This window comes from Enoplosus armatus, chromosome 6, assembly GCF_043641665.1.
Source record: "Enoplosus armatus isolate fEnoArm2 chromosome 6, fEnoArm2.hap1, whole genome shotgun sequence".
NCBI classification, from domain to species: Eukaryota; Metazoa; Chordata; class Actinopteri; order Centrarchiformes; family Enoplosidae; genus Enoplosus; species Enoplosus armatus.
The window spans coordinates 4,726,541-4,780,658 of NC_092185.1; the positions used below are offsets into that span (position 1 = coordinate 4,726,541).

The 54,118-nt window shown below is 40.7% G+C and overlaps 2 protein-coding genes across 2 annotated transcripts; both read left to right on the forward strand.

The window, feature by feature from the left end:
- The first annotated feature begins 3,985 nt into the window (after positions 1 to 3,985).
- iqub (IQ motif and ubiquitin domain containing) lies at positions 3,986 to 16,540 on the forward strand. Its single transcript, XM_070906954.1, has 14 exons — positions 3,986 to 4,151; positions 4,521 to 4,631; positions 5,114 to 5,224; positions 6,587 to 6,721; positions 7,126 to 7,293; positions 7,808 to 7,983; positions 11,549 to 11,704; positions 12,401 to 12,611; positions 12,981 to 13,156; positions 14,032 to 14,202; positions 14,376 to 14,552; positions 14,641 to 14,889; positions 15,057 to 15,242; positions 16,352 to 16,540. Exons 1-14 carry the CDS (start codon positions 3,986 to 3,988, stop codon positions 16,538 to 16,540), a joined length of 2,382 nt encoding a protein of 793 aa, XP_070763055.1.
- Positions 16,541 to 18,533: 1,993 nt separating this feature from the next.
- slc13a1 (solute carrier family 13 member 1) lies at positions 18,534 to 27,979 on the forward strand. Its single transcript, XM_070906958.1, has 15 exons — positions 18,534 to 18,632; positions 19,273 to 19,401; positions 19,990 to 20,126; positions 20,266 to 20,432; positions 21,091 to 21,121; positions 21,358 to 21,448; positions 22,151 to 22,308; positions 22,639 to 22,758; positions 23,632 to 23,730; positions 24,209 to 24,310; positions 24,679 to 24,770; positions 25,101 to 25,195; positions 26,570 to 26,731; positions 27,552 to 27,689; positions 27,836 to 27,979. Exons 1-15 carry the CDS (start codon positions 18,534 to 18,536, stop codon positions 27,977 to 27,979), a joined length of 1,764 nt encoding a protein of 587 aa, XP_070763059.1.
- Positions 27,980 to 54,118: the final 26,139 nt, after the last annotated feature.

Consider the following 54,118-nt stretch of genomic DNA (forward strand, 5'->3'; position numbering starts at 1 on the left):
TCAACTTATAAAGTAGTTGTAGCAAACAGCTGCCAGCAGACACGGAGCGAATTGAGTTGGAGTTACGTTTGTGTCCAACTGATGAATTTAAGTCCAATAATCTCTCCTTTCAGCTCTGGTTTGGTCTCCACCAACTCCTGAGCAAAACATGTGGCTCTTTAGCTGCTAGATGTTCCACTGTTTGATGAAAACAGCTGCTGCTGCTGCTGGAAACACTGAGGCTGAACCAGACGGAGATGTGAAGTAACAAAAAACAAAACTAGAAGCTAAAAGACGCTAAAAAGCATAAAGTGGAGTTTTAACGTCCCCGCTGACCATTTTCTTTCCTTCCAAGTGATGAGATCATTGGCTCAAGTCTTGATGCTCTGCAGCTGTCTGTGTTTTTAGTTTACTGTCCAAACTCTCTGATACAGATGAGGTCATAACATTTTTTGTCTAAAGTTGAACGTTCAACGTAAAGTTGAATGTTCAAACAAGCTGATTATGTGCCATGTGACCCTATCAACAACAAACAGTAACACATTAATGTTACTGGATACTAAATGACTGAATGAGAAATTTGGTGTCAATTACTTAAATCAAAATATTAACCAGAACTGATGAGCAGTGAAATAATTTAAGACTTCATCAATTGTAATTATAATTTTCCCTGTATTTCACATAGATTTTCAGCTTCCAGTTGAAATACCAGATGGGACAAACAGAACAGAAACACAACAACCCAACAAATTATAAAATGACAAGGGGGTTGAATCAACACATCTTTTGGCAACGCTTCATTTTACAGATCTGCATTTTCCTAATCGTTTACCCGAAACCTTCCAGGAAATTGGTGCTAATAATGGAGAAAACTGAGGCAGTGTCAATTTGATGGACGTACAATGAGTTGCTGGTGTAACCTACAGCACAGCAGGTCAGCCGAGCATGCAAATATGTGAAATTTGTCCATAGGCAAGCAAACAATTCAACATAAATAATAATAATAAGAAGAACATTTCCGATTCTAAATCTTCTTGGCTTTAAATTCAGCTTCTATTTCAATAAAATTCCTATTTTTCATATAATCAGCACCAAATTACGTAGCTCTTTCCAGGAACCTTTCAAGGAAAATATTCTGAAATTACAGTAAACTAAAGCGTTACCTAGTAAAGGTAAAACATTATAAACTGTGAACCCCATTCACAAAACGCCAGACAAGCGAACATAAATTACATGCCAATGCAAAACGTCAACAATGACAGATGACAACAAAACAAGTTCATAGATTGCAGACCTACAGGTGTACATGTTATTGTGTCCTCTCCCTTTGCAGACAGAAGAAAATGCTGATTCCCTGCTAACAAATTCTCTTCAACTGACCGCCTCCCAGCAACAAATCCTAATTCAGACACAAACATCTGGTTAAAGAAACTCAAATACCTGCACGTCTCTGCAGATGAACCTAAAATTCTCACCTGTGAGGTATGTTGGCAGCTCACGCTGGCAGGTCACTCTCCCCTAACAGCGCAGAGTGTTTATATATTTAGGTGTGACCTGCTTTCAGATGCCTCGCAGCCCTGCAGCCTGCAGACGCACAGTGAGGGGCGTGTGGTCAACACCTGGCCTGCTGGCCTTAAATATAGCTGGTTACGCGTGCTATTGTGTGAGCTAAGCCGGGTCTTTGTCGTGTTTGGCGGGAGTCCCACGTTCAGGATCCCACAAGCCTCTGGGGCTTAGGCCGTGGGCTCATGCAGCCAACAAGTTCACCGTCTATTGTTTCGTGGAAAGCAAAATCAATCAGGTCTATTTTTTCCTCTCCGCTGCTTTGCTTTAGAAATATGAGATGATGGATGTCTCGTAAACTGTTGGCTGAGTTCGAGCAAGAGCTGCGACAGTGGAGCTCTCTTCCACCCAGACTTTAAATCTTCTTTTATGAGGAAACTGTTTTGTAATTGTTTCCTGGTGTGATTTTAATGCTCTGGTTTTGTTTTCTGCTGTTTTATGGATTTTTAATGACTTTCATCGGCTTGATTTAAGTTGTTTTTGGCTTTTCTTTGCTTTTCCATAATTTTATCACCTCTGTTTTACTCCCTTTCTTTTCGCAGTAAAGCACTTTTTTCTTTCTATGTTTTAAGCTTCATTTAATGAGGAAAACCTTTATGTAATTCAATGCATTTATCAACCTTTTGATCAAATGGAAACCATTGTATTACACAAGACAACAATAAACAGTTGAAGAGCAAACAACAGAACAGAAAAAAGCAGCTAAAATAAGTACAGTACTTGAGCCAATGTAATCAATTACTTTCCACCACTCATCATATTATATCATATTATATCATATTGTATTGTATCGTATTGTATGTGCTTTAGTGTATGTTATAATGTTGTTTTGTAACGTACAGTATCAGATTGCATTGCATTCCTTCCCAGATCCCAGATCCAAATACTGTCCGGATCTATTAGCTGGTCAGGTCCCAGAGTGTGTTTAAGAGTCTTAGTGTGAAACGGTGTGATCCTGAAAGTACGCTAACATGACAAGATGAATGAATACCTGTGTGTGACAGGTTTACGCCGGGGCCCGGTCCTCCCGCTCTGCTGCAGGCTGTGTGATCTCTGGGGAGCCGGCAGATGTCCAGCAGATTAGAGGAGCTTTGCAGGGGCCACCATGTCGCCTTCTCTGGCTCACATACTGAAATAGCAGCATATAGCTCAACATAAAGCTCCCATACTGTCACTGTACAATATGGGAGGCCGTAAAACTACTAAAATAAGACTGGCTCTAATTCTTCCACTGACAGAACAAGCTTTAAAAGTTTTCCTCTGTCATTTGTAGTTGTTAGAGGTGCTGTATGACGTAGGAGTGAGTATAAGTATCTGCATCGTCAGCACAGTGAAAATACTACTTTTAATACTAGTAATATTGTTTATACTACTATTGCTTGTTTTACATTCACCACCTGTCTTATCACATTGATTCAGCTGTTGGTACAACTAATACGTTCTGCTTCTACTGACAGGCTGCCACGACTAGTTTTGCTACTGCAAGATCACTTAAAGGAATAATTCTAAATTTCTGTTCCTCTCTCCCGACATATTTCCACTTTCCCAGGCCCCTTCAGTGTTATTCTTTACCTGTCCACCAGGTGCCTTCAGACTTTCCTTTTATTACCCTGCTGCTCCCATCTGCCCTGCAATCACCTCATTCCCCTCACCTGAGCTAATGTAATAAAATAAAGATTTAAAATGTGCATCTTTGCGAGGCCAACGCATTCTTCTCATTCCATTGTGTCACCTTGGCTGCTTCCAACAGTTGATCATATTTTATAAGATCATTTTATGTTTGGCATGTAAAAGTTCCTAAAGCTAAAATTTGGGCTATTGTTTTACATATTTTTAATCTAACAACTACGAATTAACTTTCAACTGTCATCTTCCTGCTTATCATCAGATAATCCAAAGAGGACATCTTTAGAGAAAGACACAAAAAGCAATTAAAATGTCAAGTCATGAACAAAGTAACTGTGTAAACTAAAGTAAACAACAAGGCAGATTGAGATTACTAGTAAAAACTAAAAACAATCAAAATAAATCAAACTACATGCATTTTAAATAATATAGACAATACAGTATATATACACTACATGATATAGACAAACAATATAGAATCTGAACAACGTGACTACGTGCAGTCTAACACGGAGAGTGACGTTTATGGTTTCTATAGCAACGTGAAAACTCTGGCGTTGCCTGGGAACCGAGCTAACGTTAGAAAGACCGTGTTAGCTGCGCTTTGCTAACTCAAATTCTCGTTAAACAAGGACATAAAAAAACGATTAATAGATTAAAGAAGAAGTTTAAACGAGAGACAGCGGGCCAGTTTCTCACAGTTTCACCGCTGTTCGTACTGACTCAGCGTTCTGGCGGATTTACTTGAGCTCAGTTGACTTAAAGTGGGGAAAAGCTAACAAGCTAACGTAGCGCTAGCCGGTCAGTTGAAGCTTCCATGTCGGCGCAAAGAGAAAATGAAGAGCAGGCGGTGAAAGAAGATGAGGAGGCAAACACGGGGACAAACCCACAACCAGGTGGAAGTACTGCAGAGCGGCCGCCAGAGGACGACAGAGAGCCGGGGAGTGATGGAGAGGCGGTGCACGTAGAAAGGTGGACCACAGGTGAGTCCAGACTGACTGGAGGTCCTTGATCATGTTTAAATCAAGTCCATGAAAGTAAATACTTAATAAATATTTAAATGCAGTGCTACATATGACCCTACCGACTACTTTTTAATTTGACAATCAAATATGAATAAATTTAAAAAAGGAATAAAATTACGTTTACAAAGAAGTCTTCCTTTAAAGACTTCAAAATCTGACGTAAGTGTAACAAATGAAGTGCAGCCTCTCAAACCTTAATTACAACTGCAGACATCCTGATTGATTAATGTATTTATTGAGATATTGAAATGGTTATGCAAGTCTAGTGTTTGACAGGAATGATGTGTATTGATATTCAGATTTGTCCTATCTTTCTGGACTGTGCAGATGTGCTGGAGACTCTGGAAGAAGCTGAAACTCAGGCTGATCTGCACGATGACGTCGAGCAGCTTAGAGAGCCTCAGGAAACTGTAAATGTTGGAAACTCAGTAGCAACTGGTGAGACTCTCAGTCAAACAATCTCAAAGATCCTGCAGCTGATATCACTGACCAAAAGTTTCAAATTCAGTGAGTGATAATATTAACACAGTGTGACGAAAATATGGATGATTTACTTTGGATTTCTCTGTCACAAAACAATATATACTGCGACCCAACTGACACTAGATTTTTGAGGCTGATATAGATACTTGAGAGAATATCGGCTTATATGACTTAAAGATATAATTATAGCATAAACAAACATTTGTGATAAGGACCCCTTTCATTTGGTTGATAAAGAATTAATTTTATGGCAATCCATCCTGTAGTTAAGATATTGGTTATTTGACCAACAGACAGACAACATCCCTCAAGCCACGGCACTTGTGTAGCTAAAAAGGAAAGAGGTTTCCTAAATCTTGTGATTGACAGGTGTAACAAATTTTAACTCCAATTTAGGTGTTCTTTATGTGGTAATCTTAAATTTCTGGACTGTACAGATGTGTTTGAGACTGTGGAAGAAGCTGAAACTCAGGCTGATCTGCCCGATGATGCCGAACAGCTTGCAGAGCCTCAGAGAAAGGAAAATGTTGGAAACTCTACAGCTACAGGTAAGACTCTGATTTACAGATACATAAATATACACACACACACACACACACACACACACACACACACACATGCATATATATATTATGAGTTGGACCCTAAACTAATTTAAATAACCTGAATCTGTTACAACTAAAAGTTTGAAATCCAAACACTAGTCATAAATGGTTTGTTTCTCATAAAACAATATAACCCTTTACAAAATAATACAGTACTTACAGACAAATATGCATGACACAAAAACAACATAAAACCTGATTAAAGAACATAGATTAAATAGGTTTACTTTAATCTTAAAATTGCAACTGTCAGTTTTTCTATTTTCTGATGTGTTTTTTATTGTGTTTGGTATAATGGTGATTTGAAACTGAAAATATACCATGTAAACATTTGTTCCAATAATTCACATTAAGCAAGTTCCATCAGTTATTTAAACATTTGCTGATTATACTGTACATTAATATAAATATGGAATCCAGGAAGAGCAGTTGTTGCCAAGGTAACAACTAATGCCGAGTATGTATTAGTTTATGTGAAGAACATAATTAAACGAAGAATAAAAAAAGAATAACTGCAATAGTAAAGCAAACAAGATATTATATTAACACGTAGGCGTGTTGCAGGATAAAAAAGTTAACATTATAGCATGTGTCTGTAGTTGCCTTCAAAGTTTTATGTTGGAGTAAACACTGTTCCTGGTGCTGCCTGATGGGATTCTGTGAAATTCTGTTGATTTATACATGACAGTTTATCTCCATTTAAAAGATAAAAACTGCATCAGATTTTGGCCGATCTGTTGATAGCGTGACACATTTCCCAAATCCATTTGTCACAGATCATTCAATTTCATTTTAATTTCAGTTTTATATATTTGCAGAGTGATAAAATACACGATATAAACATACTGCAACAAAATAATGCAGCTCATATTCATGTATTCTGGGTTTGGCAAAAAATGGAGAGATTTGCAGATGAATTGTTGGCAGTGAAGTACCCAGGATGTGATGTGCTGTTTCTAGGTAACCTGACACTGGGATTATACAACATGAGGATCAATATCTTGTTAAAGTTCTATTAGCTGCGACAAAGACAGGAGTCTCAAAGAAACTCTCCAATTCAAAGGCGGTGGATGGACACTGTGGAGATTTATGATGTGAGAATCTATTAGAATGAAAAATCCATCCCAATGACACCACTAAAACCTATTTTCAAGTAATAAGATGTTTGTTCTTTTTGTATTAACCTTGTAAAAAGTAGTTATGAAAAACAGACTGTCATGATAAAATCCCACAGCATTAAAAAAAATGACTGATGATTTCAGAGGTGAACCCAGCCTGTGACAGAATGTCTCTGTGTGGTTGCAGTGAAGATGGTGCTGGTGCCGGAGGGTCATGTGATGACTGTGGCCTTCGCCATCGGTCTCAGCATTCAGGAGCTGAAGCGTCACCTCGCCCCGGAGCTCAGAGTCCCAGCTGAGGTGCTGCAGATCTCTCTGGACGGTACATCTGTTTCCCTACCAACAAGCACAGGGTGATGTTGTTTGTCCTGGCAGGTGAAGGGTTTGAAGAGCTGTAAGAGTGATGAGTAAATTCCCACCGATCCCAGCCTGTTACCTGTCAGTGTAACCAAACGTACCCACTTTTAGCTTAGTAGAACATTAAGTAACCGTGACATATGTTAGATCAGTGGCTCCCAAACCTGTTTCTGTCATGACGCCTTTTGGATGCTGAAAAAAGGTTAAAGCCACTGCAGCCCCCCTGCCATGAAATGCAATTTAAACAGTTTATGTAGTTTCAAAATGACCAAATGTGAGTCCAAAGACTAATTTCCAGGACCATATGGTGTGGACGGAGGTTTCAGTTCAGTTCTCTGAGTCATGAGCGGTCGGCCTGTTGTTTTCCAGGTAGAGTGGTGGAGGAGCAGCAGAGCCTGATGGAGCTCGGCGTCCGTCCTCACAGCTCCACCCGGATGGAGATGAGCTCCACCGACCCGACCACCCACCCACTCCGCCCCCTTCGCCCCCCAGAGCACGACAACATGCCGGACGTCATCACCGTCCGAGTCCAAACAGGTGTGAACAACCTGCCCTCTGCACTGTCCTCTACAAACTGTGTGTGTGTTGATAAACTGATGGTCAGACATCACTTAATGACTGATTGGGAAATTTAATATACAAACATAATTTACTTTTATGTTTATTAACGCATCATTTAAATGTTAACTTAAAGTAAAGTAAAGTATTTTTAAATGTATTCATTTATTAATTGATTCAGAAACACTATAAAATTCTGTAATCACTTCAGACTCCATGGCTATATAAGTTTAAGTATATATATATATATATATATATATATATATATATATATATATACTTAAACTTAAACTAAACTCCCAAATTCTTTCATAAGACAGATGTCAGGATAAAATGCCACTGACATGAGCAGCTGTTTGTAGTGGTGATATTAGTATTTCATTTCCGAACATAGTACAGCTGGAGGCATTTTTTGGGGGTTATTTAGGATTTTTGGACCAAAACTTGCAGACAGACTTCAGCTCTCTGTAAAATGACTCTCTCTGACTTCCAGATGAGGACATGTTCCAGGAGGTGGTGGTGGAGATTGAGCGTCTCCGCCAGCAGAAGGCATTCCTGGGCGGCTACAGACACCGGCTGACAGGGGCGGAGTACCACCACGCTGCCGTCCAGACCCTGCCCAAGAGGAGACCTGACAGAGGAGTGGTGGTCTTCAGTCGCGACACACAGGTACAGTACAGAAAATCTGAGTGTCAGACTTTAGTTTTCAGGAGCTGAGGATTTGTGTACAGAATATAGTACAGAATAAAAGACAATAAAAGATTATGATGAAAAAGCTCAGTTAAATGCATGAAACCACACAGACCAACAGCTGGATGTGTGTGTGGTGCATTGAAAGGTCACTAATTACTGCAAACAGCGTTCTCATTCAGGCATGAGACAGAACATGACTTCATGTGCAAATTAAAAAATCTAATTACAGAGAGAGAGAAAGAGTGTAAATGAGCCTCTTGAACCAGATGACAGAAGACGAATGGTCACAGTAACACCTCTGGTGAGCGTTAGGGTTAATTAGTTTGATTCTGAATGTATTCTGCATTATTTTATCCATATAAAGAAGAATAGAAATAAAATTAAAACATTTACACAATATTTTAGTTCAGACACTGGGGGTTTTGAATGGTTAACCATGTTAACTTCAAATCAACGTATGTATTTTACATCACTGCTGATCATTTTCCAAATCATCAATCACTTTTCAGATTCATTTCTTTACTTCAAGAATTCAACTTGCAGACACTTGAAATTCCCTGCAGAGAGATAATCAATCACAGTCAATGCTTAAAATTAATGTCTGGAACTTCTGTTGCCGTGCCGAGTACAAATAAACTAAACTTTAATACGATTAGACTAGAAGAGCTATAGCTTTTCAGAAGCTGACAGAAAAAAGGATTTCTGTCTAAAGCGAGTAGCCAGTAAACCCAGTAAAACAAGGTTACCAGCGCTCTCAGGAAAGAATGTGGTATTTCTCCTGCATTTTTTAAAATTAAAAACATATCTCCCTTGTTAAAAAAATAATAATAATCATGTCGACTTTCTCAGGGAGAATCTACAGTACAGGATCATTTTCAAAGTTGTAGTTCTGAGCTGCTGTGGAACTGTATTGTGTTATATTGAGAGGTGTTTCTAATATTTTGTCTACCCAATATATACCAGTGAGGCGGGACTAAATATTAGAAACACCTCTCAGTATACGGATAACTGAGTAAACCTGCTTCCTGGTAAGTTATCGTAATACCTGCCAACCGTTCAAGGTTGAATGCTGGGCAATTGAGATCGCCTTATTTCCGTGAAATTCTTGCCAAAATCCACCTGTTTACTGGGAAAAATGCCTGCGAACCTGGTAGAGTCTGTAATCCTGATGCTCTGTTTGTAGGATTTTTGTCTTCGCAGAGCAGCAGGATTGATAGTGCGAGAGGTGCTCTGCACATTTCACACATGTGACACAGCATGGGTAACCTCATAAACAATTTAAATCTCCAGATGTGGCAACAGGATTGGTCAGGATCTAACAGTAAATAATATTCAGTAAGGTTGTCAAAACGTTTTCATTTTCAGCAGAAGATCAGATGATTGTTATTGTGTTTTTCCACCTCAAAGATAATGTACTTTTCAAAGGAATTTTGTTCTGCTACCACATACACTAATAAGTACAAAAGAAAAACATCATAAAATTGAGTTATTTGCAGTTTTCTAGCGAGGCATGAAATCCCGGAAATTTTGGTTGGAGTGTGAATTGTTCCCGGGAAGTAATCATTTTAAAATCACAGGAAGTCCCTCAACCTTAATCAGGAAGGAGTGTTTTCTTGTGGCTGTGGTGTGGTTGGGTAGAGACAACATGTAGGTCTCAGTACATGTGTGTGTGAGATGGAGGTTGTATATAACTCACCTTGACCCTCCTGCACACAGCTGCCCTCTGGATTAGATATGATTCTCTCTCATACAAAGACACAGTGTGGTTGGCTCATTACATTCATACATGAACACACATGGAGACACACATCTCTGCAGTAATGAGACCTCCTCGTCTGTTTGTTGTGCTGTGATGAGGTGGTGTGTTGTTCCACAGTAAAGACTGTTTACACATCACAGGACGGCAGCCTGTAGGCCTCACGATCCTGTCTTCTTCCTTTCTTTTTGGCTCTTATATTTTTTTTTTTACAGCATATCGTATCATTATATCACCTATGGCCCTAAAATATTCCTCAAAGTGCAGAAAAAAGGAAAGGAAAAGGAACAGCACAAACGGGAAACATGAAAACATATCTCTAATGGTGGTGGCAACCTGTACAGTCTTCTAACCAGCTGTCACAGCACAGTGACCTCTGACCCTCGACTAATTTTGTTACTGTACAGTAGTAAGTTGCTGGAGCTGATGATGCTTTTAAAAGTACATTACGGTCTCTATGTGAACCTCAGTGTTCCTCAATACATAAAACATACAGCAGTCTATGTGTTCTTCTTGAGATCTTAGTAAATACTAGTTTGCACCATTAAAATGTAGGAATTGTCTCATGCTGGGCAGTCACTCTACAGATTAAGCCAGATTTGAACATCAAACTAATTCAGAGAATCAATTAATCAGAGTTTAGATGTTGTAGCCCTGTAGACCGACTTTATTTGAAGCCTTTAGGACGATTTAGACTGACATATTCGCTTGATGAGCATCACCAGTTTATCTTTTCTTCCCTGTCAAAACTCTGTTCATCTTGTATTTCACATGTTGCTGGCGTGAATCAGATTCACAGACCTTTACCACAGCGGACATTTTGAAAAGCTCAGGTAGAGGGACTTTATTCGATGTTTCTCACAGCAATGCTCTCTGGGATTCATAGTTGGCTTCTCTTAGGAACACAGTCTGTGACCTTAAACTTTTTGTCAATGAAACAGTTTTTTTCCAGTTCAGTGTCTCGTTGTGTGTGCTGATGATTTCACCAGGAAGGGTTCATGTCCATCACAGCACTGAAATAATCCAGCACACTGTCAGTGGACACTCTCCAATGGGAAATTAATGGAAGTCGTTTCTCTGGTCTTGGAACAGAAGTATATTATACAGTTGCACTTAGACAAAGTGTACCAGCTACACGCATGTAACATGTGTGTAGCTGGTACACTTTGACTCTCTGAGATGGCTCCAGACTTTAAAAGGTCATCAATAATTAAAAGGTTTCACTGAGACTAAACCCTTTTTTTAGGGTACTCGAGCATCATCAATCCGTGTCACAAGCCTGGAAAATGTAAAATGTTAGTCACCAGTTCATCTCGTCTGCAGTGAACCTCAATTAACAGCTTGAAGCCTGTGACCTCAGCTGTGGCCTCGAGATGTTCGCAGCCGCCCTGCTTCCCTGCATTAGACAGCTCATCCATATCAGCACACAGAGTCTGTCTGCAGGGCAGTGAGCTGATCTCTCCTCGGGCAAAATCACAAAACTCAATTAATATTTTCACAGTTTTTAGGCCATAAGAATTTGACGTTGGTTACCTGTATTAGGCGTGTTTACAATTCAATACAGCTCCCGAGGTCAATTAATTCTTTACCGAGATCAGCAACCAGGGAAACTCTCAGATCCTCCGTCCAAAGGATGGAGGGATCTGAGACATTTTAACAAATACATTATGATGTTTTTTCACTTCTTTTTTTAAAGTTTTTTTTTACAAAGGTATTATTATGGATGTAATTATGGAAAAGCGTTCTGTTAAATTCAGTCCGTCTCTTTGTCTCCGTCTCCGTCAGACAGTCGAGCTAAAGTCTCAGGCCCAGCAGTGTCCAGTCAACGTTTCCTCCCAGATGACTGGGATCGGCTGCTACGTCTCCTGTATGAACGACAAGCTGGTCGCCCCCGGCAACTACATCACTGCTGATGAGTATCATGACAGGAGGCTGAGAGCTGTGGGTGAACGCTGTGATTATAATGCGTGACGTCTTTGTATTCCGGTCAATGTAGAGATGAGGGCCATGGCGAACATGGTGTCATCATCTTGTGCACAAGTGGAACATTTGTCCTGATTGTGATACTAGAGGAAAGGTCAGGGGAGCACCAGCTAATGTTAGGGCAATGTGGCCGATAGATTTTAAATATCTTGCTCTGGACCAACATTTTGTACAGTTGGACAGACTTGCTTGCCGGTTAACATCATCACATCATCATCCATTGGACCCACTGTTATTGGAGCAAAGAACAAAAAGTCATGTGGTCATAAGGCCATTCTTGGAAATGTCTTAATGAGAATGACAAACGGCACATATATCCGAGCAGATTACAGATTAATAATGCTAAAGTTACACATTTTTTCTAGTTTTTATAGTATTATTATATTAACTATTTATTCTCTTTTCTTACCTCTTCTTCTTGGAATTTACCTTTGAATGAACTAAACAAAATAACAGAAGAAGTTGAAGAAAACAGAGAAATTACTACAAAACACACATTATATAACTTACAATTCCATGGTAAATAAATGAATTATACGTGTGAATATATAAAGTATATGTATATAAATGTATATATACATAAAGTATTTTTTGCTCCATCTTGTTCTCTTTGCTCTTGTGACCTGCTTTCCTCCTCTCTTGTCACCCTCGCAGGTGATCCGTCTGCAGGCGTTTGCGCGCCGCTGGCTGGCCCGGCAGGAGGTGGACCGGCTGAGCAGGGAGCGGGACCGGCGGATGGCCTGGCTGGAGCTGCAGGAGAGGAAGAGGAGGGAGGAGAAAGAGGAGCAGCTGAGTGACCGCCGCCATCGCTGGATGAACCCGCAGAGGAGGGAGGACTTCAACCTGCTTTACCACGCTCTAGAGAGTAGGCTGAGGAGGGTTGGGGGGGTCCCTGTGTGTGAGGAGGTCTCACTCTGCTGCTGTGACACCTTCACAATGCTTGTTTTGTCCAATCAATGGTACAAACCTCAGAATTAATAAATATAAATGAAAATAATTGAATTAATTAAAGGGAAAAGCAACAAATCCTCACATTTATGAAGCTGTAACCATGAAATGTTATGCACTTGTTTATACTGGTTGTTTAATTTATAACAAAGCATCGTATTTTATAAGCTCTTCATATGTTTTGTATTTAAAAATCTTAATTTGTAATGTAACTTGTAACTAAAGTTGTCAGATAAATGTCTCTCTGAAATGTAGTGGAGTATCAGTAGAAACTAAAATGTTTCAGAGTGGAGGTGTGAGGAGGAGCAGCAGATCAACTCGTCTCTGCGAGGAGCTGAGAGGAAGGCAGCTCTCTGCTCGCTGCTGGAGCAGGAGACACAGCTCATCGCCGCCATCGGATGCCATCGCATCGCCGTCCAGAACAACAACTACGACAAAACTGTCAGGAACTTCCTGGACAAGGTCAGAGGTCACTGCTCTCTCAATCCAGACCAAAATAGTTTTATGTCCAGTTCAAACCTCCATGTTGGAGTTACGGCTACAGCTAAAAATGATTGTCACTGATTACAGTAGAGAAAAAAATGTTCGGCTAAATCAAAATACTTCACTTCATAAATTAGTAGTGAGAATAGAAGTTAGTACGTGTGGTAATATCAGTAGCAGGAGCAGTAGTACATGTGGGAGTACTAGTAGTAGTAGAAGTTGTAGTAATAGGAGTAGGAGTAAGATAAGATAAGATAGTCTCGAAGGAAATTTGTTTTGGACACATACAGTATGTGCTGTTAAAAGACACAAAATAACAGTGCAAACACACAGTACATGGAGACTGTCAATAGTCCACATACACACACACACACACACACACACACACACACACACACACACAGTACCTACAGTACATGCACAGACTGCTACCAACCAACAGATCCCACACTGCCCGTCATTCAACATACCTGTATTCATCGTAGAAGTGTACATTATATGTGCTGCCGTAATAGGAGAAGGTAGAATAGTATTAGTACTGTGGGAGTAGTTGTAGCACTAGCAGGACTAGTAGCAGAAGGAATAGTTGTGGTTGTAGCTTATTAGTACTACTACTATTACTTTTACAAGTTGCATGAGGAGGAGTAGTAGGAGGAGAAGAAGTAAGAGTAGTAGTATTGAAGTTGTGGTCGTCGTGGTAATACCAGTATCAGTAGCAGGAGTAGTTTAGGTAGTAGCAGTAGAAGGTATATTGTCAGGTGTAGCAGCAGCAGTAGTAAAAACAGCAGTATTATTAGCAGCAGTGTTAGTAGTACCATCAGCAGTAGTACTAACAGTGTGTTGGTCTGTTTCAGGTTGCGGCTCCTCGTCGGTGGCGAGCAGTAGACGGCCGACTGATCGAGATGGACAGTCAACACACTATCAGAGCCAGAGAGCTGCGAGATCTGTACAACAACATCAACATGTCCTCTGTCAACCAGGAGCAGAGACTCCATGTCCTGATGACACTCAAACACACTGTCAAGGTACCACACACACACACACACACACACACACACACACACACACACACATACTGCTGTCCACCAAACAGTAAGAGGAAAATATCCACAGTTTGTGAGCTCACACATTTGACATTAATGGTGCACAGTCAGTGTATAAACATCACACTGTCTCAATGTTTTTCCTCATTGGACAGGAGCATGAGTGTCAGCTGACCCGGGACATCGTGGATTTGATTGACAGGGAAGTGGACCTGATGACTCGGGGGGTTAAGGCAGCCAATCTGGAGGGGCTGAGGAAGAGGATCTCCACTCTGTTCTTCCAGTACATCAAAACACCAGTGTTTAACCCTGAGGTGGCCAAGCACCTGAAGGTGAGTGAAGAGCCCTGCTGGTCTGGGATCATATGCATGAGACACTCTTGGATATAAATATCTCCTATATCTATTATCTAAAAACCAGATTCCCCAGAATCCCTCCCAGCTGAAGAACAACATGTTCCTCTGCCGCGGCTGTCATCGCTACCTGCGCTCTGCCGACTTCAGCCCGTCCGCCAGCGCCCATCTGAGCAGGCGATGCCAGGATTGCACCGGACTCGACAACATTGCTAGATCGCGCAATGACTTCTCCTGCTACAAAAACATCCTGAGGAGGCTGAGAGCTGACGAGCAGCAGCTCAACGAGGAAGCCAAGATTCCCTTCCTGCTGCAGGTGACGGCTGCACCGCTTTCATTTCATTTATCAGTTTCATTCATTTCACTCTTTTACTTCGATGCTACAAGCCTCAAGATGATACTTTCTTTTTCATGCACAGTTTGCTGTGATGTTTTCATAATGCAGATACCTCAACTCTGACGTATACATGTGTGTCCTCTCAGGTGGAGGACATGCGGTACCTGGTGGAGATGGTCTGGGCGTCCCGCTCGGCCCTCCACGCCAGCAACGACCTCTACAACCTGGTATTTGTCCGCTGGGAGCGTCAGAGGGACTGGAGCCCTTGGAACTGCATCCTGCTGTCCAAAGAAGAGACTTCAGCTCACCTGGAGGTAGAAGACGTCCACAAGGTCTGTCCACGTAAACATACACACTCATGTGGACCCCATCTCCACCTGGTGTCTGGATAATGACCTGAATCTGATCCCAGGCCTGTGCATTTCTTCCTGACATTCATAAATGTTCTCATTATCTCCCTAGTGCCCGCTTTGTGATGGGAAGAGGAGTTGTATTGTGTTGTAGTAACTTTTGAACTATCGCCAAATTATGAATTGTCTGGAACCATTCCAAGAATTCAGGAACCATTTAAAGAACTCAGGAACTTTTACCTTGACAGGAGGATCCAGGGTCTAAATGTAGTTCCTGGGCGACACTGCCAGACCATGGAGTAGGTAGTAAGAACCATCGTGGTGGAATGACCCACAGACCTCAGGCTGCTACAACTTGTGCTCAACAGTATCAAGAGTTCCCTACATGGTTCCTGGGTTTAGTTAATATTTGGTGGAAAAGGGCCATTAGTCCATGGCTCCTCTGGCGGAAACGTAGGTAGTTTCTGAAACCACTACAAAAGTTCCTGCGTCATAATAAACAATATCCTCCCAGTTTCTGTTACTGTTTCAAACTATTTTAACCTTCAAAAGCCTTAATAACTAAACACTAAATAACTAAATAAATAACTTTTAAAACTAAATTACTAAATAACTCATCAGCAGAACAGACTGTCTTCCTAATTTGGGATGGATAGTTCCCAGGTAAACTGTTTTGTTAAACTGAATTCTGTTTTTTCACAACATGGGTTTTACTTTGGTAGTTAGTCCATTATTTCTGTGTTAATCGTTAAGTTAATAGCTGAGGTCTGGTGACACAGTGCACGAGGGCACTTTCATGTTAAAACAGGAAAGGGCCTTCCCCCAAACTGAATGTTCTGGTTAGTCTTCCAAAAGAGAGATCATGTATTTAACCTCTAATAGATGGTACACTGTACACATTTTCTGTGAAAACAGATACCTACAGCCGTGTGAACTCACTCTGGCACTTTGTTTGGTCCTCTTTCTGTTTGTCTGGTCAAACAGTAAAAAAGCAGCTGGTAAAGTTTGTACTCCAGCTGTTACACAAACTGAGTCTCCCTCCTGTGTGTGTGTGTGTGTGTGTGTGTGTGTGTGTGTGTGTGTGTTTTCAGGCGTACGAGGCGACATTCATCCGCAGGATCGAACACAAACACACGCTGGCTCGCCGCCACTTCAGCCAGATTGCCGTCATGGCTGAGTACCTGGACCCTCAGCCAACCGCTGCCCTGGGCAACCAGCTTGTCTCCAAGCCCATTACCATGGCAACAGGCAAAAACGCAACTGACACCGCACCTCATTAAGAAACACCCTGTGGTTTTCTTTCTTCTGCCACTTTTTCCTCCCTCGCTCATATTGTCTGTCACTTTCTAAAACATCTTGTCTGAAATATGAAATAAAGTATATGATGCTTTTAATCCTGATTTTGACTCATGTAAATTCATTTCTGTTTGGGTTCTTTTATTTTGAAAAGAGGATATAGTGACCTTTGCATACTGCTCTGAGAGCCCAGGCCCGGCTTCCAGAAAAACTTATAGGGCTGAGATATTCCTAAAATCCATCTTCCAAACTTCTCAAGCTTTTGGGTTTTCCTGCTAAAGTTAAACCCAATTTCTTCTTCTTTTTTTCTCTTCATTTTACACTTTCTATCTACCAGGATACGTTATTCTTTTTCTCTTTTACAGACACATTTGATTTAATATGAAAGGTTTTCAGGTAAAGTGCAGCGTAAAATTTCAGTGAGTGTTCAGTGAAGGACTGACGGAAAACGCATGTAAATCCACAATTAGAATATTTCCAGTTTGGCCTAAATCCATCTCCAGCTCTTTCTAGTACGTTTCGGTGAAAATATTACTCCTGCATTTTGATAATCAGAGGTGTTAGTCAAAGGTCAAAGGTCAGGAATAGAGTTAGCAACTGTAACAGCACCTTCAGGACTTCAAGATTAGTTTAAAGGAGTTAAAATATACCTGATGTTCAGGAATGACTTCAAGAAACTCATGTTCACTTTTTCTGTTTCTGAAGAGGATAAAATAAGTCACATTGCACCCTGTTTTCTTTTCTCTCTCAGTTTATCTCTCTTCCTGTGATGTCTAACCAGCAGTAAGAAGAGATTTTAATAGCAGCGCTGTATGCAGATGCTTTCACACCCACAGAGAGCCAGAGGTGGCAGCGAGGCAGTGAGGTAAGGTTTATTACTCTAATTATCAGGAGATAATTCTTCTCTCTCTCTCTGTTGATATTTCTGTGACACAATATTATTGTCTTCATGATAGCAGGCCTAATGACATGCTCATGCATGTTCTGGGCAAATATAGATTTACTCTGATTTACAGAATCTTTCAATAAACTATGACCACAGTGAAACATGTAATCTCATATGATGGATTTATTCTGATGGTGATACGTTGAGTTTCCTCACTGGGGCCTTGTTTTTTCACAGTCAAAATGTGTTTGAATAATTTGGTCTTATTTATCCAAACCCACTGAACTTTATTTTAAATTCCAGTGAAAATATGAAATATGAAAGCATCAAAAATACACATATTGAAGAAGGCAAAGCAGGCCTAATATTTTAGTAATTAATGTGTTTACAACTTGTAAACATTCCTAATCAGTGAAAAATAACACCTGATTTCCATCTTTCTTGTACAGGGAGAAAGTCACAAAACTCCTTTTAAAAGTTTACACAGTTAAAAAAAACTTTTATAACTTTAAAGGAAATCTTTTTAGCCATCTTCTCCAGAATTAGCTGAAAAGACGGGTATCAGTCTCATCTCTGTGCAGTACAGGGATAGCTCCAGGACGTGTTCACTAGTTTAGCGTAAAGACTGGAATCATGGGGAAACTGCTAGCCTATCTCCATCAAAAGTAAAGAAATCCACCCTCCAACAGCTCAAAATCTAAGTTCCAGCTGTAAAAGTTTTGAAGATGCAAACAAATACATTTTGTAAACAAATTTATACTTCCACAAAAGTGCAGAAATAGATTAAAGTGTGAAATTTTAAAGTGCCGTAACTTAAACACTGTGTCACATTATTATCTCACCTTTGTGTTGTTACAGAGATAACCGGCAGGTTAACAGGTTTGGTGTCTTGCTCAAGAAGACTCCAACAGATAACCTGTGACCTGCAACAGTTTGAGGCTGGAGTCTCTGTGAAGAAGGCCAACCTGACGCTACGTTCCTGCCAGCTCGACAACAGGTCAATTATCAGCCGCTGTATTTTAGTTTAATGACCTCAGGATTACAACAAGAGAAGAGGAGAAAAAAGAAACAAGAAAAAGAAGAAAAAGACAATGAGATTGAGCAGAGCATTGAGGAACTATCGCAGCGTCGCCCTGATCGTCCTTACGCCCCTGCTGCTGCTTCCTCTTCCTCTTGTCATCGGGACAAAGGTGAGTTTCCTCTATATGCCGGCACCCAGACCAGGGCAAAGGGCAACAGTAGCTGTTGTCTGAAGTATATGAATCAAAGTAAACTGAACTGAAGGGATGAAAGAACGTTACTGCTCTGAAAGAAAATGAAATATTTTTTAACAGTGGTTATCACTGTGGTAACAGTGCTAACACTTCATCTTACAGTATCATCTCTGCTTTGCACTTGTTGTTGAAATTGCCCGTCAGTCAGACGTGTGGCAGAATCTGTGAAGGCTTTCTCCTTTTCTTGTTGAAGCTGCACTAATCAATGTTTTTAAATTAACTATGGATCAAATCGCTTGTGTGAAAGGTGTCGCTCATAGTGACGAACCCACAGAGAATTATCTCTCTGCAGCACTACAGAACTTTTTTGCTCCTCGTTGTGGTTTTAAGGCACATTTACTTTATGATTTAAAGTAATAGCTAACACTGAGCTGTGTGGCTGCGGATTGGTTGTTCTCAGGATGTACTATTTTATAGCAAACTGAAAAATGAAATGTATGCACTATTGTTTTTTCTCTTTATACTCCTCTATGACAGGTAAATGCAGCAGTGTGTGTGTGTGTGTGTGTGTGTGTGTGTGTGTGTGTGTGCGTGTGTGTGTGTTTTGTCCCTGTAGGAGGCAGAATGTGCCTTTGTATTGCTGCTGATGGCGACGTACTGGGTGACAGAGGTGATTCCTCTGTCCATGACCGCCATGCTCCCCGCCATCCTCTTCCCCACGTTTGGCATCATGAAGTCCTCGGACGTGAGTCCATCTGTCTGTTAGCAGGCCAAGCTATTCTTCAACATGAAAGAAAAATTAAGTTTTAAGAAGTTGCTGTTCTAAATCCCTCCTCATGATTTGTTTTACTAACGAAGACGAACAAAGAAACTGATAATTAACCTACATTCTACACAATATTTAGTTAAATTAATATTCCTTACACCAGCAGCGTGAGACAATAGCTGACTGGGAGCAGGACTAACCTAAGGTACAAAGTTAGCTAGTTTAGCTAGGTAGCCTCCGACCGTTAGCTAACCCTGATGCTAGCTTTGATAATGACAGAAACAGATTCATTAAACGATAAATTAAAGCACTGTTAAATTAGGAAAAATATTTGATACTTAAAATATCCCAATCTTCCTAAGTTTGTTAAAATTAATAATGGCTGTTTTTAAGTAACTATTGAATATTTACAACGTACGTTTTGTTCTTTATTGTATTGTATTTCCTCAGTGTTACCGGGCAACAAGTGAATGTAAACTACAAATTTACATTAGAAACTGGACTAAAATTTCCTTGTATTACTCTCTGAATTACTTTCTTATTCCTCCCTCTGTGTTTCTCATCCAGGTGGCAAAGGAGTACTTTAAAGACTTTCACTTCTTGCTGGTGGGCGTCACCTGCCTCGCCACATCCATCGAGAAGTGGGGTCTCCATCGCAGGATCGCCTTGAGGCTCGTCACCATGGTGGGAGTCAACCCTGCATGGTGAGCGCCACCCTTCTCTGCTGGCTCGTCATTTTAATGTGTGTTAGTGGATGGTGGTGGCTGGGGTTTAGAAAGTAAATATGACAGTGTGAGGTGTTTCTAGATGTTCCTGCTCCGACCACCATGCTGTCGTCTCCAGGTTGATGTTGGGCTTCATGTCCGGCTGTGCATTCCTCTCCATGTGGGTCCAAAACACTTCGGCTGTTACCATGGTGATGCCCATCGTGGAGGCTGTCCTCCAGCAGATCCTGAGAGCCCAGGAAGGGGTGTGTGTCGGTGAAGACAACCCCAACCTGCAGCTGGATGGTACCTGGATTTACGTTTAATTCTGTGTTTATACCGGGGAATGTGGGGAATCAACACATTTTTAAACAAAAAACTCTTACCTTCTGGATAATCAATTTATTAACCACTTATTAAGCATTTAGTAATGGCGACAGTGGAAGTTGCAATATTACCAAATGGAAAATATGAATAATGGCCAAGGGGATTTTTCTCAACCTGGCAACTTAAAATGTTATGTTCTTATTTATGGCGGTATGATTGATCTAATAAAGTATTAGTTACAACTTGCAAATCGGTACTGAAACTCCGGTATCATATCGGCACGAGTATCGAAACATTTCAAAGGATACCCTTTTTTTCAACTTGTCCATCACTGATGGCAAGTAAGCTATGGTTAGGGTTAGACAACCAATAAGGTTTGGGACGTGGTTGTACTGCAGTTAAAAGGTGAAGTTGCACGTATTTGCACTGCAGATTAATCCAATATAAATGTGATCCGTAGGATACAGAGCTGGTTTATTTCCATTCAAACACAAAGCAATTCAAAGTGTTTTGAATAAAGCAGAAAGAGGAAGAAATGCATCAAAACAATATTTAAAAAAACACAACCAGGAGGAAAGTAAAATCACTGAAAGCAGAATAAAATGGAATTAGAAGTGGAAGTAGAATTGTTGTCAAGAAACCAACATCAACAGTCATAAAGTAGATGACAAACAACATTAATCGATGAACACGAGCAAAAACTGTAGTCAAAGTCACACAATGTTCTGAAGAGTTAGAAAAGTCAGAATTATCTGATCATGCTTCATGTTGGGAGCAGAGCATCACAGGCGCACAGGGAGGTAATTTCCACCATTTTCTGTTAATTGCCATAAAAATGACCTCTTAGAATTCTAGGTTCTTGTCATCGCAGTACATCCAGTATACATTAATACTATATTCCTCTGTCTCTCAGTGACAAGAAGCATCCAGATGTTCATGAGGAGACCTTCACATGTGTTGAGATCCAGACAGAGTCACAGCCTGTTGCATCTCAGGTACAAAAACCAACAGTACCACTTTTATAATATTACTGTTACTACTGCTGATACTGCTGATACTACTACTATAAGTACTGCTACAGTTTTTACTACTACTGCTGCTACCATTATTACTGCTGTTGTTACTGTTACTTTTGTTACTGCCATTGCTACAACCACTACTACAGTACTACTGCTGATTCTGCAACTGCTGTTACTAGTACTATCACTGCTACTGTAACTACTGTACTACTGCTACTGATACTAGTACTGCCACTGCTATTGCTAAGCTTATTTTACCGCTGTTACTGCCACTAGTGCTACTACTGTTGTTGTTACTGCTACTGTTTCTGATACTGCTACTAATACTGGTACTGTACTGCTACTGCTACTACTAATGCTACCACAGCTACTGCTATTTCTACTACTGGTACTACTGCTTCTGTTTTTACTTCTGCTACTGCTGTATATACTACTAATATTAGTGCCACCCCTACTACTATTAGAGGAAATGTTATAATTATTAGTGGTCCTATAAAGATATTGCTACTAAAGCTAACTAATCCTATTATTTTACTCCTTTTAATTCCACCGTTACTACTGATGATACAACTATCACTACAACTTGTACTTCAACCACTACTCGTCCTGCTACTATCAGTACTACCACTACTGATGTCGCTTCTCAGGGGTCATTTCTCCTTTGGTGTTGTCTTGCAGGATGCTGTGTGTCAGCCTGAAGCTCCCAGCAGGAGTAAGCAGGACCTGATGATGTGTAAAGCCATGTGCATCAGCGTTGCCTACTCCTCCAACATCGGAGGCATCACCACGCTGCCCGGCACCTCGCCCAACCTCATCTTCTCGGAGTACCTCAACCAGTGAGTGGCGCGCCAGACATGCTCAGTGAATGTGTATAGAGTCAGAGACACGGAGACATGACATATAAAATGAAGGAAATGACAAAACAGAAAATCCTGTGAAAGGCATTTGAAGCAGCACATAAAATGAATAAAAAATAAGTCAATCTGTGAAAGGGTTGGTATTTGCTAAATATAAAACTGCAATTTAAAATTCCCCTGTGACGAATGTTTGTTTAATTCAGTCGTCTGGACAGTATTGAATTAAAGAACCAAAAACAAAGGATACTAAGCTTCTCTGTGCATTTAAAAAAATGCAATTAAATCCTCAAACACTGTCCTTAAATTCAGGATTTACCCAAACTGCAACTGCATTAACTTCGGGAACTGGCTCCTGTTGTGCCTGCCCATCAGTGTTATCATGCTGCTGCTGACATGGATATGGCTGTACTGGCTCTTCATTGGCTCAGAGTGAGTGTCAACACACCATTTGCTCCGCTGATCACCTCCTATCTGTGTTTTTATTCCAACTAACCTGTGTGCGTCATGCAGTTCCTACCTTTCCTCTTTACTTCAGTTCTGATTCATTATTAAAACTATTATCACAGTTTCCATATCAAATTTTTAAGACACAGTGCGGTCCAAGGCCATTATGATGTACTATTTGCGATGGCTAGTATCACCCAGATTTTAAGAACTTTAAATTGACAGTTGAGGTTTTCCAACTTTAAAAATGATAAAAGTTTTGAGATGGATAGAGCGCAATAAGTTCACTGAAATTGTTTTTTGACATTTTTTAAGATTGCTTAAAGTCAGACATTGAATATCTGTCTCCGTCTTGATTGAGGTTGGTGGATTGTGTAAACAATATATACATATATATAGTGGTTTCTTAGCTAAATTGAATTTTAATATCAGTTTGACTTGAAAGAATAAGCTGTAAATTGTTCAAAAATAACATTCAAAGACTCTGAATATGTGAATGACTCAGTATGGATTTGATAAATGTTTGATATAATCTCAGAACTCCACGATACCTGCTTTCATTTCAACACAATCATCTGAGGCTGAGGCCTGAGTGTAATGCTAATGTTAGCATTAGCAGTGTGATAGTGTCAGACAGGTTAAATATGAGCGCCCCTGACCTCTGCACATGCTCAGTAATCTTTTCATTAGCCAGTCAGCGCCGTGTGCTCTCGATGTGCTTTTAACCATCACAGTCAATCATTTGGTTCACGGAGAGCATTTCTTTGTCGGCTATCAATAATATAATCTGTCTGTGTGCACTGAACACACACACACACACACACACACACACACACACACACACACACACACACACAGCTTCAGGTTCCTGTGGCGATGTGGAGGAGAGCAGCGAGAGAGAGACAGAGCTGCAAGAAAAGTGATAGAAGACGAGTGCAGGTTGCTGGGACCCATGAGGTGATCACTCACTCATTCATTCATTTACTCACTCATTCATTTATTCAGTTTTATGTTCATTCACTCATTCATTTATTCAATCTGTCATTTGCGCATTTATTCAGTTGTATATTCATTCATCCATTTATTCATTCCTTCATTCATTTAGTTATATCCATCTGTTCATTCATTCATTCATGCATTTATTCAGTTATACTGTAAACTCCTTCATTCATGACTTTATTCAATCTGTCATATGTTCATTCATTCACCCATTCAGTTATGTCTTAAATCATTCATTCATTTATTTAGTCAGTTGTATGTTCATTAATTGATTCATTTTTTTCATTTATCTGTTCATTCATTTTTTATGATTCATCCATCACATTGATTCACTGAGTTAGTTATTATTCCATGTACCCATCTTTACATGTACTCATCCACCATTTCATTACTCATCCATTCATTCATTCCCTCATTCGTATTTCCCTCCCTCCAGTTCTCAGGAGATCGTCACTGGGGTGGTTTTCCTGGTGATGGTGTTGTTGTGGCTGACCAGATCTCCAGGTTTCATGCTGGGCTGGGCTTCTCTCTTCCCTCAGTGAGTCACATTCCTTTTCCTTGTTTCACTGTAGTTTATTTGGACTCCCACATACACCGATCTGCTGCCACAAATACTTACTGGAACACCTAATGTGGATTAATCCGCCACTGAAAATAGTCCCCAACAAATGCACTATTTCCTCCTGTTTAAGTAATGTTCCCTAAAAACTACAGTGGCCAGCTGTTTTAGTAAATTACTGAGCCTTGTTTAAAATGAAATTTTACATTTTTTTGCTGTTTTTAAATATCTGCATCTTCAGTTGGAACCAATGGGCTTGGGATCGAGCGCCACAGACAGGGTAGGGCAGTCAGAAAGTATATAGAAGCTCCCAGTTGATCAGTTTTTCCTGTTCTTGTCTTGGCCAGTCACTCGAGCTACATCACTGACGCCACCGTGGCTCTGCTGCTGGGCCTCCTCTTCTTCCTCATACCTACCTATGGACCCTCCAGAAAATACGGTGAATACACAAGACATTACAATTTAGCTGTGACTGATAGGTTAGTCTACTGTAACATTCACATCAGCAGGTAACCAGATGTGGAATGTAGCTATGTACATTTATACCTCCACTACAATTCAGAGTAAAGTATTGTACTTCTTACTCCACCACAGCTGTGTATTATGTCTGATTTTACCTTCACTTAATAATAAAAATATAATCAAGAATATTCTGATCATCTGTTTTTCAGCAGCTGTTCCAGTTGTTAGCCTGTGTTAATTCTGTCGAGAGACGGTTTTTGTCTTTCTCTAAAGATGTGAGCAGACGTTTTTAACTCTCTCTCTCCAGAGGCCATGATCTCCTGGAAGGAGTTCCAGGCCTCCATGCCGTGGAAAGTGGCCCTGCTGGTTGGTGGAGGCTTCGCACTCGCTGAAGGCACAAAGGTGTGAAGCATAAAGTCTGTACATTCACCATAGCTTCTTCCTATAGAAATAGCAGACTTAATTAGATTGAAGAAGGAAGAAACACGGACTTTCTTGAAATTTAAAGTTCACTCTTTGGAAAGTTGCTCTTTACTTTCTTGCTGAGAGTTAGATGAGAAGATCAATACCACGTTCATGGAACTACAGCCAGCAGCCGGTTAGCATAGCTTATCACAAAGATAATCAGTTAGCCTGGCTCTATCCAAAGGTAAACATATCCACCTACCAGCACTGCTAAAGATCACTAATTAACATGTTATATCCTGTTTGTTTAATCCATACAAATGCTAAAGTGTAAAACAACATGTTATGGTTGTACAGGACTACTTCTTGGTCAAGAGCAGTTACTTCCTATATAACCCGCTGTAAAACCACCGTGAGATAATCTTAGCATTATTGAAGCTTTAAACAATCTCACCTCAGGATCCATTTAGTAGCTCCCCTGGAGCTTTCGATCACATCACACAATCCTTATTAGCAGAGGGAGTTTGCTTATTGTAATGAAACTGCAGATGTTCAAATTTCCTTCTTTTTTTCTGAGCACGTTAAGGACTTGTGTTATTTTACAGTTCATTCTTGTCCCTGTTTACAAACTGAACAGACAAAATAAAAGATAGGATGACAGAAATAACACAAGAAATGGGATGTGAGATGAGACATAATAAAAATAATTGTATAAAATAAATACCGCAAAGAAATATATACGACAAAAGACCCTGAAGGGCACAACACAAGTTTATCTAAACGCCAGTCTGTAAGAATTTGTTTTTATTAGAGACTTTAAAGACACCTGTGAGGTCATACTGGCCTGTTCAGGTAGATTGTGGTAAAAACCCAGACACCCTCGATGAAAAAGCACAGCTGCCAAGACACACTAGGCAAAGATATGCACTCTGATATGACTCATAAGGAATGAAAGGAACTTTAATGAAACCTGATTCCTTGAACGCACCGATCCAGTCCAGTCAGTCTCTGCCAACAATCACATCACAACATCACAACATTTTCTCACTTAACACTTCACAGCAAAGTGCTGTGAAGGCACTTTGTTTAGTTATCTGCTGAGGTTTTGAGATATCGCCCTCTGAACATTCAAAAGCAACGTGTCTTTTCCTCTGGATAATCCACAGAGCATACATACCACTAGAGGGAAGAGAGGGAATATGTCCTCTGGTAGTTTGGGTGAACTGACCTTCTAATCATCTAAAACCAGGCAGAAACATACGTTAAAGCTGGTAGCTTGCTGATTCGTCAGTCATCATGATGTGTGTGTGTGTGTGTGTGTGTGTGTGTGTGTGTGTGTGTGTGTGTGTGTGTGTGTGTGTGTGTGTGCAGGAGTCGGGCCTGTCTTTGTGGGTGGCCGAGCTGCTGACACCTCTGGGTGATCTTCCAGTCTTGGCCACGATCACAGTCGCCTGCATCATCGTCACCACGGTAACAGAGGTGGCCAGCAACGCCGCCACCATCACCATCTTCCTCCCCATCCTCTCTCCTCTGGTAGGTTCATTTTGTACAAACACAAACTGTGTTTTTGGTTTTTAATTCTTTTTAATACCTTCAGTCACTAGCCAACAGTGGAGTTTCTAATCTCATGACTGAGATGACCGTTTCAGCCTTGATGTTAAATTTTGAATGAATTCATGTATCTTGGGCTGTAGGTAATGACACAAAGAGTTAGGCAAAAAGAAAAAAGAAGCAACAAAAAAAAGCACAATTACTCCCAACAAAAGCGTAAAGCTTACTATGCCTGCCATTCTTACAATGTACAACCTATTCAACATTAAAAAGTAACATCACAATAATTTTATCCCTACCATACTAATACCGACGTGCCATTCAAGTTTTTATATGAATCCATACATTATTTTAAAATGTATATACAGATAAACAGCATTACACTGCAGAAGTGATTTGAAGTTTTTCTTGACCTGGTGAGTGTGGTGTCCTTTTAGCAAACAGAGCATAATGGGCCATCTAGCTAACTTTTGGAAGCTAACTAGCTAGGTTTTCTAACTTCTCCAGGGACAAAGGTGGAAATAAGTCCAGGACTTTATCCTTCCATCCCCCAAAGTTTGATGTGTTGTATTTTATTAATACATTACAATGTTGTCAATAAACCCCACTATTTTCTCGTGTTCGTTGTTTGTTTGTTTTTTCAGTAGGTGTGAAATATGAATGGACGATTGTTGTTTGCAGTGTTCAAACTATTGTGTGTGAAAGACAGATGGACCAATGACAATCCCACTTTGATCACTGTTGTTGTTAAATGACGGAGCAGTTACGGGTATTTGTGTTTGTGTGATTCGTCTTTCTTCAGGCTGAGGCCATCCACGTCAACCCACTGTACGTCCTGATCCCCACCACCCTGTGCACATCCTTTTCCTTCCTGCTTCCAGTATCCAACCCCCCCAACGCCGTCGTGTTCGCCTATGGACACATCAACATCATGGACATGGTAAGTCCTGTAGTGTAAACAGAGAAACAAAAAGCAGTTATAATTTACGCCTTCATGAACTCTATACAGGTTGCAATGCAAAACATTCAGTATGAAATTTTATTCTGCGTATGTTAAAGCATAACCATGTCTGACTGTTGCTACAGGTGAAGGCGGGGCTAGGCGTCAATGTGATCGGCGTACTTGCCGTCCTGTTGGCTGTGGCGACGTGGGGAGTTCCATTATTCTCTCTGAATACGTACCCTGATTGGGCGTTAGTCCTCCCCGGGTACAACTCCACAATGCCGTGATGATGGGTCCCCCAGGCATGGACCTCAGTGTGAGGCTCAGGGACCTCCAGGGGCCTCTTAATTATCGCTGCTCAGGAGGAATAGATTCATGTTTTTTTTACTCTCTGAATCCTGAGTGAATGTATTGATTGTTGTTTATTGATTGCCCCCTCTCCACCGACAGCACATTCAAACATTTAGGAGCCCCTGTTGTAAGACTGGTCGTCCAGGTTGTATATAACATCTTTGTTTTTGTATTAAGGTTTTTTTATTTTTCTAAACCTAATCACTGTAATCAAAGGATAAGGTGGTGGTATTTAATTTTCTTTCATGTGCAGACCCACCCCAACAATGAATTGATCCTCCTGACAAATATTGGGTGTGTATCCAAAGCCTTGATTTGTCTCATTCCTCTGTGCCATAGAGCTCCATTGGAGGATTGTGTTGTGTTGCTCTGCTGGATGTGGAGGTATCTGCTTGCTAATATGTTAGCCCCAAACTGATAATCTGATTTTAAACATGTTAGATATATTGATATGTATATTTATTATAGATATTCGACAATGAGTGTCTTTTCAAACTTATCAGTTATTTTTGTTTCTTCACTTTGATGTTGTTTCTATTTTTGGATCTATTAGGGCTGTAAAATTGGAAAACTTGGTCCTCAGTGTGTCTGCAATGTAGTTCTGTATGTGCACTGCGCCTGCACTCTAAGTACTCAGCAGCGAATCAAAATCAAACAAGCCTGGAAATCTCAAAACTGATTATAAAAAGTCAGTAATTAAAAACATGAAGCTGTAATGTTCTGAACCTCCAATAAGGCTACAGCATCAAACACACACACACACACAAAGAGAAGTTGTGTATCCAGTTACATGTTGTTTCTATATGTATTTGATGCCTTTGTTGGTCTGTAAACTCCTTCTGTATTGAAAGCTCTAATTTGACTGATCGGTGGTAAAATACACCACAGAAACGATGACCTCTAGTGGCCACAGTGTCTGTAAGTCACAACGTCCAAACATGGGTTATTTACATATACTTATATATAAATATACAGTATGAATATGATGCACCCAACTGAAACCAATCCTAATTCAGCAGCCCTGCAATACATTCTTCCTTCCGTCTCCCTCGAATGTTCAGTTTCTGCTGAAACTGTTTCAGAGATGTGTTGATTCAACTTCATGTTAATGTTGGAGGCTGTAGTTTGTGGTGAGCTGTAGTTGTTTCTAATATTTTGTCCACCCTCATTAATACATGTAATTTCTCTTTTTATACTTTTTTTTTTACTTTTTAATCTCCCTTTTTAGCAGTTCAGACAGCCATTTTCATTAACTCACAGGAAGTTCACAGTCTTGACGGTGGCTAACTTATTAGCCACATAATATGAACAGAAATAACTGAATAAATACTTGATTAACAAAGTCAATTAAATAAGTTAATAGGATGTGTATGATCAATTACATTTTAGAAAAAAGGGAAAAAAAAATTGGCAGGTATTTTATATTCATGTATATACAGTATGAGTAAATATACATATACGAATGCACATATATTGAACTTTGATATTTTAAAATAAATATATCAATGCCTACATACAAAAATAAACAAAATGTTTTGTTGGGGTTAATAATATTTCTATTTTTAAATGATGGGATAAAATGCTTATATAGTTTGTTAATATTGATAAAAGCCTTATTTACATTGAAATGAACGATAATGACTGTTTTTATTGTTGTCATTCTGGCGGTAATGGGCTTCCATAAGCGTGTGGTTGTTTACAATATAACATCTAAAGAATACTCGGGAGTTTTGAGGTTCTTGAAACACGGACAGAGTGAGACCTCGTCGCTGTTCTTCTGCTATCTCTGGTTGCAGCTACAGGTTGCTCACCTGTGTGCTGGAGCGCTCAGTCACAGAGCGCACGAGCTCTGTGCAGTAGTGAGTTTCGGCGAGCGCGCGCTGCCATTCCGACACTCATCCCCGGTGGATGACGGAGCGCACGCGGCGACAACCTCCAAATATTAACCGTTAAAACTCCGCCCACCGGCCCCCCCTCCCCAAAAACACCCCCGACGTTCCTGTCAGAGCTGGAGCTCCAAACGCACCACCGACCGCAGCCGGGTAAGACCGTCGGTCGGTAAAGTGCAGCCGGCAACGCCACGTCGACTAAAACAAACAAACTAAAGCTTAAACAGTTGTTTCTCTTTCTTTTGTTTTGTCGGTTTGAACCGGAGTTTTAACGCCGTGAACCATGCTGGACCCGTCCTCCAGCGAAGACACCGGCGGGGAGTCAGACCCAGAAGTTGTCCAGGAGGCTCCGCGGAAACCGGCTGCCTCCTCGGCAGGGAAACGGGGGAACGACAGCCGGGCGGGCGGCCAGCAGCGACAGCCCGCCGCACCTGGAGGTGCCCCCGGCAAAGGTGCTAAAGACTGCAACGCTACAGGTGAAGAGGAGGAGAGGAAGGAGCGCGAGCGGATCCAGAAGGAGGAAGAGGAGAGGAAAATTAAACTGCAGATTTATGTGTTCGTCCTGCGGTGCATAGCCTACCCGTTCAACGCCAAGCAGCCCACCGACATGGCCCGGCGGCAGCAGAAGGTGAGACTGCCGCACTGAAACAACATGCACCTGTTGTCTGGTATGGAGGGACTTGCTGTCTAACTTCCATTAAAAATGTGTCTATTTAAAGCTGACCATCTTACTTGACTAAATATTTCTAACTAACAACAAGACGTCTAATGTTTTTGGGATCATAAGGAGATGACAATTAATTCGGCATACGTTTGATCCACCACGAATCACTTATTTGAACAAAATTGTTTCTTTTCTCTTCGATTCTCCTGTTGCTTCCACATTGTTGCCGTACTAAAACACTCCATTGGGGGCGACGGCACCCATTGTGATCCAGCTGTTACCTTTGAAATATTTCTTAAACAAGCACTACATAGTGCATGAAATGAAAGCCGAATTGAACATTCACTTGACTTGTTGAATGATAGATCTTTTGGACTTTTGTTTTGTGTGTATCCGCTTGGTGCGTGTCATGTCAATCTTAAATTGACAGAAATCCGAAAGGAATCTGATATTGTGGTAAAGACATTCGAGAGAACCGTGAGTATCAGTGGTTTTAGTATATGCTCTTAGCAGGTTTTTGAATTGCCTTGAAAAAGGACATGTCAACGAACCAACCACCCTTTAACGCCAGCATTAACTCATTCAAACCAATTCAGCTCCCATCAAATCAGAAATTTGGGTAAAATACCATCTCAGTAAGCCATCACCCCACTTCCTCTTAAACCCCACATTGTTTAGACTCACCATAACCTCAGTATAATCTATATTTGTGCTACAAGCCTTTAAATGCAAACATAAATACATGTAAACCATCACTCGGTGGGGTTTCCTCCACTTCAAATACCATGCAATGCAACATTAAAATTGCTTCACTGGGGTTGATATAGCAACTGTTTATTGAGAATCCCTGCGCTATATACGTGAGAGTAGATCTGTACATGTGTTAAAATGAGCTCTTTTTCATGCTAAATGTGAGGCTGACGGGGCTTTGTGTTCAGTCTGAAGTTGTTCTTTGCGTTGATTGCAGGATGCATTGAAGCACCGTCCTTGGCAACACCACATTAAAGGGCCATTCGGCTGGTTTGGTAAATAGCTCTCCCCGGGTTTGTTCGTGTTAGATTCAGATGAATGGGTTTCTGCTGTGCTGGAGGGCAGCCTGGACCTGCAAGCTTTCAGTTCTGACTGAACCCCCCCCCCCCATGTTCTCCTGTCCCGCTGGGAGGCTTGTTAATGAGTGTCTCGTGGTGTTTCATTTCAATATGCACACGAGGCGTTTTCATTCAACGTATGTGTGTGTGAGTGATGAATCTGCTCCGACAGAAGGCAGACGTGGGAGTTTATTTGTGCGCAAGTGTAAGTTCAGAATATTAAACCCATGTCACATTAATGAGACAGAAACTTGAGATCCAGCAGGAGGAATCACCCTCTTCCTGAGTTTTTATTTTCACTCCAAACGATGCTGGAAGTCGTGCTTGTCCCTGCGTTAATTCATAAATATAGAGAGTGTGAATTCATTAAAAGACTGGGGAATGTGGCATCGATTTTATCGTCTCACAGAGGAAGTAGAGTTTGTCATGTTGCAGTACTCCCTGGTGGCAGGTGGCAGTAGGTGTGTGTGGTGGGTTGCCAGTTTGAATCCCCTGACCCTTGCCCAGCAGACTCCTCTGGATCACTGCAGGATGGAGAAATCAATGAAACACTCAGGATAACGGTTCATTGGCAGGAGTGGATTTATCTGCAGATGAATAAGTCATCAGAGGGAAAACTGAGGTGCAAACTGTGACAAGAAGCAGATCTGAGAACAGCCAGTGTTTTCACTGAATTTCAACACTCGGTGAAAACTAGTCGTAGTAGTTGATTTCATTTTGTGATTTTACATAGATTATACAGACATATTGTGATATAAAGCAATACTGGAAAAATATCCTTTAGCTGTCATATTGATTTCCGCCCTGTCACGTCATGCTGGTACAACCAGAACTGCAATGCAGTCCAGTGTGACTGTTGTGTGACTGGCAAGCTTGTAGATGATTTTGATAAGTTTGAGTCTGTGGCCTGCAGCTCCTCATGTAACAGCTCACTGTATCTGCTTCTCCTTATTGACCTTATGCGGGCCCACCCCCTTTTTTTTTTTTTGTTTGTTCCACTTCTGGTTTTGTCTCTTACCTTCCGGTTGCTATTACAGGCGATAGTAAATACAAGTCCTGATCTGTTCAAACAGCCTGCCGTACATTTCTCAAAGTTGGGAGCACACGTACACGTTTTAGAGGAGGTCATGTGATTTGACACCATCACCTCCATCACAGATATCGAATTAAAAAAGACGATCTTCGGCACAAAGTTAAGTTTGGCGTCAACTAGCTCACAAATGGCTCAACTAGCTTACTGTGTGTTGCAGCAGTACATTAGGTTGATGTTTCTATGGTGAAAAAAATTATTTACATTCTTCACTAACGATCACTTAACCAGATTTTTAGTTTGTTGGACAGGAATCTGATTCATCAACGAATGAAAACACATATAAGCCCATGTCGTGGAAAACTGTTTGTAATAGTCTAACGGACCAAATGAGTCTCCAGACTTATTCGTTCCAGCTCTGGTAGTGCTTCATGCTGTACGTAATATTATAAAATTGGCCGGATGTTTGGAGGCACAAGGTGATCACAAGTAGTAGATGTCAATCTACACTAATTCCCACTGCAGACAGACAGGAAATTAAAAGACAAAATAACGGAGTCGGAGCACTTCCTTGTTGCTGAAACGCTGATGGTCAATCCTCCTGATCCAACTTGTCAAAAAGTCCACTTCTGGCTGAAAAGACCTTCCTTGCAGACCAAAGAGTTCGGGAGCGTTGATACTGTAAATAGCACTGCATCTAAAATACTGGAGGGGCTGCGTTGGTGTGGGGCGCGTTGTTTCAGGTACAATGATAGAAGTCGAGTTTGAGTAACAGATCCATGTGTTTGAATGTTTATCAGAAGACAAAATACTGTACAGGTTTAGAATACATATTAAATTAGCCAACGCAACACCTTGCTGGATGACGCAAAAGTTGAGCCAGCGTTTTGGCTGAATAACCCTGTTTTTTAGGGAAATCCCTCTGAGTAAGGTCCACTGCTGTGCCAACACAGTGTACACATTGAAATGAAGGACAAGGCTGCAGTTTTTGACACAATGCTAATGTTGGTCTGGCTTCAAAAGTTGGTTACTTACCTCAGTTATACATAAAGCTGGATTTGCTTCGGAATAAAAGCCCTCCAGTGGTTTGGTGGTGGGAAGTTTTTAATGTGAAACAGTACAGGAAGTGTTGGGTTTGAACTGGTAATGATTCACTCAGCAAATACAGCTGTGATGGGCTGTAGGAGAGCCAATCAGTGAGGCTAAAGTGATAAAGTGACGGTGGGCTACACGTGTACTTGTATCACTGGAGTTATATCCAAGTAACTTGTCACCTTGTCTAATTATTGAATAGACTACTGCCTGGCAAACGCTATATTCGCGTTGTTTCATTCATTGTGATAGCCTGGTGATCGTGGAGAGCAGAAGGTTTGCAGTGGAGATGTTTTTGTTAGATATGTGTTACTGAAAAGGAGAGTTATTCAACTTCCTTAATGTTGGCAACATTTTATATCAGGCGCAGGTCAGCTATGGTTTAGCCTTAGAGCCTATGCATGTAGCTGCTGTAGTTACGCTGTAACCCTTAAAGTTTTAGGGACAGAACGTGTGCTGGACTTTAGTGTCGAGCGATTATTTTCCCTCCTCTGTGCCACTCAACTGAAGGAAGGCCGTCTCCTGATTGTGAGGAGGTGACGTGATAGAAGACCATTAATAAAACTGCACAGAAACGTGGCTCTGGAGGGGGAGTTAATGACGCGAGCTGGTGCTTAGCGTCGGCCCATGCGCAAACTCAGCCTTCAGCTGGTTCACTTTGGGCCTCCATGATGCTCACACCTCGGGGTTTCACCTCCCAGAAAACACATTAATGATGACATTGGTTGTTTTTTTTTAATGTGGAAAAGAAAATCCAGAGTGTTTGATGTTTATAACTGTATGTGGAAATCATACGCTGTGTCACTTAGTCATATTTATTAATTGTAATCCTTCATTAAGTTAGGCATCACATGTTGTCTTTACTTTGGAATAGCATCTGCCAATAATGAAGAACAATTTATGAAACAATCTCACCTCAAGGTCTATATCTTATCTTATCTGGAGCTTTAAATCAAAAGTTGAGGAACATTTTAAGCTGCTGATCGTGTAATACAACGGAAAGCTACTAAATGGATGTTGAGGCAAGATTGTTTTGTCATCTGCTGTTTTCAAAGTCAAGAATGAACTTTTAAACCTTAATTTGGACTACGTGCGGATTTTCACATTTCCATGCTCTGCGGGGAGATTTTTCATAGAAATTAACTGAAACCAATGAAGAGAAAGAAAACAAATTAAAAAGTGGTGGTTGATTTGGAAAATGTTTAGCATGGAATTTAAAAGCAAAGTTAGTTTGCAGCTGAAAGACTAAAACATTGAAAGAGCACAAATGTGGTTCTTGAACAATGTCCAAGGCTGATGTGTCAGCTCACAACGACCAAAGTGAAGCCAGATCCAGGTCTCAGCACTGGATTATTATCAGCATTTTCGTCACAGGCATCGAAAGAAACCTGCAAAGTCACATTTCGAGGCCTGCAGACTGTACTGATTTTTATCAAAGTAAAAGTCGGAGTCCAACGGTAGAGTTGGGTGTCGGACCTCATTGCTAATATTCCAGTCTGGTTCAGTTGAGGTTGACAGTCGGCAGATAAAAGTACGAAGTGTGTGATGAAATATTTACAAATGCATCATGGATTGTGGCCATTTAAGCAATAGTTTGACAAATCGCAACATGGCCAAGTGCAATATCGAAATCGCAGGAGCTACAAATTTTTGATAAAGGTAAAGCGTGTCACAACATATCAATTGTGTCGAAACCAACATCTGAGTCGGAGGCACCACCACCACCACTGGGAGTGAACATTTTAGGAAATGAACAAAATGTGCACTGCTCGGGCATTTCCAAACTGGAGAAGTCATAATGGCTCTGCTGTTAGCTGATTAGCTCGGTATTTATCCATTACTTTCCCCCTCAGCCAGATATTAATTTTATGTCCTGTTTGCTGATTTAAACATTAAAAGGTTTTCTGGGGTTTGTGTAATGCAGTGACATCAGTGTGCTCTTTAGAGATATGAGTCAGACTGACCGTAAACCGGACGGCTTTGGAGGAAGTTGTTGTCGAGACACTGAAGCAGAGAAACCAGCCGTGCAACATCTAGTCTTTCCTTGTTTACATAGTTTGAATGTTGATTTAAATGAGCTTTGCAGCTTCCCGTCAGCTTGTTTTTTAAAGGATCTCGTCCCTTTCTGCCAAACAGCCTTTTTGAAGCGTTAGAAGGTTTTCAATGCTCAGCTCGGTTTTGATTAATGTTTTATCGAACAAGTGTCTGGTATTGATGAAATCTTCCAGGAGCAGATTAAACATGTTGTGAATCAGACGAGAGGAAGGAAACGGCCAAGGTTTCACCCGAGGCGGTCTAGAGAAAATAAAGGATGTTTATTTCCCAGTGAGCAAGGGGACTCAGGTTTATTCTTAATTCAAATGAATAATTTACATTTCCAGATGAAAAAGCAGTTGATCATGCTCTCCCTGCAGAGCTACAAATCTGACCTGATCTGTGCAGGACTTCGACTAAACCGTGTGGCTAGAGGAGAAGTCAATAGTAATCTTGTTTTTCTTTTATTTTTTTTCCTTTTCGTTGTAAATACCACAAAGAAATTCGAGTCAATCTTGTTAAAAGTCTTTTATTAAGGCACACGAGACGGATATGTTTGGAGACAACATGATGCAAAATGCAGGAAAGTTTGAGCCTTCGAAGAGCCGAGCCACCTGAAGAAGGTTTTTTCATTCTGAGTCAGTTGATCAAGATCTTAACCACCACAATCCAGAATGTGTGGCTGGTATCTGCAGGGAGGCAGAGCAGCAGCAGCACAGCTGGATGGCAGCCTGAAACTATGAAGCTTTAACTACCTCTCTGGCTTTCACACCCACAGTAAAAAGTTTGTTCAGTCTTTTTCTGCAGTCCTGCAGAACTTCCTGCCTGACTTCTGTCGTTTCTGTCTTCAGAGGTGGACGAAAAGCCGCTGCTGCTTCAGAAACCTGTGGAGCCTTGAATTTTTTACACATGGTTTTGAGTGAAGGAGTGAAACATTTATGCTGTTACTGCCTCTAACCCTGTGGACCTCGGACTGCTCAACAGCATCTCTGAATATTCTGTGCTGCAGCCTTGAGTCTTTTCTGATTTACAATGGAGAGGACTCTGGTTAAAGTGGTCAGAGTTATGTAGCCAATAATAGAAATGAGTAAATATTCATGCTTTCATTCATGTATTTATTTATTTATTTGTGAGATATGACATTATGAGGAAACTCCCACCTGTAGTTTTCTTGCCTCTCAAACATCGGAAGCCTCCAGTCTTCCCCCGGTGTTTCTGTTTTTGTCCTGTTTCCATGCCCGCCTGACAAACCGAGCAGGGAAACCATAACTGCAGAAACCCCCTCCTGATGGAGGCCCACGCATCTCTCCCTACACACATCTAATCCCTTGGCAGCTGTTTATTACACAAACAAGACAAACACCATCTCCTCCTGCTTCTCTGCTATAAGAAGCCACTTCTGCTGATGTGGGGGCTTGTTTGTTTCGGCGGGTAGTGGGCGCGAATTTTGGCCTCAGATTTGCTGGAGGCGACTTCCGTCCTCCTTTGTCATCTCTCCTTCTCCTGTCAGATTCCCTGAGCTCACAGAGCTCTTCTCAGAGGGTTATGTAACCTCTCCTCCTCCTCCTTTTCCTCTCAGAGAATTGAAATGATGTCTCAGCAGGACTCTCACAGAGCAGGGAGCTCCGTGAAGAGCATCAGACAGCGAGTCAGCCCAAGGACGGCCCTCAGTCAGCTCTAACTGTCTGCAGTCAGCAGCACTTTACAGTACAGTACAGTGCAGGGCAGTGAGTTTAACACTGGACTAGCTTGTTTTTGATTTTAGCTGTTCTCCAATTAGTACTGTAGCCGAGCTGCAATGTGAATGTGTTTTTGAAAATATCAATTTGTTGGAGATTGCGTAACCAAGTTGATGAAAGAAAAACTTACACCAAGTTTAAAGCTTCACTTTGTGATGTGTTTGTTTGTGATTCAAGTACACATGCTGAAAAATGACACAATCATTTTACTCTTTGAAGTTCAGCACACAATTTCACTGTTGTGAAGCTTCAAGTATCTCCGGAAATTATTCTTTATGAAAGAGTTTGATGGGGCAAACAACTCGTTTTACTTCCAGCTTCTTTTACAATCAGTCATTTACTGGACATACATGAGTGGACACAGTAGAAACAACAGCTGATTCATCTCCTGTCTGACACTGGAAACACAAACTGAACTGTAGCCGTCAAAGCGTGTTGTTGTTGTTGTTCTCTGACAACTTTCAGTGTGTTGAGGAGAAACGAGATCTCCATCGAGGAAACGTCTGTCAGGAAATATGGAGAGAGCGGCAGGGGGTGTTTTCTTTTCTCCTGCTTCTTTCCTTTTTCTTCCTTCAGAGGAAGTGAGGAGAGGAAGGAAGGAAGGTGAAGGAGACAAGTGAACAGAAATGGGACATTGTCGTGTCGTTTATTTACATGTTATAGTCAAGTCTGTCTTTCAGTCACAAGTTTTGATTTTAGTTTTAGATGTTAAACTTTGCCTTCATTCTTTTAATTAGATATTTGTTTATTTGTTGCCATGGCAACTGTTGTCGACCTGAATGAAGAAGAATGAATATTCATCATCATACCAGCCAAATTCCCCCAAAAATTTGTTTCCTACTTAGTGGAAGGAAATAGGAGGCAATGATGTGAAGAATAAGTGCCCTTTTTTCTTTTTCGTGGCCCTGGCACTCTGCTGGAGGACCAGGAGGGGGGAGCGAGGTCTGTGGGGCCGGCACACACATTAGGTTATTGTTAGGGGTGTGTATCTGTCCCTGTCAGATGATTTGATACACATCTATACATGGACCATGACTGGACTTTACATAAAACTTTATTGGTGTATGACCTAAAGTACACCAGCTGTAAAGTTTACACTAAAAAGTTTTCAGCCCAAGAAACTCCGAGAGAGTGTGATTTTTGCTGCTGTGCAGCTGCAGAGAACTCATTAAAATTGCATCCCCTTTATTCTCCATGTTGAGTCCGAACTCAACATTTCCCACAACAGAATTATTTTGAGTTTAATATATTTTATGCTGCAGATTTAAAGCAGAAATTCTCTCTCCAACACTTTGATACTGTTGATGGACTTTGTGCAACTGTTGGTATGTAGCTGCACAACCATAAAGTTCTAATGTAATTGATTGATTATTGAGTAAAATACTTAATTACTGTCACTTTTGTCCAACCAACAGTCCAAAACGCAAAAATATCCAGTTTACAATAATATAAAAAAGCAGCAAATAGTCGCATTGGACAAGTGGGACTAGAGCATGTTTTGACACAACTTTGGTTCAGACCAAATGACATTCTCGCCAGCCTCAGCTGTACTTCACATTTAGTGCTCAATAGCAAATGTTAGCATGTTGACACGCTAAACTAAGATAGTGAACATTATACCTGGCATGCTGACAGTGTTCAAAGCCTCTCAGCATTGTTGCTTGATCAATGACTCAAATGATTAAACAACTATCAAAATAGTGGCCAAATGATTTTCTGTTGATAGATTAATCTCTAATGTCGAATTATTTAGACCAATAGCCTCAGCTTCAGTGTTTTAAGAACTTCAGGCTACTTCCTGCTTTCCTCTTGAATGTTGCAACATTGGTTATTTTAAGCTGTTTGGATGACCAGTGACCAATACCTGTATTTTTTTTTCCCCTGGTCAGGGCAGTCTCCCAATTTGTACACCCACAGGAGAAAGTCCAGCATGCACTGCGCAAACTTGTGTTGTTGAATGAGCACATACTCAAATCATCCTGACTGGAAAACCTCTCGCTCTTGCTCTTAGTGTTGGTCTTTCTGTCTCCTACACAAACCTCTCAGCTGAATAAAATAAATTACAACAGAACTGTGGGATCGTACACACAGTGTTTGAGGATATGAGGGGGAGTTCAGACAAAAAACACCCTGTACAGCTCAGAATTTGCAGTGTAGGGTTGGAGTCAGCTTTTTAATCATTTTATACTGTATGTAGTTGAAGTCCTTGTATGACTGTTTGTGTTCAGACAACATTAAACACTGAAGACTCTGTTGTTGCTGTGACCTACTGTACTTATTGTAGTTGTGCACGTGATTAGAAGTTTTAAGCGCTCATTGTCTCCAAGTCGGTCAGATTATTAAAATGGTGACGGATCCAAAAATAAGTTTTCATGTTTTAGTGCAAGCTACGAAACAAAGGCTGTGTTCCATTTGGCTGTGCTGTGTTGAATGGTGTGCAGTCAACATATGAGGCAGTAGATACTGTACTGAACGTTGGCGCTGTATCAGCGAGTGGTAGAGATGCTGTGATAATCTTTGATTTCATATTTTCAGAACCTTTAAGTGTTGGCAGAGACGGTACAGTGTCTTTTCTATTTGAATTCAGCCACAAAAAGCATGTGGAAATGGTATTTATTAGTCTGTATCGTTTATAACGCTGTTGTTACTTGGGTAATGGAGAGGAAACCATGCCTAACATGCACAAACTTTGTCATTGGAGTGCGCCCAATGTTTTTTTTCGGGGTTACAGTGGACTCTTTGGTAAAGCCATGGCTGCCTGTGTGCCTGCATCCCCCAATCTCAGCAGTGACATTTAAGAGTGAAACGTTTAATTATAACCAACAGCGGTGATGTTCAGAGCTGCAAAAAAGGACATTATTTATGAAAAGAACATGGGGGCCAGATGTAATGATGCTTACACCCTTTCCTACACATTAACTGGTATTTACAAAAGAATAGGCAGAGAGAATATGTACACCTAAGGTTTCTAGCCCTATCAAAATAGGGTCTGTCTACACCATTTGCTGCAACTGTGGGATCTGAAACCCAGTTCCACAATAATTGAGATTTATAAAACAATATATGCACACTGCTTTATAAATCTGATGAGAAAAGTGTGTGTGTGCGCGCACATTTTTGCCTTTATGGATACAGAATTTTAGTTTTGAGTCTACAGAGTTTAATGCATCTGGCACCTTGTGTCTGTTCTGGTATTTATACTGTACTATAAGAACAGAACAAATTCAGTTTATTTAAGATTATCCTACTGGCCTGAGGCCTGTGTACGATATGACAATGAAGGCTTAGTCTACATATAGACCGACATACAGTTAGTCATTCTGTGTATACACACTTACTCATTCAGGTTTGTATTTTTAGCCCTTCAGGCAGCAGGTCCATCTATCCAACATGTATTTATAGTGAAACATACACTCACTGGCCACTTTGATAGCCACTCCTTTACAATCTATTGCTATTCAAATACAACAGCTCTGTCATTAATTCTACCTTTTACAAAGTTTATAATGCTATTTTTGTGCTGACATTGTGGGAAATGTGTAAAGGTGTTATTGTACTAGTATACTTTAAATATGTTATATTGAGAGGTGTTTTGTTCTGAATGTATTTCAAAGCAGGGTCACACTCAAACAGCCGCTATCATCTGAAGTCCTCTGGAGGCCGACGATATTTATGAGTCGTCATAAATGAATTAAATAAGTTATTGACAGGTTTTGCGGCTCGCATCATGTCCCTGTGTGGCAGCCGGATCAGCCTGCGGTTTCGCTCGGTGCTTCTGGTGACTAATGAAGTCCCCCGAGGCGTCTCCACCGCTGCTCCGCACGGCGCTCGTTTGTTGAGACGACGGCCTGCTCTGTCGTCCCCCTGCAAAGTACTCCTGAGACTTTTTGTCTCCGCTGCGGTGCCTCCATGTACTTGTGCATTTAAGTGCAAATTTAGATTTTTGAAAGAGAACAAGGTTTGTTGAAAACCAGCGCGCAGGCTCTCGGGACGACTCGCACAGGTGTCGAGTTTGTCTTCATGCAAAGTGTCTCGTGTCTGTCATTTAGATTTGTTCTTGTTTTCTTTGTTTTGATGCGTCCTTTGAGAGAACTGATACTGATACTGAGTAATTGAGCTGTTGAGTTAAAAAAAAAAAAAAAAAAAAAAGAAGCAATCCCACGCTTTGTGTCATGTCTTAGTTTTTGTCGTTCCACCTACACCTAACCCTCTGTTTTGGCAGCAGCTGTTTAAGAATCCAGAGGCTGCTTCTCTCAGGAACAACACTGAATCCTCTCGCAGCTAAACTTGGTAAAGGGCTTCAATGGGTGTAATCCACTCTTTAAAAAACAAACAAAAACAAGATAAACATAGGTGTCTCAATACATCGTCTCTGGCGGCTGAACTTAGCTTGGCTGCTGTGGATGCATGACGCCTTCAGCCTTCCATCAGAGGAAGGTTTCATGGAGGAAATGTGTCGTTCAGTCCAACAACTAGTTAACGCCAAGGCTGAAGTCTGTCTCTACCTCAGACTGATGTGATGGACTGTCAATAATGTGACTTAATTTAAGGGAAGTTGCAGGCAAAACATTTTCATTTCACATGTTAAGAAAACATTAACACTGGGCCTTGTGTGGGGTGAAATGTGCTATGAGACTGGACTTTAGACCTCGGTTGTTTCCATGGATGTGAATTCAAGTTAATTTTTCTCAACGGTTCCTGACTGCACTAGTAATTTATATAAGATATTTACAGTTTCTGTGGCTTTACATGGTATAACAGAAATAGAGTTTAAAGAATAGATAAAGAGGATTGATATGCACATTCAAACTTTCCCTGTTTGGCCTGGTCACACCAGAACGTGACAAAGTAAAATTTACCCGCATGTATGGTTAGGGCTAGTTGGTGAACTACTGTAGCTGGCGAGGAAATAGCTAACATGCTAGCAACCTGGGAACATGCTAGTGAGAGTCAGTCACAGTAGCTCGCTGAGCTTCTTTCCATTTTCTTGGGTTTTCTGGGTTGTTAACTCGGGATCATTCTCAGGATTGTACATCATTTTATTTAATTAAGATTTTATTGTAGGGGGAAAAGAAGCTCTGCAAGTTTCCCATTAGCTCGGTCGCTAACAGGACAATAACTTCGTGCAGTTTATTCAAAAGACATATTTGTTCCGTCAACTCCTGTCTCATAATTGTCTGTAAACCACTCCTGTTTTGTAAATAAAAGATGCTGTCCAGTTGCATTGTGGGAAATGTGGTAACCAGTGTTTTTTAAGCCTGACCCACACTAGGGACTAGGAGTTTAACTATCTTGGCCTCTGCTGCTTTGATTTTGACCATTGTTTTTTTTAAATCTGTCACTCACAAGTCCAACAACTTTATCAGAGTGAAACACTAAATCCCTGGAGTACTCTTTTTTTTGTCAAATCCAGGTGTTTTTTTTTTACCCCTCACGTTTACTGTATTTCCATTCAGATTTTTAATGTGTGAATGTAAAGATAGATAGAAACGTACTGATGTCTGTTCGCTAGTTCTCTGTCAGAGTGTCATCATACTTTCCAGAGCAGTGGAGCGTGAACAGTAACTCAGTCACATGTTTGGGCTGTTTTGCATCAGCACTGTGTGATTCTCTTTTATTTATTTATTTATTTTTGTCTTTTACAGGAAGCTTTGCTGTCATGTTGAGTCTAAAACTGGAGCTCCAGCAGTGCTGCAGCTATTCTTTTAATCGATTTTTCACTTTAATGTTCAGTTATCAGCAGCGATCTATCAGCCCCCAAATGAGCGGAATTTAAATCCAGACAAAACATTAGATTTTTCTATTTTTACTAAATGCTTCCATTGTAGGTCTTAATATTCATAGAAAATAAATGGGCATTGCAATCAGTCATTTCAATATGATTTGTGGCATGAAGTGTGAGCTCACTCAGAACTGTATGTGTCTATTCTTCCTTTGTATTCTCATGAACTATTAATTGAGTGGAGGTGCTGTAAAGCACAAAGGCTCTGCAGATCGCTGCCTGTGAAATTGAGAATGCGCCTTTTGTGTAAGCAATCAGTTTGCTTTTACAAGCCGAACCCTTCAGACCAAAGTCACTTCTGATGGAATTTCTCCTTCTGAACCGCGCAATCATCCTGTTTTAAACCTTTTAATGACCTTTCTACTTGTCAATCACCAGACTCTCACATTATTCCCTCCATCTGGAGCTTCAGCCTCAAGTTTCACTGTAAGTTGTTATTCTCCATCCATAAGCTATACCCACTTATCCTCGATGGCACAACAACTGTTGGATGGTACAAACATTCATGCCCCCTTCAGGATGAATTTGAACAATTTTGTAGATCGTCTGACTTTTCTAGCGCTACCATCAGGTCAAAATGTAAATTTGTCCAATACCTTGGGTTTATGACCAGAACTGATGACGTTCCCATCAACTTCTTGTTTAGTGCTAATTAGCAAATATTAGCTTGTTAACACATTCAAATTGGATGATGAAAATGGTAAATATTACACACGCTGAACGTCCTCTTAGTCTTGTTTAAGGTGTCATAATGGTTGTTTTTGCAAAGTTTGGTGCATTTCCTATGAATCACGTATACCTTACCTTACCACATATGCCACCTTACATCTCTGCTTATCACTTCCTAAATGCTCCATCAGTTTTTAGGTTGATTGGATTTCCTGTCATTCGTAATTTCTATGAAACCTGCAGAGATTTGAAACTTGCTGTAGAGAGATAATCCATCACAGTCGATGTTCAGTCACTTTTACTTATCACAGCATTGTTGTCTGGTAATGCAGTTAAGAGCAGAGGCTGTTTTTAAAAAAAAAAAATCTCCCTGTTGGTGCATTCAAGGATGCTCTGACATTCAATATTTTAGAGTTGGCTCCAAAACAGAAAACATTTTTCAAAGCAAAATAAAAAAATCACCACACAACAAATTCGCATTATTCTGCACACTTTGCTCCCATTAAGCATTTCTTTAAGGACCAATGTTGCCGGTGTTTCTTACCTGCAGTGGTCCACGGAGATTTTAATTTTTGATATTTGATTAATAAATACATAAAAACAAAAAACAAGGGTCATATTGGGGCATTTTGTTACCCCCTCATTTATTTATCCTGAGCTGTTGAAGACGTTTGCTTTAACTCTGAACCATGTTCGTTTCAGACCAGGGTCTCTGCAGCAAACAGCCTGTGTTTTAACTCTCTTTGATCCCTGCACACAGCAAATATAATGATCACCCGCGGAAACAGGGATTATTTTATATGCTTTCCATGCAGAGCCTCACATTTAACTCAGTCCATACTAATGAAGGAAACAGGAGAGCTGTCCCTGAATCTGACGAGCTTCAGGATGTCGTCTAACGCCGCCTTTCACAGAGGAGGATGTTGTCTTTTTCTTTATACTTCTGTAGGTTATTCAGTTTTCATATCCACATCAGCTTCTACTCAAATGGACTGTTTGATGTTTTTTTCTTAACAATACCATTATTCACGATGACCTACTACACTGATTGGCTGGCAGTATTACCGGCCACTCCTGCACAATTTACATAACACACATTCATATCTAGCAGTTTACAAACTTCATTCAGACCCTGAATTAGAAAAGTTCAGTCCTCAGTGTCATTGGCTCTGTCATAGATCATGTAAAGCTGTTTCTTGATGAACAAGGTCAAAGTCATATGCAGTACTTGTTGTACGGGGAACAATATGACGTTCCTTCAGTGCTACTCCGTTATTTTTATATTAGTTAGTTTACAGCGGGCAGCAGGGACAAATAGGGAGTTCAGTAACAGTAAGAGGAGCCTGAAGTGAGTGCTCATCTCCGTGCACCGTCGTTACAAGTGTTGTCAAGTGTTAGCGTTGGTCTCTGTAAAGGTACGATGATGCCAAACCTGGCAACCTCACTGACGAGGCTTGAGGAAGCTGCACACAGTCTGTGCACAGCGCACTGATTGCCGTTCAGCAAGAAATAGTTCCAGCACGTAACTCTAGATTTTCCCTTGTTCTTAAATGACGGGCTCCATCTTCACTGCAGTGAATGACACCGTGGGCCATTTATATGACAGCAGAAAGAGAAGAGAAAAGACGTGAGTATAGGAAGACTGAAGGGAAACTGTCTCCCAGGTTTGTCATGGTTGATTCTCCCCCACAGCGCCTCTGCTCTCCGCTGATAAAGCAGCCCCACACACACACACACACACACACACACACACAGAGGCCTTTACATACAGTATATAACATGAAGTAGCAGCTGGCCACATTAACCTTGTTAACATCAAACACTCGGATACTTCCAGATATTTCCCCTCTGTTTGTCGTCGTTGTGGTGTTTGTTGTTTGTAGAGCGGAGCAGCAGAACAATTGTGTGTTCTGGGAATAATTGACATCCTCGTTAGGATGCAGAGCACTTGCCCGGTCTGGAGACTCATTAACGGTTCAGGAGTGTGAGGATGTACAACGGGGAAGTAGAGCTCACCTGAAACTTCGCAGCAGCAGCTCTGCGTTCACTAACAGTATTGTGACATTTGTATTAGCCACACATTGAACCCAAAATGCTTGTTCGCTCTAAGTCACTCTGGAGTGTTCAAACATAAAACGTTGAATGTGTGTCTGTCCTGTTTTTTTGATATGAGACCCTTAAAAATAACCTGTTTACCTCCAGACTTGAGATCAGAAGTGGGTGTATGAAACATTGCAGGGCAGGAAACATCCTGTTTGACAACTCCTGTTGTTTCTAAAGAGACGGGTGTTAGACATATTTTGATACTAGTGCCGAAATGATACTTGAGTTTTGATAGTAAAACAATATATATATATATACCTTACTTTAAGAAATATAAAAATAGTTTTGTACAAAAGAAGCCAAAGTTGGTCTAAACATGGTCTGAACACAAGCAGCTGTGCAAGAACATTGCTTAAATAAAATACTAAAATTGATATCAATATTTGTATCAGTATTATCTTTTCTTACTAATCTTTTTAAGTAATATGCAACAAAATACCAAGGCAAATTCCTTGTATGTGAAAACCTACTTACCTAATTCTGATTCACATGTTTGTGTCCATGACAAGGAAACTGAGGTTTAAACCCTGGAAGTTTATTTTAGCTGCTTTGTGTTTTTAAGATGTTTCGCTGCTTTTTCTGCCTTCTTGAGTGCAGTTTCAGACAACAGGATGATTCTGACTGTGTAGAAGAACTTATTCCACGTTTTTACTGATGTTGATGTCCTGCCTATACGACAGATCGTGTGTGAACAGTCTGAGCGGCTTTTGATCAGATGAAACTGAACATTATTCTTGTGCAGATATTCTGACACGTTTTATCTGACACGCCTGTCCTGTGTGGGTGAGCAGACATCTTTCCTTGTCTTTGAGAGTCAAAGGAGCTGCATTCAGTCATTATCTTGGTCACATGACAAATACATTCAACATATTACTATTGTAAGCAAGAAAAAAAACTGAAAAAAAGCCCCATCGCTTCTCTGTAAGAACCCTCTTTCAGCAGTGCAGTCATCACCTCTCAGTATCCACTCACTTCTGTTTATTTGCCGACATATTTTCTCCTTTCACTCTCCTGTCCCACTCGTATTTTATTTTAGTCAATGTCAGTGAGTCTTTTTAGTCGGAGTTAAATCGCACTTTGAACAGAAAGGTCCAGAGTGCAGTAAAATAACATTTTGTAGTGCTCTTAAAGTCTGAAAGATAAATTCACACTTGCAGTAGATGGATTCATAATATTTTGTGTCATAGACTGTGAACTACATGGATGAATCTTTGCATAGTTTTTGTTTTGTGCACTTCATAATGAAAATGCTCATCTGAGAACGTGTGTGAAGAAAGGCACATGCCTAAATGGAGCTGCTAATTTAGATGAAATTGATATAATGATAATTATCACACCATTGTCTCGGCATGTTGCAATATCTATTTAAGTATTAATATTCACATAAGAAAAATGTCTTTATTCCATTTATCTAAATGCTTTAGTGTTTTGGTAGAAATTCAATTTTACACGTAAATTTCTGTTTAACTGCGATGAGGTTCTTTATCAGTAGCTGTGATGGCTGGTAGAGGGTCAAACCACACGGCTCATTATTTTTAATTGGCTCCACCTTTTAATTCTCGTGACTGCCGGCAAAGCACATACAGCTGTGAGGCCTCTGTATGTTTATGAAATGACTCCAAACCACTATATGATGAATACAAAGTTTTTACTCAACTCGTGCTGACGTCTCTTTGCCTAATTGTACGTCTGAAGTTGATTCACATTCGCGTCTTTCTCTTGACTGAATATGCAGTCGTTATGCGTCTGAAATTTACTTTGCGTTCAGTCTGAACACACCTTTTAGGATTTTTCTTTACTGGAGATCAGTTCTTGGTGTGGACCCAAGTGTCAGGCCTGAAACATACCCTTCCAGACTAGTCGTGTTGGGAAAGTTTCCCCCGAGATACTAACAGAGGGTCCTTTTCTCTCGTGAAAGTGAAACATGAAATACTTTTATTAAAGCAGAACATAAATCCCAGAGACGTGTAGCTTGTCATCAGTCTCATGCACTCACTGTCTTCTGTCAGGCTCAGAATGATTGTCTCTGGCTCTTAACGTTCATTCATTCAGTCTTTTTGAGCTCCTCACAGCGATGTTCTGTGACAGCTGTAAATTTTGACTGCTTTACAGATGAAACTCCTGAACGTTTAACTGGACTAACTACGTACTTTTAGTAGCCTGGCATCGCCAGCAAATGCAAATTAGTCTGGAACCCCTCCGTTCATTTTTTTGAAAATTGACCGGCATTGGCAGCATGTCATCATAAATTGGTTTCTTTCATAAACATAGTATTCCCCACTTTCTATTCTAAAGTAATTTTCCCAACATTTTTAGCTGTAATTTCTGCTGTTTTCTCTGTCCTACAGCTGTAATGTTCATGTAATGAACTCTCCGGAGGCCCTCAACTTGGCCATGGACAGAAATATTGAATAAACAGCGATATTATAGTTACAACAACATTAAAAAAAATGACACTCTCCATTCACAAAGAATATCTGAAGGTGTAAATACTTAAAGACAAGTCATTTTTAATATAATAAGATCCCACTTTTGTGAACATAATTTCCAGAAACATATTGTTTTCGTATTTGGACCAACGGATGCGTTTGATGGTGGTTTTAAAATGTCATGACGTCTCCTCAGTCTCTGACAGCTGACACTGGGACGTATTTTGCTGGTGACGAAGTGATTTGAATCGGATTGTGTTACCACGGCTGCGGCTCTCTGGATGCTCTTATCTAATAAAAGACTTCAGCTTCTCCTGCGCAGCGATGATCAATTGATTCAAATGGCCTCACCGGACGAGCCGAGGCAGCGCTCCGCTTCTATTTTTATCCCTCCACTGGTGAAGTCACAGCCGTCGGCCCCTTTCTCCCCAGTCCAGTCTTTTCAATCTCATCCTCCACTCTGTGCAGCTCAGATTCCCCCACTCCTCCTCCACCTTCTCTCTCAGTCTTTTCTCCTCCCGTTCTTCCTTCCTTCCCTCTGCTCTCGTTGATTGCTGCGAACCCAGTGGAGAGCTTTTCTGCCTCATTGGCTCGATCCACCAGCAGTCATTCGAAAGGAGAAGCTTCAGTCGGATTCCAGCACTCGTATAGCTGTTGCTTCCTCATTTTCCTGAGCCACAGTGCTTGTTTTCACCACTCAAATTTGTACATTTTCACGTCAAATATCTTGTTGGTGCTCTAATCTACTCTGTGTGACAGTAAGCGCAACTGTTTAATGAACTTTGAACAGCCAGATCTACCAAAATAATAACCAGTAAGCCTTGATAAAAGCAAGATTGCTGTCGCCCACTTTTGTCCTAAAGACACGAAATCTGCAGCTTCAGCCAATATTTCAGAGTTTCTGAGAGTCTCCTCTCAGATTAAAGCGCTTATCTCTTTCCCCACAGGAGTTTCTTTTTCTCAGAGGCTGAACAACCAAAGAACAAGCTTCTTAACCAGCTGTAGATTTTGTTATAATGCAAAATGCCTGATGAATGAATGATTCAGCAAAAACCTCTCAGGCCATTTGGGCAATAATTACCTTGAACCTGGGGTAGTCCGTCTGTTTCCTCATCACTCCATATCACACACGGCAACAGGAGACCGGTTTTCAGCTAAAGTAAGTCGCAAACTCCTCAGTTTGCTTGTGATGATGAACACTGGTACGTAAGCGTCGTATGATTAGGAACGGCTCATGTTTGCTGGATGGAACAAATATTCCTGTGACTCCGGAAACAAACGTCAGCAGTTGTCTTTCAGTGTTGCATGTTACTGTCAGTTTCTAGATACCAGTTCAACCAGGGCTGCAACTAACTAACTGTTTTCATTATTGATTCATTTTGGGATTATTTTGTCAATTTAGTGGATTATTGGTTTGGTCTATAAAATGTCAGGAAATTGTAAAAAATGTCTGTCCCTTTTTCTTAAGACCAAGGTGACGTCAAAGATATTTGGTTTGGCTGAAACTAATCAACTAGTTATTACAGCTCTAGTTTTTATCTATGTTAATTTCACTTTTTGCCCCTCACTTGTGGAAGTTGTGTGAGAAACATTTTGATTGTTGCAGAAATCAGTTTTCAGGATGTTATGCTCATCAGTGGCCTATTCTGCCATATTTAAACTAGTGCTTCAAAAGGCATGTTGCTGCTGCTTGGTTTCCACTAAATAACTGAAGTCAACGGATTGATCATCATAAACTCATGTTGTGTGCACAATCGCAACTCAAACCCACAAAACCTTATTTAAAAGTTTGAAAGAAATAATGTCAGACTGAGATGTGGGGAAGTGTGAACAAAGTGACAAGTATATGGTTGCAGAATTGGTGGGTCCATCACTACAAACACGACTTCTGCAAGTTAATGCACCTGTAAAACCATAATGTCTTGGGATTTCAAATGTTACTCAATATAAACATACATTACTGTAAGAAATCATTCACCCACTGTTGACTTTGTGCATGTTTTAATTGTTAAAAGACAAATAAGACAAATCCAAGTGTAATCATATCTTTACAAATTGATCTCAGGTGGTCAAAACAAGGTTGTGATTGGCTGAGCAGGGAGCGTTATCATTCCTGAATTGTGACACATTCACTGTTGTGTACATTGCGGTCATGCTGCATTGACTCCGTTTGACTGAAACAGTTTCAGGTTCCTGTTTGAATACTATTCTGTGTCCCTGCTTGACGTCACTTCAGTGCAGGGCGGTGAATCCTGAGTTCTGCAACACAGTTCACGCCATTAAACTGTCGTTCACATGGAGGCCCGAGATCCAACAATGAGTGAGCAACAATATGAGGAAACGGCTGAGAAAGCAGCGATCGCAGCAATGCGTCCTTCCTCTGATACCGAGGAACAGATTCCCGGATCTGAACCAGAAATCACAAGCTGAAAATCTGTTGAGGGTTTGTACATGATACCACTGTGTGTGTACTTTCACACAATATTCAGATTGGGTACTGTTTGCCTGTACATTATCCTCAAACCAGTAAATAAATGGTTGCGGTTTTAATATGTCTGTCGGTCCAGACTGAAATATCTCGACAACTATTGGACGGATGGCCATATAATTTGGTACAAACTTTCATGATCAGCAGAGGATGGATCCTGACCTTGACTCTCCCTCTAGCACCACCATGAGGTTTACATACAGTATGTGCTTTGGAGTGAATTGAATGGATTGTTATGAAATTCGTTACAGACATTTACATCGCGTAGTCACTGTGGTCCCTTCACGTTTCATCTATGCCACGCTAGCGTTAGCATTTAGCTAACATGCAGGCTGGAAGAAGCTTTTGGAAGAAATGTGTTCATCCCTCCAGTAGAGTTCAGAGACTTTGAGACGTGTCAGGAAACTGAACCAACCCTACCAAACCAAATACAGACCACAGATTGAATTATTTTTGTCACACCTATTTGACATCAGTACAAAATCTTTATACACTCTTGGTTCTTAAACTTTCTACGCTGTGGTTGATCCTGTGCAGGTGTTGTGGGTCGGCTTTTTACCTGGACAGGATGAGCTGTTGCAGAATGACACACAACAGTTTGTTTGACTGCTGGGAGGTTTAGGACAGAAGTTTGATGATTCCTGACAGTTTGAAGGATTGAATTCTTCACACCTCCATGAGGTGAAATCTAATTTTGAGTCGTGGTGATGTCGGCGCCTGTGTCTACAGGAAATGAGGCATCAAGCAATAAATCTTCAGAAGAAAAGCAGCGATGATGAATTACCCTCCGAGGGGAAAGCAGGTGATGGTACAGATGAAGAAGACAGAAACCGGAGGCTTGATATGGTTGTGATGCTCAAAAATATTTTTACAGGATTGTAACAGTAGTTGTGCAACTGATGAAATTTAATAAGATACCAAAGTTTGGTTCCCTTCTCTGTAGAAAAAAGTTTTATGAGCTGCAAAATTTCTAAATTTAAATTGAAGTTCCTGTCCATGTACTCCAGTGTACTTTTGGTCTGGGTCTGTTTTTCTGCTTTGAGCCACTTATTTCCAATGAAGGGAAATCTTAATACTACAGCATACATTCATTCTTTAGGCATTAGGGTTCTTCAAACCTTGAATTTCGACGTGACAATGCCCCCATCCCCCGTTCCCAGGTCCATTTTTAAAAAAAATGGTTTTCCCAGTTTGTTGTGGAAGAACTGGACTGGCCTAGGCAGAGACCTTATCACCCAGCATCAGTGTTGGACCTCACTAATGCTCTTGTGGCCAGCCAGCTTACAACATCTGGTAAAAAGACTGAAACCAGAGGAGTGGAGGCTGCACATTCATTCTATTTATCCTCATATATAGCTGCAATGTTCACTTCTATATTCAGGTCTTTATTTGCAATATTGACATTTTGTCCTGAATTTTGAGTATTGAAGAATTTATTCTATGGACAAGAGATGGTGAACCTTATAAATCTATAGTTTGGCCTAGTGGAAAGGTCAGGGGGTCACCAGAATCATTAATGATCATCCACTGGGGAGTATCCACAGAAAACTTCATGGAGGTCAGAGACACCCATAGACCCCTGTAATGTCACAAAATGTCTGTCTTCCACTGTCTCAGTCAGTCAGTCAGTTAGATTTAAAACCTGAATGTCAGCGAGATCCTGGAAACTGCAGCATTTATTTATTGAAAATGATGGATGTGAGAAACTGGAGGAAGCAGATATTTGAGTCTTCAGCAGTATAAGGATACAGTAAAGGTAATTTATCTTCAGACAAAATGTCTCTTTAATAATATCGGACGCGCAGATGTTCACTGACCTTTGACTGACCCTCATGTGACCTCATTTTAAACACCTGAAGTCAGTGTGTGTGTGTGTTTCTGTGTGTAGGACGGTGAGAGACATAAAGCCTTAAACACACAGAATTTATTTTATCACAACAGTATGTGGGCCAGGTGTTTGTGTGTGTGGACAGTGACCGGCTGCAGTCAGACTGACAGCGGTCAGCTGGTGGTGTTTACAAAGGGAGGGGAGGAAGTGTTTGTCTTTGGGGAGTGATCACTCTCACTCTCAGAGCTGCACAGATGGACTGGTATCTGTGCACAGGAGATAAGACTGAGAGGAGGTTTAAAAACTAACTGAGACTCGGAGGTAATGAGAACAGTTTGATGCTCAGGAATGTGGAAAATTAAATTCAGAGTTTGGAAAACACATTTAACTGAGACAGAAAAACATCCAAGCAGCAGGGTGGAGGGAGATTTATTAATTTTTATTTTATTTTGTGGCTTACATCCTTGATGGTCGTATGTTGCTTGTTGTCTTCTGGGGTTTGAACCTGTGACATTTCAGTCACAGGGTGGTAAAAGTAGTACTTTGCTAAGTTGCAATTTTACTGTGACATGAATCTGTTCCAAAGCAATCGACACTAAACAGGAAAAGGTTATATCACAGAGCTGTTAGTTCATTTTAAGCAGAGAAATGTGACATACCAGCATTAATATCATTAATTGTAGAGTCAGTGACAGAAAGCAAGACATTAAGTCAACCTCAGGACATTATTGGACATTGAGGACATGAACTACATGTAGTTAAATACTCCCCATCACTGCAGTTGATCTGAGTATATTAAAAAGAATTTCCTATCTGTATTTATCTGTATTTAAGCATACAGCACAGGCCTTCGTCACGTGGTTATATGATATCACGTTGTCACATTTCTTCTCTGACTTTGCGTAGCTCTCTTTTTTTTCAGCATACACGTGTTTGCATCCCTGAACATGAACTAATCATTGAGACGTCACAGATACAGCAGGAGTTCAGTTTCTTCATTTATGTTCCGCAACACTTCACCTGTTGCCTCTATGTACCTACAAGCTATAATTTTGTTTTCTCTTTTTAAGATAAATTCAAATAAATCTATTGTGCAACTTGATTTATAGTCTTACTTCCTGTTTCTGTTCCTGGAAACAAGACATGTTGGAGATACAAGGTTTTCACCTGGCAGACATGCGGCCATGTATCTCATGGCATTACGAAGGGCAATGGAGGAGCTTCAGTGTGTGTGTCTGTG

Excerpts from the sequence above, each read along its gene's own strand:
- iqub (XM_070906954.1), top strand. The coding sequence starts at position 3,986 with ATGTCGGCGCAAAGAGAAAATGAAGAGCAGGCGGTGAAAGAAGATGAG. Across the intron at positions 6,722-7,125 it reads GCTGCAGATCTCTCTGGACG|GTAGAGTGGTGGAGGAGCAG; the intron begins GTACATCTGTTT and ends GTTGTTTTCCAG. Across the intron at positions 13,157-14,031 it reads TCAGGAACTTCCTGGACAAG|GTTGCGGCTCCTCGTCGGTG; the intron begins GTCAGAGGTCAC and ends GGTCTGTTTCAG.
- slc13a1 (XM_070906958.1), top strand. The coding sequence starts at position 18,534 with ATGAGATTGAGCAGAGCATTGAGGAACTATCGCAGCGTCGCCCTGATC. Across the intron at positions 21,122-21,357 it reads AACAGTCATAAAGTAGATGA|GTCTCTCAGTGACAAGAAGC; the intron begins CAAACAACATTA and ends CTATATTCCTCT. Across the intron at positions 24,771-25,100 it reads TGGACCCTCCAGAAAATACG|AGGCCATGATCTCCTGGAAG; the intron begins GTGAATACACAA and ends CTCTCTCTCCAG.